General features: G+C 45.7%; 4 protein-coding genes across 4 annotated transcripts; 1 reads left to right on the forward strand and 3 right to left on the reverse strand.

Annotated features, from left to right (window-relative positions):
• Positions 1 to 2,183: 2,183 nt before the first annotated feature.
• On the forward strand, positions 2,184 to 24,798 carry LOC146196124 (neprilysin-1-like). Its single transcript, XM_084596328.1, has 18 exons — positions 2,184 to 2,357; positions 3,976 to 4,065; positions 5,197 to 5,411; positions 6,619 to 6,786; positions 7,781 to 7,864; positions 10,542 to 10,669; positions 11,545 to 11,776; positions 12,093 to 12,191; positions 14,382 to 14,459; positions 15,568 to 15,671; positions 16,554 to 16,612; positions 17,211 to 17,262; positions 17,841 to 17,908; positions 20,093 to 20,229; positions 20,839 to 20,904; positions 21,554 to 21,652; positions 22,218 to 22,294; positions 24,687 to 24,798. Exons 1-18 carry the CDS (start codon positions 2,192 to 2,194, stop codon positions 24,796 to 24,798), a joined length of 2,034 nt encoding a protein of 677 aa, XP_084452454.1. The 5' UTR covers positions 2,184 to 2,191.
• A 3,979-nt stretch (positions 24,799 to 28,777) lies between these two features.
• LOC146196125 (uncharacterized) lies at positions 28,778 to 31,886 on the reverse strand. The gene is made up of 2 exons (XM_084596920.1): positions 31,875 to 31,886; positions 28,778 to 29,239 (listed from the first exon to the last, which is right to left on the reverse strand). The coding sequence occupies exons 1-2, from the start codon at positions 31,884 to 31,886 to the stop codon at positions 28,778 to 28,780; spliced, it is 474 nt and encodes a 157-aa protein (XP_084453046.1).
• An 11,421-nt stretch (positions 31,887 to 43,307) lies between these two features.
• Positions 43,308 to 48,753, reverse strand: LOC146196126 (uncharacterized). Its single transcript, XM_084596921.1, has 2 exons — positions 48,727 to 48,753; positions 43,308 to 43,772 (listed from the first exon to the last, which is right to left on the reverse strand). Exons 1-2 carry the CDS (start codon positions 48,751 to 48,753, stop codon positions 43,308 to 43,310), a joined length of 492 nt encoding a protein of 163 aa, XP_084453047.1.
• Positions 48,754 to 70,540: 21,787 nt separating this feature from the next.
• Positions 70,541 to 71,125, reverse strand: LOC146196127 (uncharacterized). Its single transcript, XM_084596329.1, has one exon. It carries the CDS (start codon positions 71,096 to 71,098, stop codon positions 70,658 to 70,660), a length of 441 nt encoding a protein of 146 aa, XP_084452455.1. The 5' UTR covers positions 71,099 to 71,125; the 3' UTR covers positions 70,541 to 70,657.
• Between the last annotated feature and the right edge of the window lie 635 nt (positions 71,126 to 71,760).

The raw sequence follows: 71,760 nt of genomic DNA on the forward strand, positions 1-71,760 counted from the left end.
TCGTTATCCTTTGCGTTGAAAATACGATTTTTGTTTATAAAGTGAAACATGCCTACCGGGCTTGATAGTTTAGCCCCAATCGTTTCTAAACTATCGCGGCCTGAACGCCACGCAAATCATGCGGGATGACAAGAGATGAAGACGCACAAACTGACATCTGTACTCGGGTGCGGTCTGCAAGGAAAATGAATGTACAGCTGTGCCTTCTTAGCCTGGGACACGGAGCTCTGCGTTTTCGTCACAGGGCGGGTGTCTCGCCTGGGGGACTCGGCGTCGCCGCCCGGCCGACAAGCGTTAATCGGCCTCCCTGCCGCCGCCACGCCGGACGCGGGTCACCGGTTAGCGCAGCGGCGCTCCCAGCGCCTCCGCCAGCAGCCGGCCCCGACGGAGCCGTCGTTCGGTGACGGCCATGCAGGACAGGTGCCCGCCGGCCTCCACGCCATGCAGTGCGCCGACGAGTCTTGCGAAAGCGAGAGTAAGCTGCGCCCACCCTCTCCGCAATTGAGCAACCTTTGGCGACAGTACTGTTCAGTAGATCCGTGCAATTATTCGGTGCGTTCGGCGGCGAAGGCAGCCTCTCAGCGAAAATTCTAACGGTGTCGCTGACAAAAAATTAACAGCACTAAGCTTTTCCGCGTTCGCGAATAATAACTGACTTAACTGATAATCGAAGTCACTCGTTCGGTAACAGCAGCGTGTTTTATGAGCAGTCCCCGCAGCCAAATTATAACTGCTATTCGATTTCATCAACGCATCTCGATGTGTGTTGGTGCTCAGTTTTTTTTTTTGCTGGTATTTTCATTATATACCTATAAATCTCGTAAACTGAAAAATAAAGCGGAATAGTCGAACAATGCAATTAATCATTAAATTATATCTGCCTATTTGAACCAATGATGTCTGTCTCAGGTGTTGAGGATGCGCTCCATACTGAGAATTTGGTGAATATCTTCAGCCAGTCAGTGATTTTGCCAATAATATTCTGTAACTGTGCCGTATTTTATCCATAGGCAGCCCATATTTGCACTCTGCTTAAAGCTCCGATACGTTTGGTTTTTCTCGCGTTTTCCACCTTCACAGCGATGTATCCATTAGGAAAACTGAATTCAAAACGCACACTCTGAATAATAGACGATCACGTATGGAAAGTTGCTTTGCAATAAAGGCCACTGTAGTACAGCGTGCCGTTATAACGTTTAACCAATATTTAACCAATATCTCTCGATGAAATGAATCGATTTCGGCGCGAGTTTCGCAGAGCCGCTGATATCGAAGAGAACACAACGTGCTTTCATTCATTACAGACACTAGAAGCGGCAAAAGAAAAGCATTGCTTACAGAACATTACAAAGAAAAGCGCCTCGATAAAAAGAAATCTGGGAGTAATCGTGGATTTCGGGGAGGCGTGGGGAGGGGTGATTAGTCTGCCATTTTCTGACTCTTTAAAGAAGTTAACAAGGACACCCCGATAGACATTGAGACGCGTCAGTTTACTAGAACTGAAGTGGCAAAGCTGTGATTCAGTACCGTTCGCATTCGTAGCAGCTACAACTCCAATGCCGGCCCAAAAGAGAACTATAATGTGATGAACTTGTATGGAACAGCCAGGTATTTGAAACGCTGTGAGCAGTATATCTGCCGCGTTTTTCGGTTGAGGATAATGCATTGTAAAATGCATTATTTTACATTCCTTGAATTTTACCCAGACAATCTTGCAAGGCAACCGGATGCACAACTGACGAGTACTGATGAGCACGGCAGGTTAATAGGCTGAAGTTAATAAAATGCAGTAACCTCAAAATCGGAAGAGCATGCCATTAATGTAACCACTTATTAGAGGTGTCCTCTTAACATTAATTTAGATGGAAATAGCTATTCCTTATATGGGCTTTATTTTAGTCTTGTAGCACACCTTCATCGCATCATAGGTTTATTTGAGATCTAGGATCTTAAAAATGCTTCCAACTCAATAAAACACGGTGTGGTAGGCTTTGTTTTTCACTTCTGTCGCTCCATATATTAATGACATTAAAACAGGCCTTATTATCATTATCGCAGAACGCCTAAAAAGTAACAGGAGTGTGCGTTTCCCATATGTCTTGCCGACTGTGACGAAAAAGCAAAATGCCCTGTCATGCCTTTCCATTGCTATGTTCATGCCCTCGCTCTCTGCGCCTATGCAGCGTCGTACATGAAGCACCTGTTCAGCTCGGCGCGGGACCCCTGCAGCGACTTCTACGAGTTCGTGTGCAGCAGTTGGCAGGCACAGAACGCGCTGCCGCCCAACCGACGCCGCTGGGCGGTGCAGGACCTGCTCGTGCAGAAGGTCGAGGGCGCTGTCTACTGGTTCCTCGAAGGTGCGGCCGCCACGAGGGCACATCGTATCGCTTTGCGGTCTCGCCCCTCAAGTCACAGGAAGGAGATGGATTTTATGTGGCATCGGTAGCGTACATCGAAGATCAGGGTGCATAAACGCTTTTGCCAAGAATGGCCTCCTGGTCTTTGCCACATGTTCGATTCCGGGCAGCACTGTATAATGTAGGCCTTCCTGTGAAAACTGGAAGCCCTTTAATTCACTTTGCAGACTTCGCTTCCTTTTAGCAGCCTTGCATATGTATGTCCCGTGCATGAGCATCTTACCGAATGAGATACCCCAAGCATTACAATCTTCCTCATCGTCGGAGGATAGGGAGGGTGATAAAATATAAGGTCAAATAGGTAAGTGGTGGGGATGACCCGAAGCACCAGGTGACTGGGAAATGATAGCGGTATTTGTACCGACCCCTGACTTATAAAAAAAAAACTACTGTGCAAACTTACTTGCATTTACTTGCGACGGTGCTCGAGGGTGTGATTCATTATTTATTGTCATTTTAACTCACACTGCAGGACGTATACAGCCGCGTATGCTATTGATTATGCCCCTTATCTCTTGCACTTGTCGGTGTCAGAACTTGTCCTGATAGCGCAATTTCTTGCATCTGTAACATATCACACCAAATACAAGAACGTGGATCGCATATAGTGCGTTTTCCGCTTCTCGCGCCAAGAGCCATGGGCATGAGTCATGACGCAGTGCATTAAAGTTATGCGGTGCTGCCTCTGCAGGTGCTGTACATAGTGAGCATTGTCAACTGAGGTTTTTACACAACGGAGCTAATGTAGCGGCCCATTTATACAACTGATGTTTATACAACTAAAACGAAGGCTGGGATAATGCGACAAATACACAACTTTAACTGGCATGAGTAGAAGCTTTAGCCAACTACAATAAAATCTTATTCTTAAAACTGTCGCATCGCTGACGGTCAGTACTAGACCCGAAGAATTCGTGCCTCTTAGCAGCATTTGCAAACTTTCGGGCATTTTTGGGCCGCTGTTTAACCGACGGACCCACGAACTTTTTTTATTCTCTTCGTCATGTTCTCGTTTCCTTTCACAAGAACAAAGCTCACAAGGTTTCGTAACACAAAGGCGTTCACAAATAACTATGATGATAACCCTGGGGACATGGCGCGAACGTCGAGGGAAGCTCCTTTGGAAATAACGGATTTTTGATTTCGCTTGTGTAAAAAAAAAAAAAAAATTTCTGCATAAAAGGGTGTGAGCAGCAATTTACTGCAGTTATTTTACTCAAACTTAATCGCACCAAAACCGCTTCGCAGTATAAAAAAGCAACAAGAAAACTTGGGTCCTCACCGTTCCGCTACAATGCGCATTTCCTGGTCCGGCTCGGCCATTCGTACATTCCGAGCAGTGCATTTCGTTCTTTTTTTTTGGTGCCTACGTGAGAATGGGAAAACTCCGCTTAAGTTAATGAGGGAACACGTTTTTGTTTTCTTTCGCTCGCTCTTTTTGTGAGTGTGTTTGGACACCGGCTGCTGGTTACCGGATTGATGCTCGGAGCTGGAATCTGCTCGCTGTGTAACAACAGTGCCATCTGGTAACTTAATGGGCTTTTTGTTTCTGTTGCAGATTTCGCCCGAATATATAAGGACCTAATGGCGAATAAAAGCCTGCCCACGACGAAAATATTCGCTCTATTGAAGGCCTGCGAGGACACAGGTAAGGCACTTCCGTTTTCTCTGTTTACCGTTCACCGTTGACCAGTGGTTGACTATTAATACGATATTGTTAAAGGCTCCTTTCGTCTTAACATCCGACGTGGGCGTTGTTGCATGACATTGGCTTTGTGAGCGAAAAATTCTGTGAACTTGTTTGGAAAGTGGCTGTTGACAGATGACATGGTCGTGAACAGACTGGTCGTCGGTTTGACGTCACCAGACAACGTGACAAGACTGATTTGACAGAAGCTGGGAACTAGAGCTTCGCGTTTGAGATGGAAGGATGACATTAGAATTAAGCCCGCCCGGGATCATTCAGTCTCGAGTCATGCACGCTTCTCTTACAGACTATGGACGCACTTTCGTACAGCTTGACTAAAGTGCGGCTTAATTACTGTCAAGTGTGATCTGTCATATATTGTAGTAGCTTACAATTGTATGCTGAGGAGTATGTGTGTGATAATGAAGACTCACATTAGATAATAGATGTGAATAGGAAAGTGCATCTAAGTATACGAGGATTCACAAGTACAGTAAGAAGTCGAAATCCATTAGCGTTGTCGCGTTATGCTTTTTACTCTTAAATAGCTTAAATGATCCCCCAGTTTTCGTAGACACACCTTCGCGGTGATGCCTCCATGATATCTCATGAAGAATACCGAATCAGTATGAGCGGAGTTCTCAAGCAATGGGAATTATACTGCCGTTATATCTTGGCGTGGCATGCTTCGCGGCAGAAAGCTTTTAAGAGTTTCGGTCGTGCACCTGTCTCCAAGTCTCATAGCACGTGGAAGTAAGTAAAAGCAAAGCACACAAAAAAGTGTGACTTCTGACTAATGAATCAGATGCGGAAGAGTTACTTTTATGCAGCCAAGAATGTGTTTCTTGTCAGGGCGGGATGATGGAAAATTACAAAGTCCGCTTCTCAAAGCAGAGACCACTATCCGCATGACGAAACCGAATGCTGTGATAGACGGTTGCCGTAAGAAAAAGAGCACATGGCAACGTGTTTAGCATCCACCAACCTCCATGTCTGTCTGTTAATGTGTTAACGGCTTAGACCACTGGGCTCTCTAAGAGCCGTATCAACCACCTGTAACCTTTAACAGAAATTGCCGCACCTTTGGCGCAGATTCCATCGACATGAAGGGCTTCGGCCCGTTACGCAACGTGTTCCGTCACCTCTACTTGGACCGGTGGCCATTAGCTGCCGGCAGCGCACCGCCAGAATCTGGGCCAGAGCCGGACCTGGAGGAGGTCACCGGCATGCTGGTGCGGGACCTGGCTATACACCCTTTTGTCTACGTCAGCGCTAGCGCCGACGCCACTGGCGCAGTCACTCTGCAGGCGAGTGATTTTGTCACTCGCTGACTCACTGAACTTTATCTTACCAACAGAAGCCAGTAGGCACCAGGAGAAAATTCTCCGTCGAGCTTTATAATCCCCTGGACCCCTACGTCACGCTGTGCTAGCCTAAAGACGGATTGTCTAAACACTGTAAACCCAACAGACGCTTGCTGAAAGTTTCGTAGCCCAGTCTGCAGAATAAAACTGATTGCTGGGCTAGTTGGTGCATTAACCTTTCCTTCATGTAGTCCGCAAATATTTCTCGTTCGCCAAAGTTAGTTAATTGAGAAATTCTAATTAGATAGCTTCCTAATTGTCGGTTTGAAAAGTAATTAACCAACTCAGAGGTAGATAACACCACTTCCATACGTACGCTTAATTAGTTTATGAGTTATCTGTTAAAACAAATGAGAAAAAACTTTCGCAGACGGTATTTTGGAAGGAACGTTCATCAGACTTCTACTAGCCCCATTGCGTTGTTCTGGTAGTAGTTTGGGTTGCCAACAAATGACACCACTTATAAAGATTTACGTTGTGTGTATCCCCATAGCCGCTCGATGGCTTCCATCAAGACGGTTTCAAGCTGTGGAAGCAGCTCCTGGCAGGAATTCGGTGGTTTCATCACTCATTTGGTTCGGTAATGCTTGTTTCCTTCGCTGTGTTGCAGCTGTTTTATCTTTGTAATGGCGCGTGATATAGTGAACCAGAGAGAGGGAACAGGGGTCTGGGATGGAAGTAGCCAGGAAAGTAAACACTCTGTGCCGGGGCGTTAAATCTAGTTTGTTTTTCCTTGATTAGTTAGTTTTGTATGCATGAGAAATGCCGAGTAATTTGAGAGTATCTGCATTAATCTTTGGAAGTAATTTGAATGCAACGTCATTAATTTTTAGGAACAGTAATCTGTAACGTAGTTCAATGATTTCGCGTAGTTTGGGAAGTAATTGGCAATGCAATTTAATTATTTTAACCAACGTTTTCATGCATGGAATATGGTCTGTTAATGAATAAACTTGAGCAAAGTGGAGTTCTGTGCCAGTTGGTACATTATTTACGAGGAAGCGTAGCGCGAGACAGATATTCTGTGTGCCTCCTTGTCCTCGTCAGTGTCGGGCTAAGCCTCCCTGTAAATCATACAAAAGAAATTGCGAATTTCTTGAGTTTTCAAACTTGACCTCCGCCATTTTTTTTTGTTTTTGTTTTTGTGCAGATCGATGAGCCTGAGCTGTCATTGACACGCCATCGATACTTCGACGTGTCGTTCGACCTGGCCGGTTATCGGCAGCTGGTCACAGACGCTCTCAACTTCGTTAACGAGAGGAACGACTCGGTATCGCTGGCCGCGGAAATTGTTGACCTGGAGCAGCAGTTGGCCGAGGTGAGGGCTAATGCTGCACAGTGTACGAAGAGTAGGTGGATAAGCGCTTGCATGTTAGTGCAAAACAAGGAGGTTTATTGGTTCAAGGAGATTCATGCTAGCGATTTTTCAGTTATGTCAAGCCTGCACAACATATCAACGATGGCTACCAGAAATCTCAGTATGCAACTAAGGTGACACGTTTACATAAAGAACAACAAGAATAACGAGCACGCAACACTAGGCGTCTTGAACGCTTTCTGAAATGAAATAGCACTCTGCAGCGTATAACTGCAATTTTACGCTGTTTTATATGAATCACGTACCCCAATACGCCTTTATTTTCATTCAGTCATTCTAAAATATATAACACAAACAATGTTTTCTTAGCTGTCGCCCCGAAATTGATACGTTATAGGTCACTAAAAGCCACGGGAGTACATCATCCATAGTAAAATGACGTATATCATAGCCACTCTGAATTAGCTACATAAAACAGACAGCCGGGCAAGGTTCAAGGAACATAATGCATTATGCGAACCACTCAAGGGCGCACAAGCAAAACTGAGCACAAGTCATGAAGGCACGAGCTTTTGCTGAGGAATGGGGGGGGGGGGGGGGGGGGCAATGTTTTCTTGTTAACGTGCGATGAAGCAGCGAGGACTGAGTAGCTGCATTCTGTTACCTACCGCCGTGTCTGGTGTTTCATGCCTAGACGATCCGTGCTTGCACAGGAACCCTCACCAACACAATCACTGACAGGCACGCTACCGAGTTGAACGCATTAGAGGTGTTCACATCTTAACTGTGCATGTTATTCACTATAGGCAGCTGCATCACTCAATAAACATTTCTCTTAATGATGATAGATGACAATGAAGATCGACCCTATCTTCATTGGCTTTAGATGAAAGATTCATACGTTCACGTGATCTTCGGAGAGAGGAAATTTGTGCGAAAACATGATCATTTGCCGGGGATATGAGCTAAGTGCATGTGCCCCTCCGACATGCAGGGCATGGATGGTACTTCGGGTTGGCTGCCGGAATCGGCACAGTTTGAAGTGGTCCCCCTGGATGAACTGCAGACGGCCGACAACGTGAGTTACTTCTAAGTGAGGTAGCGGGCCCATGAAAGGTTATCTGCCTTTGCTTGATTCCTGACAAGGGACTATAACGGCAGCATATGCACCAATTTGATTCTCATGTACTTCGCTTTAACTTCGCTTCGGTCCTGATTGCATTCCCCTTCCTACCTATTTTTTTTCTGTATTTTTCACATAAAGAGCTGCAGTAGTAGCATCAACGTTCCAACGAACCGTCCTTCTGACGTTGAACCCGTTATGCACTTGTCTCTTTCTTGTCATTTGCGCTCGAACTTTACGCTGTTTTTCATCGTTGGTCTACAAACAGCCCACGCGTCTGGTTTGCTGCAGTTAATTTCTTGTACAGTGTGCGATTTGTTTTTCTCACGACTCAGCGCGTGTGCTGCATTTCTTGGCCTTCGTGTTCTGTAAATGTTTGAGCTGTGTTGCACGATAAATATACACACACCTGCCCAAATATATGCACTGGGAAGTATTTTCCGTAAAACAAATGTCCAGAGAATAATGTTTACTCCGACGCGCGTGTGCTTGGTAACGACCTCTTTCGGTCTTTAGGCGCTCCCTACAAGCGTCGCAAATACGAACTAGTCCGGCTTCCTTCAGCTCCAATTGATAACTACAAGTTTAGCAATAATTAGTGGCGGTGTAATGACAGTGCTCATAATGTGTCACTGGTAGAAGCTGGGTGCCATATTTTTGCGCTTTAAATAAGCCGTTTAATTGTAAATGCTCAGCGGTTCGGCGTTTTTCACTTTTGATCATGCTGAAAATATCTTGTTGATACATCCAAGCAATTGACAGGAAAGCGCATTGCTTGGGACTTTTCAGTCTCCTAAGTCGCTGTCCCTCACGATTCGAAAAGCTACCAATTTGTTTACTTTAGACTCAGGTTTACATTAGACTTAAAGCCTTAGGTTAAACTATACCAGAATCCTCTGGGTATATGTCTCTGTCTATAAAGAGCCCTGCAATTGCCATTTATAACTATAACTGTCAGTCAAGTGAGAAAAAAATCGCGCCGGATATTATGCTTTCGTAGACTGCGAGAAAGCAGTCGAAGTAGCAGCAGTAATGCAAGCATTGCTTAACTTAGACGATAAGAGGTATATGTAAAGGCGCTAGGAAATATCACAGGGGCTGCAAAGTGAATGTAATTCAGAGCTACAAATTCATAAAATACCAGTCAGGAAAGGCTTCAGATGAGAAGACAGAATTTCACCAATGCCGCTTACTAGTGCTGTGTGTATTCAGGGTTGGATTGAGAAGACCTGGGGATAAAAATAATTGAAAATACTTCAGCTATCTACAATCTTTACATTACATTGCGGTCGTTAGTGACTCAGCGAAGAAATTGCAACGCATGGTTGAGGACGTAAGCTTTCAAAGCAGAAAAGTGGCGTTAAGAACTGTCAAGAAAACTGATTTAGTGCTTAGAACTCTGCGAAATAATTAACAGTTCATAACAGGCTACATGTTATCGGAAGCACCAAGGGAATACATCTAGCTGGGAAAGGTGGTGACGGCAGATAGCGATAATGAGAGGGAAGTAGCTAGGAGAGTAAAAAAAGAACGGTGGACTGAAGTGCATCGGACATATGCCACCGTTAGGAGTAGCAGTATGCCACGTTTCTTCAAGAAGAGAGCGTATGCACGGTAGTTAAATCTTTCCAGCACTCTGATGTTGACAGAGACTGGAGGTTATCAGAGCGGCCTGGGCTTACCTTTAGGACCTCATGGCGATTTCTCGAAATAAAAAGAAATGATAGAGGTAAGGTAACGTTAAGTGAGAGAAAGAGAGCAGAGCTGGTTAAAAGAGAAATTGTTCTTTACTTCAGCATTGAAACATAACAAAGCCACAACCAAACTGAAACGCAAGAAGATAGAGTTGAATAACAGTGCACTAAACATCTGAAAATCCTAAATGCTTTCCAAGCAGAGGATGGAAGGGCGCGCGAAAAGGCTGGGCCTTCCTTATCTAAAATGCTATAAAATCCTGTATAAGGCTACCTATATCATCACGTATACAAAGCTTTTTGGCATGTAATACTATATTGCTTTCCGCTGTGGGCAATCAAAGTGACGCAACAAATCAATAAAAAAGGCATACTGGCTCCGTGTTCATGTGGGACGATTAAACTAGATCTCAGCCGTTACTTAACCACTGCCATAAAGGATAGTTTGATTTAACAAACTAAGTTTGCGCTGCCGCTTAGTGAAGAATAATTAAATCAGGCTTCATAAATATATAACGTACTTGAACTTGCTCTAGTCGCTATATCCTTGATAAGGCCTTTGTAAGTTAAGCTCCGCGCTGTGATCGGAAATGTATTGCCGCCTGCTTGCGTGAGGACTGCGCCAGCAACTATATGGGCCCCTTCATGCCGACAGAGGCATTCGCGCCATTCTAAAGCTCCACGTTAACTACTAGCGCAGTGCGCACACGAACGGTTTTTAAAGCTAATATATCACTGGCATTATTTTTGCTGACATGTTGTCCGTGTGGGCTTTGATTTTAAAAATAGGTGGATGTTACCATCAGTCTTGCGGTTGGACAAGACAGAATATTTGGTTAAATCGCAGTTCCCCGCGTTTAGACGTGGTGTTCCAGTTGAAGAAAAGATAAGGCCCACAATGTTGCGCCTAACGCTATCCTCCGTATTCATGTGCCCAGTGGAGCTGGGCGGCTTTCCTGTCGGCGCTGTTCGACGACGACCACGCCGTGACGAGCAACGCGACGGTCATCGTTAAGTCACCCAAGTTCTTGGAGAAGCTCATGAAGATACTCGAGACCACCACCAGGTACTAGAGCCTCTTCTTGCAAAAGATAGGTGGTGCAACAGGAAGTCCATGCTGGGCGAAAATACGCCGTAAACCCCAGTACAGCAATACGAAGACACGCTTTCAAATGCACTAGACAGTTGTGTGCAAGCGAAAATGACCTCCGTCTGTCACACAGGGTTAGTGGTCTCAGTGGGCATGACCGAGCTCTGATTGGCCGGGGAGGTTTGTGAGGGAGGTAGAAGTTCGCAAATGACGGGACAGGGCTGTGATTGGTCGAAAGGTTGTGTTGCGTCACGGGACCACGTGGCATGTCCGAGTTGTCCGCTAACGTGAGCGAGCGCTGATTGATCGCCGAGGGTTTGTGAGGTCATGACACCACATAAGTCAAGCTTGCGTTTAGTGGTGTCATAAAGCCACTTGACAAAGCCACCTGCAATTAAATCAATAATTATGACCTTTCACTTTCTTTTATTTCTGATAGAAATTCACGCGAATGAGGAAAAACTGTTAAAGAACTGTAAGAAAGGTGCGCAGCAGAGTAATATTAAGATAAACCCGTTGTGAGCAGTGAGAGGGCGTTGCGAGCAGATTAAAAGTTGACACATTTTCGCAAGTGCTATGCATCGTGAGAAACCTTGGATCTATAATGGCTACAACAGCGTCCATGTCGCCTCATGCGGTGTCATAGAGAACTAAATGCTGTTTTCACGCCAGCCAGCATGCGTCGTAAGTTCACGCCCGACGGACTGCGTGGCCTACCTAGTCAATGTTTGTGTAGAGGAACGCGATCGAGTCATTTCTCAGTGGGCCACGCTTCCATTCGGATTTCTTTTTCTTTTCCACTCGGATATCGCATCGCTCTTAAAAAAAGAGACTATGATCCTTACTCGCAGGCACACGCTGCTCAACTACCTGGGCTACCGGGTGATGTGCACGCTGGCCTCCTTCCTTCCGACGCGGGCCCAATCGCTGGCCAAGCTGCAGTGGGAGCGCCAGTTGGGCTACAGCGAGCTGCCCGAGCGCTGGCGCGTCTGCCTGCGCAGTGTGGATGCCGTCATGTCGCTCACTATGCATGCGCTTCACTTCGAGCACTACGCCAAGAAAAACTCCCTCAACTTCAAGAACGTACGTCGCCATTTTCGCTTAACTGCGGCCAACCATAGATCTGTATGCTATCCTTTTTTGAAGACTATCCCAACATTAAAGTAGATATTGAGTCTATTTGGTACGGCCTTAATGAAGGGAGCAGCGCGGAAACTAGCGCTTACTCTCCCGTAAAAATATTTATTTGAAAAGCAATCAATATATACCCCGCTTTCGTTATGATAAAATAGGTCAAAAACGCCTCAGAATATTGTGCATTAATCTTTCGAGCCTTAATTTATTTGCTTAAGGTGCTGTCTATTTGCTGTAGGGTTCACTGCCTTATTTGTTGCCGCAGCACTTTGCCAAGTTCACCGGTGTCGTGTCCGCCTTCAGCAGCTTTTTCACCGACTACGCCAAGTCGCGAATTGATGACTACGCCATATGCAACTACAAGGTATGATGCGCGAGCTCCGTCTTTCCCTACAGTCATTGCCTGAACGTTACCGATGTCCGTCCAAGTTCGTTTGAATAAAACATGGAAAAAGTATTTTTGAGCTTTGAGAACCTACGAAAGACGGATGGGCAGGGTATTTAAGGGGCATGCGAAACTTGGTTGCTGGAATAAAAAAGCAGTCAGGTTCTAATGGAAGAACCGAGGAGATATCAGTACAAAATAAATGAATTTTCCTCCGAATCACGTAATCTAATCGCGCTTATTTTTTTTTTATTATCGTTATATGTTCGCGGATTTGATACCGGAAAGCTTGGTTTTAAGACGATATGCTACAGGCGACACATTTCTCACTATTGTTTTTTTTCATTGGTTAGTCGTTCGGTGATTCGGCTTCAACATTATGCAGCTTATCAATGTGTTCAGTTCGCTGAACTTCTCAGGCAATCTTTTAACTTTATATGCTTTTGACTTCATTACAAAAGCTGTTTTCTTTAGTGTTAGCGCACTGACAGACTATCGCCTTCATGACAACCACCAGTTATCATAGAAGATGTAACTATGGAGCTTTGACATCGGGAAATGCGCTTATGTCCAGCGAAGTGCATATTTCTCTTAAAAGAAACAGTGGCGACAGTTACTGCTATAGCGTGCATTATCCGTCTGATTCAATCCACTACTACCACCTCCGCTTTATGTAATCAGTACATGACGCTGCGTATCTTCCAGTCGAGCAGCTGCCCTCTATCATCATTAAAGGAACACCAGGAGCTCCCTCATATGATGCAAATTCCTAAGATGTTCTTTGAAACCAGCTCCTCCTCGTCACCTAGCTTATCGACCTGGGGTTTTGATAATGCGACGCATGCTCAGTCTCTAAGTACTGGAAGCTGCAGTGATAGTGATTTCAGCGGATACGACGACTAAGCTAGCTTATGCCCGCAAACCTGTAGCTCAGCACAATATTACTTACGGCAACCTTACTAAAAGTTGCGTCCTGAAAAGTACACGCATTTCGCCCCACCCGTCTCTCACACCCTGATTCGCTTTCAGGAGTTACCGATGTCCGTCCAAGTTCGTTTGAATAAAACATGGAAAATTAGGCTAACTAACTATCGTTTGTATCGGCATGTCATTTCTAAAATCGCAGTCAAACCTGTTAATCTTTGCACATCGTAGCAACAATTTATTTAATGTTTGTTTGTTTTATTTGGACCATCACTCATCTTTGTTAATTAGCACGTGTAACGCCCTCTTGGCAGAAATACTACATTCTCCCGGTCTCTCGTCCTCCGTGCTTCTGGCTATTCCATAAATTTGCTGCTATCGTGTGCTTTCAAAGTCAGAATCGCTCCGCCTATTGACGCGCTTCGAAATAATTCTGCGCTATTTTGCTTTTTTCGTGTATGTTTGACCAGCTCTTGCGTAAAAGTATCCATAAGGCGTACATCTCACCTGAACTGCATGCTATGAAAAGAAACGCATTGAAACTTGCACACTGACTTTGTGCCTTGTACATTGTTCTGCAACTTTCTCGGAACCATTTCGAAAAATTATGTCCCAGCTGGAGGCTCCTTTGCGGTGCAGCCGCGCAGAAAGCTCGCACGCCGTTGACTATTTTGTTACGTAGTAAGTTTGACAATGGTGCTTAACAGGTTTTGCCGCGCATGTTGAGAAATCAGAACCCTTTGCGATGAGCCTGAGGGGTCGAAAGAGGCCAACTCAGAATTTTCGGTGAAGGGAAGTTTTTGCGCCATCTAGTAATGTTACGAAAACGTCCCACGCTTCCCTCGGCGCTTTGAAGTCGCGGCGCTTTCCTTCATCGAGGCCACAAATTCATTTTTGCCGGAAACCGAGCGTTGGCGTTTTTTACTCCTTCAGTCTCGTCGTAGACAGTTCACATTTCCCACCATGCGCTGCGAGAAAAATTTAATATAATTATAACACTTACTACGCAACGAAAGATTCAACGATGCGCAATCTTTTTGCTAGGTATCACCGCAAATGAGCCTACGGTTGTGGCGAGAGAATTTTTCTGAACAGTTCCGCTAAAGTTGCAGATGGCCGCACATTAGCGATTATTAACGATTAGAGAGCAGAGTGTAACACATTAGGTGGAATTTCTGCTCCTGCCTGTAGGAAGTTCCTAACAGAAATACCCTTCTTCCGTTGTGTGTATTTTGTCCTATGCAGCTGGAGAAGCTGCACCTCGAGAGCTTCGCGCCGAACATATCCAAGACGCTGAACATGGAGATGGGCTTCTACGACGGGGTGAGTGGCGCTAACAGGGCGACAGGATGCCGCAGCCGACTGCATCTCAAAGGCATTGGAAATTCATTGCATGTGTGCCAGACACGATGAGCTCTTTTGGACCGAGGAAGTAAACATATACATCACTAACCATTCTCCATCTTACGCGTTGTTCCCAGAGCAGCGTGAGTTCAGAGCACGAGGCGACGTGTTGCGCCATTGCACTGCATTCCAGCGCTCGAAATCTAACCGCTCAGTTCTCGAAGCCGTGCACTTGTGGCTTGTACTCCGCTGTCAACAAGCTGTACGACGGAGAATAACTCGCTGTAGATGACATGCACAGGTAGCTTTCTGTTCGCACTGCACAGACATCATTGCGAGATGCGTAGCGATCTCAGGCAGCCTCATTGACTTCTTGGTGACTGACTGCCTCAGGTACATGCGACACCCTCGATACCTACATCCAATACCCTTCTCCAACGCCGTTTCGATTAGGGAGGCTACTGGCACAGCTTTACACACCTCGTTTTTATTTTCTGCGTAATGTTCCCCTATGTTGGATGCTTTTCTGCTGATGTTGTAGGACAATATACCTAACTGGAAGGGTGATTGGGCATCAACCGAGCAGTTCAAGCGCAGGGTCAGTAAAGGTAATACGAATTCGAGAAATCTTTCTCTGCCAAAACCCAATTATCTTAACCCTGCGCTGACTTTTGGTCCTTGCTTTTCTTCTTTCGATGCAGAGAGATAACATTTAGTCACACCACCAAATACTGTGCTATTGCGGGGACCTATGACACTTTCCTCTAATAAACTTCCTCATCATAATGAAATGCGCGAACGCAAAGTTACTACAGCGCCGTTTTCTTTGACATCTGCCTCCTACTTGGACGTCATTCTCCTCACGAAAACTTTACGGGAATGAACTCTGGACACGAACGGTGATACCCATGAGTGTAGTTAGTTATTAGTGCGTTCTTCCTCTGAAAAAAAAAAAAGACAAACAAAAACACGGAAGACTTTAAATGGAGTGAAAGCTTACTTTCCTCTCTTATATGTGAAGTGCCGGAACAACGGCAACGTGTGCTACACAGAGGTGCTGTGATGCTGCATATTTCATCTGGTGCAGGTTCCCTTTGTAGAGGAAGGCAACGCCCTGGAGGGCTACTACGTGGCTCGCTCGTACGTCAGCCGCGCCCTGTGGGACGCCGCGCTCAACGGAACCGACTTCGGGTGAGACTTCCAGTCTTTAATGTGTAAGCGTTAATTAGGGGACAACATAAAGCCGTCATCTGACGGGAAATGTTTTCATTGGTGGAGGGAGGTCACGTGTCATTTGTTCGGTCGTCAAACTTTTGAACAATCAGCGAATTGGTTCCGTGGTAACGAGATTTTAGCACTGACCGATTCTGTGGGACTGTCACTTTAAAAGAGGTGCTTTTAGACATACCATATTTGTGCTTCGCATTGAGTTCGTAGCGACGCAGTGAAGCTCTGGTGCCAAAAATTTGCGATGGCTTCAACGCACAAAGGAATAACTTGTAGTCCCCTCCCCCTTTTTTTTCTCTGCTTGCCTATAAAGTCTTATAAAGGAAAGTAAAATATGTAAAGAATTCCTTTTCTATATAGCGCAATGAATTGACTACGATGAACGTATCGACTACCTCAGCATCGAAAATTCATTGTAGAGGTGAGGTACACGAAGGTTTTAATTTGAAGATGGCGCGATCTCAATGTTCTGCGATAGAACACCCATCTTTAATCACTTCCTGGATCTCGATAACTACCAGGGCTAGCCAGTGTAGACCCTGTGTGGTCACAATGGATATGCTATATTTCAAAGAAGGGACTATTCAAACAGGCTGATGTTCCTCTTCTAGAAAAGAAGTGCCAAATTACTGAATTATTTGCGATATATATTTAATGTGCTTGCACCAAGATAAGGAGAAAATAGAACCATAACCCGCTTCGCATTTCAGTGGGTTCCGGAATCGCAAGGCTTGCAGACACCAAGCAGTGAAAAGGAGTGGCACCTTGTAGGGTCTATTAGCGCACTTCGCTATGTACGCCATCTCATAGACATTGCCCTGAATTTTTTGGCTCCATTCTTTTCAGCTGGAAGCGCTCCGTTTTCGACCTCTCCTGTTCCTACGACGCAATGAAGAACATCTTTGGTGAGGACTATAATTTAAGAAACTTTGGCGGACATTTAAATATTTTTGTGCCGTCCTCGGATGTGCTAAGAAAGGACAACACTGAAACACTGGGACATTATCCCCCTTCATTGAATAACAAGGCGCGATAGCTGAACCGCCTTCGCTATGCATGTATCCTCAGAACGGAAGCACACAACTGTCAACATACACCATCTCAGTGGGCAAAAAAGTTGTCTTCTTACATTGTGATGACAGTGAGCCTGCGCCACCTTCACGTGGCCAGCAATGATGAGTGCGCTTGTTAATAGTCATTGCCGAGTTGGCGCTCTCATTGCACCGGAAATGAGTACGCGTAGCGAGGACAACTTCCCTGTTGTAGCGTCTATCTTAAATGAACCAAAATGAAATGCGCTTTTACTTGCGCTCGTTGGACAGCATTTACGTTCGTTTGTACTGAAGCGTTCGGTTATTTGCTTATAGTTCTACATTTTCCGCTTGCGTCGAAAGAAAGCGCTGGTAGCACAGCGGTGGCAATTATCAATGTTAAAGACAGCGCATGCCCAATAATGCGATGCTTTCATGAATGCCAATCACGGTTCTTTATCGTTTAATCCAGAGCTGCCTCTGAGCCTCTTCCACGAGCCATTCTTCTACAACGACGACACGCTGTGAGTGGAAGCCGACAGCTGCCGAACATTTACCGTGCGGGCTGCGATAAAAGGACGAAGGCCACCGCATGGTCTTTGCGTGCTTCCCTGATGTTCTGACGGTGGCGAGAACGTCAGCAAAGTTCGCATAGCTTCGCCTTATTTAGTAACTTAGACCAGAGCTCAGGCTAAAGCCCTACTTGATAGGTACCTAATGACAGCCAGGGAAATTATGCGAGCTTGCGAGGAATAATTTCGCTAGTGCTATCACCATCTCAAGCCAATCCGCATTTTTTTAACCTCTGCTTCCTGAATTATTTCTACATTTCTTTTCGGAGCCCCACAAAACACTAAATACTTTATAGGTTTAAAGGTTGCATAAAATATGACGGTGCAAAGAGGTTTCATATGGCTGCTGTGCTTGACTTTTGAATTTCGGAATTTATGGGCAATGCAGAAATTACGGTTAAAATTTCTTTCGTATTCTAAAATATGCGTTGCAATTGTACTGATGCCACTTCGGAAAGTCGACTTGTTTAGGTGAGGGAGTTGGTGACTTTCTTTGACCAACACTATCCTCATGCTTTTCCGATGTTTAGACCGTTCGACGACCCCCGAGTGACGTTCAGGATTGGAAGAGAGCTTGCTAAAGTCTGCCCTCAAAATGGTGAGTAGTACATCGCGGAGGTGCTCACAAAAGCCTTGCTTGCACATAACGCGCTAATCGCTTCCTAACCTTCTAATATAATGCAGAAAACTAAGAAACGGGCACATTACCTCATTCTGGGAAACAAGGAAAAGCATATGAAGTGGTTACCGTAACGTCAGTGGTCTGTCGTATGAACGCAAGCCACCGGATCGACACTGGTCGCTGAGGCCGCGCGCGCTTCGATGGAAACGATAGCCTGAGTCGCTGGCCTAACTCAGAAACAGTCGCTTGCGTGTGCGCTAAACTGCATATTCCATGCTGTTCCATATTGAAATCTGTTGTCTTTGTGAACGCAGCTCAAATGTTTAGCGTCCTCTTTTATTTTTAAATGTTGTTCTTGATCCGCAAAGGAGACGCAGCTGAACCTTAGGAATATTTGTCAATATTTGTCAAAAGGTTCCTCAATATTGTCACGGTATTGGCAATATTGAGGGACCTTTTTTTGCAAGAGCCGCTTTTCTCTCTAAAAGAACATTGATTGAGGCTATGTTGTTACAAACTATAAACGAACTTAATGACCCGCGCAGCGATGCACAACTGGACTGAGGAAACACATACTTGTGAATAACTTGTTACATGGGAATTGGTTAGTCTTACACGTTACTGCTGAGAATGATTTTAGATAGCTGCCGCAAATAAGGTGATGTGACGAAAATACAACGAAGCCTAAACAAAATAATCTTTATAAATGACGCTGTGTCTGCAAATATTCAAATTCGCCATTTTTTGTGCGATAAATAGGTATTTATTTTATCTATTTGTAAAGAAATGATGGTATACTTTCGCGAAATTAGAAGAGAATAAATGTGTTGCTTGCAACACGTGTGCAGCATACATATATAATCTCCTTGAGGTGCGGATAGTGTCACAGCTTCCATACGGAACGCCGTGCCCATGGACTCGGGGAAGGCTGCAAGTCAGTCGTGGTAATTGAGTGCTAGGCCCACCGGGCCATCTAGGCCATCATTGCGGACGGTATAAGGATTGTTGTACTGCATTTTAGCAGAGATCATCGGCAGATTGTAGAGCCAAAAATCAGTTGTTTTAATCGTTTTTTGTTAGCAAGGCAGGAAATTACTGCACTGCTAAGCCGATTCATTTAACGGGCATAACGGTCACCTTTCTTGAAAGTCACCAGGGTCACATTGGCTTCCTAACAGGTTTTCTTCATTTACTTGTTTTTTTTTTTTTCATAAACTGCAGAGTGCGCCGCGTATGAGTTTTTTTCCGTTTTCCTTCATGATAGCCAGAGAAAAAACATTTCGAGACCGGCGACCTTCTATCTTAATTAAAGGGTTACTACGGCCTTGGAGGTTTTTCTTACAAACACCGACGAAGTATAGAATGGCCTCACACTCCTCTTCGCTGCACTAGGTGCACAGTCTTCTTTGTTTTGTTAATATAAAATTACCTTTGCCGTGCCCCTCTACTACAAGCTGTGCTGACACTTGAACACAAGTGCCACTCGAAACAACCGCCGCTATAACGTATAGTCACAATTTCGGCCTGCTATGTGTAATGTGCTAACTACAAATAATTACAACGTATTTTCTGTTAGCGTTTGCCTTCGCTCGCCTCGCTGATTAAAATAGTGTAGCTCTTTGAATCCGAAACAAAGTTTTTCGCCTTTTATAGGGCATTTGTTCAGACACTGCTTCCGATTGAACGCCTCATGTAACCTTGAGCGGAAACAAAACAAAAAAAAAATATCGCGAATGCGTTTGTCATTCGTATCAGGCAACAACTCTCGGCGACTTTTAAAGCTTTATCTTTTCTTAAACAAGTCAGATGTATATGAAGCCTGGTATTCTCGGTTTATATGATTCATCATTTTTCTTTTTATCTCGTTTTCCTTTTTCTCCTTTCTGTACTTACATGTTTGTCCTGGTTCATAAAAGAAACTGTTACGTCAGTATACTTCATTAGTCCGATCAGCGTGTTCCGTGATACCGAGTATCAACCCGCCCCCCCCCCCCCCCCCCCCTCAAAAAAACCTTGGGAGATGCCAGTTGCTGTTTGTCAATTATTTGTCAGCTGAACGTTGCGAGTCGCTTGGCTGCTGTTTATTTTCTGCAATAAGGAAACTGCCTTTCAGATTTTCCGACTATATTTCTTTGCGCGCACTCTCTCCGGCCGCTGCAGGCATCATTTATGACTCGGAGCGCGATCGCGCCGTCTGGCAGGAGCCTCCTGGTGGCAGCAACGGCACCATGGCCGACGACATGCGCTGCCTCGTCGAGCAATACGCTAACTTCACTGTTCGGGAGCTCAACCTGACGGTACGTTCTCTACATTTTCTTCGCATTTCCGCAGACCTGAGTCCAAACGGCGCTGAAGGCATTCCATGTTCATTTCCTTTCTGATCAGTGATCACGATGATATCGACGACGTTACCTCCGGTGGTCCTCACTTGCGATGCAGCTATTCCTCCTATGGATTGCTATAGCCATCATGTCACCTGCGCGAAGTCTCGTCTTGGAGGGCAATGTTTTTGAATACGCGTGAATAACATGTATTTTGCTATTCCTTAGCTTTATCCTCCGATGCTTGCGTTCCGAGAATAGCGGATCGTGATCAGTGATATGCGTAATATGGCAGACAGTAAGTAAACCAAGGCGATACTGGTTCCGTGCGCACAGTAACGTATCCGTAGTGATATATGGTGCACAATGAATTTACGTATTCCGACATAAAATACACTTAAAAATGTACACACATTTGAAATCTCAGCCTTTCAAACGCACTTATACACTATTCCAGCCTCAAGACCAGAAACAGCCTCCCTGCAGGGTCTACCACATGTATATAAACGGTGTTGAAACCTGACAGGGTACAAGTGATAAGAACACAACGGGGAAGTTTCATCAGCCCATTTGTTTTTTCAACAGCTCGACGGCATGTCCACGCTGCCGGAGAACATCCTGGACAACATGGTTCTTCCTCCGATCTACGAGGTAACGCTATCTCATGTGACGTATACGAATACGGTGACCTAGCTGCGAACTCTCAAAGACTGTCGCTGCTAATTCAACCCTGTTTCTAACTAGGTGACATCTCTGCCCAAACGTTTAAGAAGATGCGTGCGATTTCTATCATGCATGGCAATTAATTTCAAAAGAAAATTAGGTTGCATTACTAATTGCCTTCCTAAAGTCCTGCGTATATTAATAGATTACAGTAATAATTGCCGCTCTAAAAAAGTGATGACAGTATGATGCTCTTACTAAAGAAGACTAATGCAATAAAAAAGTGATGACAGTATGATGCTCTTACTAAAGAAGACTAATGCAATTACACATAAATAATGTTTATTTTTATACATCCAAAAAGCAAAACAAAACAGATTTGAGACCACACCCCCTCTCCGGAACCGATGCACACCTGCAAATATTGATAATTTATGAGGTCCAAGCGCAATCCGCGTGGTGACCGCTCGAAAGGCGAAACCGCGCAACCAAAATGTTAGCGCCTATAATCCCTTGGAGGTTGTCGTACCTAAATACGCTCGAAACTAGCTTTAACTTCCTTCTCTTTTAGACATCGTTCTGCCTAAGACCTCGCACACATCAACTCAGCGTAAAAGGAATTCCTTTCTCGCCGCAGGCGTATCGCGAGGCCCACGCCAGTTCGCTCAAAGAGCACAGCATCCACCACATCGACGGCACGGCCTTCAACCAGGTCTTCTTCCTTTCCTTTGCACTGGTACGCTGTGCCGCTTGCACAAGCCTCAGTACTTATCTGTCTACACGGAGTAGCATATACCCCTCTGTACGCGCTGCAACCAAGCAGCTCAGACAAGCCCTGCTGGCGTTGGGTTAACACATCCGGAAAGGCAAACCCTAGTGGCCCCAGAGATCCTTTTCTTCGATTAAATATTTTATGATTTCAGATGAGCGCCGCTAGTGTGGGCTTATTACGTGAAAACCGCTGCGTTTACCCTTCAAGATTTCGAATTTTGGCGCGAATAAACATTCAGTGACCGCTTCAATCAATAAACACAGAAAATTTCTATTGGTAAATCGACAAGCACAGAAACACACGGGTAACACGAACTGTGTACTTGAACTCAGCTATGTATCTTTCGTCCCTCTCCAGCTTACTCGGAAAAAGGCCTCTCACTGAAGACCACAAAAAATTAGCCCAATTGTATGGTCAAAGTGCAATAAAGTCCTGCAGCTGCCCAATAATTTTGATGGCCTCGAAGCGCTTGTAGCTGCTTCCGGGCTTCTGGTTATTTTACAGCATCTGCCTCTGCTCTTCTTTGCAGGGCCTTTGTGAAAATTTAGACAAGACTGCGCTCCGCGACATGGTTCTCGAGGGAAGGGTCAGCCCCGGAAGGTTTCGGTAAGCCCTCTGCGTGGAACTGTATTTAGAAGCAGTGCATACGACGTATTCATCAGGCTGTATACATAAGTTTGATGTGGCTGCGGCAATATAGTATTAGTAATGGCTGTAATATGTCAAAATATTCTACCTCTTCCTAATTTTTCGAGCACAAAACACATGAAAGGTCATTAAATTCATCGCAATGAAGAGGCCATTTACGACACTTCGATATGAATATCCTGATGTGCTTCAACAGCGACGCAGAACTGGACCTATGTACTGTGACGGCGAAGATGTTATATGCGCTCAGGCCAGGCGGTATATGTCTCGCTCCAGTATATGCTTCCTTTCTGCAGCCACGTGAAGCAAGCGACCATGTTTTTCACAGCCTGCCTTGGTGGCCTCATGATCCTGTCTGGCGCTTATGTAAAGGGCTTATGTATTGCTTTTAAAAATATGCGAGAAACGTGCTTATGAACAGCTGTATTTTTCTAGTGGACACGCATGTCAGGGAGCTCGTTTTGAGCTTGGTAGAACATCGGGTTGTCTAAAAATGCAAGACAGGAAGCAGACCACCGTTTTCGACGGTTTACATAGGTCAAGGAGTTTGTGGCACCTTGTAAATGGGCAGCAACAGTGGTATATTATAAGATGCGGTTATGAATACATGCCGATGGCAATGGCCTAAGCTTCTGGTGTGAGGGAACAATATGCTTTTAAAGCGCTTTCTTCGCTAGCTGCGAGTAGTTCGAACTATGATAGAAACCCAGTGGGCTTAGTTTTTCTGTATTAATTTAGAGACAATTGCGGAATACTGTAAGGTGTTTCTAGAACTATTGAATAAACGGGCTAAGCTTCCGATATGTATCAATGTCTTCCTTCTTAAATTTGTCCTGCGCTCACAATGAGTAACTTAGTAAATTATATCTTCATGAATAAAAAATCAATGCGAATCGTTTTTAAATAATCGTCAGATTACTCTGAACCTTGCAGTCCCCCACATAATTTCTAATTGTGTCCACTGCTACCTAGTGTAATCAGTTAGGAATATTGGACATGTCCTTGAAAATAATTTTTAGTGCTTGCTTTCTACATGTTGTTTAACATTACAACAATCAATATTTTCGCGAATTTTCGGTTTTATCGTTTCTTGTTAATAATTATTGAAAACGAGCCCTTAGTGGTTTTAAAGGCTGTCTGACTCATCTTTAGAGAGCGCGGGACAAACTCCAGAAGAAACAATTTTACGCATCACAAGCTTAGCTTCTTTCAGTCAACATGTTCATGAAATACTTCTTTTTATCAATCAGTTAGTTTATATGATTTAATTTCTATCAGAAACTCAACCTATGTGGGACGCCTTGTGGAGGGCTCCGGCAATTTCGACCATCTGTGGTTCTTTACTGTGCGCTGACATCGCACAGCCCACTGGCGCCTTGCTTTTCGCCTCCATCGAAAAGTGTCCTCCGCTTTCAGCTTTTGTTCGAGCGTCGTTGTCTTCAGCACTCGAACGCATTGACCACTGAACCGCTACGGTAGGGCGGCTGAAAACGAAGCAATTTTTTTTTTAAAGCAATGACAGCACTATACTCCGTTTCATAGATCAAGTGCACACTACCAAAGCTACAGCTCTTGTTTGCGCTCTCCGCATCCGTGATAAAAAATAGTGCCTGCTCTTGACGAGAGAAAATAATAGTTGCTTTGTCTGCAAGCTTAATACATTTTAAATTTGCCATCAACTTCATAAAAAGCACCTTTTTGAGGGAGAAAAGGTCGGATTCGGCTAATTTGTATGTTTTTTATGTCGTTTTTGTTCGTGCCGCGTTTTGCTGCCCGCAACCTTGCCAGCTGTGCCACCAGATGGCGCTGGCTGTGCCCTCCGCGCTGCGCATCCCTTTTTGAGAAAATGGTTCTTTGGTGCGCATTTTTTCTATAAGATCCGCTCTGTGAAGATGTCTAAGCATGCGAAGCATGTTATTGCAAACGTGTATGCTCGGAATAGAGCCCGTTTCGGCAGGAACCACTCGCCTACAGAACGAGCGCGTAGTGATACGCCTCCTGTTTTTTTTCTTGCAGACTACTTGCGTAGCTTTCGCTGCGTTGCACCTGATGTATGAAACGGAGTATAGAGGAGATTACGTTAAAATACCCTTTTCCAGAAAATGTCAAAACTTTCTGGGTATTACGTTTTCGCCGTGAATAGGCCGGGTTAAGGCTAGCGTCGAGACAGCGCTGATAGTTGATGCAGGTTCAGAAGAGCTTATGGATTTAATAAAGGGCAAGGTTTGTTTAATATACTGTGGGCATGAATCACGCCTGTCATTCAGGCAGCAGATTTGGCGGAGTGCCTGATAATGTCGACTGTTGATGTTACATTTGTTTCCTGTCGTGCTTGATTGTTGGTGTGCAGGGTGAACGCAGCTTTGATGAACTTCAACAAGTTTGGCAAGATCTTCGGCTGCGCCCCCGGCACGCCCATGAACCCGCTCCGAAAGTGCACCGTCTGGATGAGGCACGAGTGAAATGCGTAAAGGAATTAAAATACGAGGAAAGCTAATACAAAGGGGCGCCTATTCTCTGGCGCCCGTTGCTTGCACACGTGGCGATCGCTTCGCAAAACGAGAGCTCGCTAGTCACCCTGAGTCTAAGCTTTTTAAACTTATAGAGCAGTTGTTAGATTTCAGACTGCATTAGAATGTAGGACATGTCCAAAAGAGGACAGTTGCTTTTCTTAGATGAACAAGTTAAAGAGTGAATGTAAATGAGAAACAGTTCTACGAGAGTGGCCCAACCACCCTGCGGATAGAGCCCAGCCACATTCCTTTTAATCTGCCCTCGAAGCAGATGTGTAGGGTGGGACGCGGGGCATGGAAACTGGGTTGTCGGGAGTAGATGATGGGGGTTTTGATGGGTAAGGGATAGTGCTATGATTTAAAAACGCATGCTTGCCTGGAGGGCGTGCACTCGTTCTTTGCAATACCGCAGAATGTCTTCCACGTTCTTCGATCTTCCGAGACAGCAAACTCTATAGGGGAAATGAACCGGGGTGCTACTCTCGTCCAAGCGAGATTTCCCGTTCAGATTCCTCGGCTGCTTTTGCTTTCACGCACTCGAGAGGCTGCTTCGATGGCTACTTCAAGGCACTAACAACGAGAAGAATTAGGTGTCCTGATCTGGAAAAGGAAATGGTTAATTGGAGGCACGTTTCAGATGCTTTTGTCCTGGAGTGCGTGTATTCGGGCTGATGACTAACAATATTATGCCGGTTTGGATAAAAGGAACAATATTGAAGTGGCCCTATCAGGCCACAAGACATCTATCAAAAAATAATACAAACGGCAAGTGACACCATAAGTCGCAACTATGAAAATATTACCCCTACGCATGTTCCCTGCGCCTTCTGTTGTTGTAATAAACGCCTAACAGTGATCATTTTATTTCATTGTTAACGCGGCTCCAGTGGCGTGCTGGAAGAGTTGGTCGTTGAGGCTGGAGCTGCGCAGAGCGGCGGACCACATCGACGAGGGTGTTTCGCCATGAACAGTGGTCACTTGTGCCTTACACTCCCAGAGTATGTGTTTAAGTGTGGCTATGTTTGTCTTGGGACTTTGCACGTGTTGGTGTTATATATTTCGCGGTAAATCCTGTTATCCTGCTAGGCAGCGGGAAGGTCCGACGCTTTGGTTAAGCCACTGTAGATCTTCAGCCTGTCTCTTCCTCAAACATATTTTTTACCGGCACAGTTTGCGAGACCTCGTGCCACGGAGTGAGGTTGGTGAGATGCTGAAAGACCTCGCCCACGTGGGCGGGGATCCATTCTAGCTTCACCGCTTTCGTTTGGTGAGCATTTCAGGTTCTTGTTTATTCGGCAGGCTTCCACAGTATTGGGCACTGGTAGTATTTTGTTCGGCTTTGCTGAAGTCATGAACAGTTGTTTAATATAGCATTAGAAAAAGGAACAAATTATCTTTCATTTTTTTTTGTGGTTGAGCAATGTGCACTAAATGAACATTACAAAGGTCCTGTTAATAAGCGATTTCGTCACTTTTGCCTATCTTGTTCACCGTTTGATTAGCACGTTCTGATATCATCTTTTACATATTTTTAAGCAATGTATCCGGCAGCGACAGCCAACAGTGAATCTGAAATAGTCCCTCACTTGCTTTTAATGAAGCCATGTGATGAAAATTACCTGCAGTGTGAAGAAAATAAGTCTTCGGCAAGCCCATCGCTGTTTCCTGTGGACAAATCAAATCATCGCGATGATTTGATTTTTTTCTTTCTAGTGACTCGCATTCGCAGTTCATGGGTCTTGTTTTTTCTTTCTCGGGACGAACGTTCCTGCTACATAAGCACTGATAACTACAATGTTGTCTTACGCATCTATAGGATTTATTCCAAACTGTTCCATAGCATGAACACTATCGATTGTCAAAAGCACAAGGACGCAAGAGCCGCTTCTTGGGGACGACCAAGACTTGTTGACAGAAAACGATTATGCATCACATATTGCTCACCTGGAAGCAGTGGAAGTGATAGGAGAATACGTGTATTTAGGACAGGTAACGAGCGCAGATTATGACTAGCAGTTGTTGGCGATTCCTCTGTCCACGAGAAACACACAGGCCGAGGCGGGACGTAAGAACAAACCGGTGTTCATTCCTGGCGTTATAGAGGTCGGGGCAGTTACGGTCGGTAGCTGGCAGGCGCAGCACAAGAAAGCAGCAACAAGGACGAAGCACGAAGGCCGAAGCTCAGAATAGACTTCGTGCCCGCTGGGCCCGCGAAGCCGGCTGAAAAGTTCGGCCCAGGATTCTGCAATTGCGCGCAAGGTGGCAAGCTTGTGCCTTCACGCTAAGGTAGCAGCAGCCAGTGGTGACTGCTGACTGGCCTCTCCACGGCTGCCCTGAGAGGATGTGCCGAAGAAAATACAGGCAGCTCTGTCGCAGCAGGCGGCGGCGGCACAATGTGCAGAGGCCAACAAACCCGGGTGGCGTCGGTGAAATCGATAACTGACGGAACTGATCACTAACATGACTGATCACTGTGATGATTATGAGTAACTACTGCGGTGGAAAGCTGCCTTCCATCCAATCCCCCTCTAGTCCTCAGGTCATACTTATGAATATATTTATGAGTAAATGAATGAATAACTTTTAAGGGAACGATGGGAGATCTTTCCCAACACAGTTTACCGTGGTATCGCTCAAGAGCAGAGTATAAGAGTTGCATCTTACTAGTATTCACCTAGGGGGTTGAAGCATAGGGGTTAATGAAAAGGGTTCTATCTAAGTTGAGGACAACGCAGAGAGCCATGGAGCGGCAAATGGTTGGTATTGTTAAGAGATAAGTGTGCAGAGGAAGTCAGGAAAATAACTCGCGTTATTGACATCCTGTTGGAAATCAAGAACCAATGGTCTCTTAGGGTAACAAAGTGGATTCCAAGGGAAAGAAAGCGCAGCAGGGTGCAGCAGGAAGTTAGGTTGACGGATAAGGTTAAGAAATTCGCAGGGGTCGATTGGATGCATTTAGCACAGGACCGGGTTAATTGGATGAGTATGAGAGAGGTTTTTACCGTCTCTTGCTGTTTGCGGCTTGCTGCTGAAGATGATGATGACCTTGTGGGGATATGCGGCAGCCCTGCCACAGGGAAGTGAAAGCGCCGTAGACGCGGCCATTTTAAGCTTGTTACTTGGCGGCAAACAGGGGATCAGCACATTGATCAGCTAATCACTGTACAGGACTTTAAAATGAACCCCTAAACTGGTTTTTGTGTTTCCTCGGTGGCGATCGATTGTGAACGTCACTAATCTTATGAATGATTTTAAACCAGTGCTACCTGTAGTTAACCAACAGAAAATAAAAGTTTGAGGTGCTAACTGGGGTCGCGAAATGCGCGAACTTTGTGAAGCAGTACTGTATAAAAATTGCCCGCAACACAAACGAGAAGATACGGAAGGTTCACGACACATGACGTAGCCGCAGCTGGCAGCACCACCCTGCACGCCGCTCCTGTGGAAGATGAGAATCTGAGATGAGAGAGAAAGCTAACAGCACAAGTCTTCAAGGTTTGCATACCTGAATGTTTTCGAAATTGTTTTTATTATTGGTTTACTCCGGAACGAGAAACCAGTAGACGTTATAGTTCATTAAATATGCCTTCATACGTCATGTTAGATTGAACATTTTCCTACTATTCATGATTCCGTAAATATCGAATATATCTTCCAAGTGCCCTTAAGACGGCGTTGTTTTTGCATGATGTGGAAAACGAGGACAAAACGCAGCCTTATGTTGCATATAAATAATTTTATTTTCTACGAATAATAAAATAATCGAAGAGCATCTATGTACATTAGACAAAGTAGTATATTTTTAACGCACTAATGGACCATTCCAGCTTTTCCGTGCTTCCCGTGGCCCCTGCAGGTGTGCACCGTGTGTGAGCACCACATTGCATTAACCCGACTAGTCTTTCCAAGCAGTCACAGTTCTGCACTCTTAGTACTTTTTGACGTAACCAAGTCCGAGTCCGCCGTAACCCAGGCCTCCATAGCCCAGACCACCATATCCGAGGCCTCCGTATCCAAGTCCACCGTACCCAAGACCACCATATCCCAGGCCACCGTAGCCGAGACCCCCATATCCAAGGCCACCACCGAGACCTCCGTATCCGAGGCCACCGCCGAGGCCTCCGTATCCGAGGCCACCGCCAAGGCCACCGTAGGCTCCTCCTCCCAGGCCGGAATGGGCGACCAGGGCTCCTCCTCCGCTCAACTTATTCACTTGGTGGATGGTCTTCACCAGGAACACTGGTCCGGGCACAGCCTTGTATAGGCCGGGACCTCCTCGCACTAGTGCCACACTGCTGCCGATGCCGTAGCCACCATATCCACCGTGTCCCACGACCTTGGGATAGCACATGACCGTGGCCAAGGCGACGCAGAGGACGACGACTGTTGTCTGTGCAGCATGCGAGAAAAATGATTACGTATAGCGTTGAGCTTTGTGTAGCGTGTTGAGGTCCGCAACCACAGTTAATGCTCCGCCATATTCGCTTAAGAGGAGACCGAAAAGTTTTCTGCCTTTCGTTCTGCCTACAGATAAGGGACTCCGCTTTCTCCTGTTCATGTGCTATTGTGAGCTGGGAAATTGAACCTAATTGAAGAAAGCTTAAGAGCTGCATGTGGTCAAAATTATGTCAGAGCCCTCAACTCTATTATCCCTAAAAGCCTGCGTCGCTTTGGGAAGTTAACTCATTACTATACCACACCATACCTACGGATATAAGTGCCGAGGAGCTCTACTCGGGCTTACCGAAGACGTTTCAGTGCGGTCAGCACGCTCTTGATCAAACGTGTTGCGGGTGAAAGTGCTCAGAAGTAGTGGCTACGGTAACTTAACGGAGCAAGGACAGGTGCTCACTAAGGTTGAACCGTTCATTAGAAACTTTCAAACTGGTTAACAGGCTCGACATGCTGTTTTTCGTGTCTGGTTACATTAAATGGACTACATTTAACGTAACAGCTGCATTAAATGGACGAAGTCGTTAACACTCAAACGCAATGAGTACATCGCTCTGCTTAGTTGCAGGAGCAGAGCACGAGATCCAGCTTTTTAGGTGCCAACTGTGGGGCAGCGGAACGCCGAATAAACGCTTTATTTCATACCGTTCGCTTAAGGTTGCAGAATTAATTCGCGAGAAGGGGAATAGTATGCGGTACTGAAGTAAGCCCGTATGGGAGATGAGATGCGTTAGTTTAAATAGAGTATTGCCTTCGCTTTGAAAGATAATGACTGACAGTGTCTGTGGTCCGCGTCCTGACTGACCAATTCGGAGGATTGGATAGTGATTGGATAGTGATTGGATAGGATTGGATAGTCAGAAGGTGGAGCAACCTACACAGAAGGTTGCTCCACCTTCTGATTTGATTGGATAGTGATTGGATAGGATTGGATAGTCAGAAGGTGGAGCAACCTACACACCCCCTGCTTCTTTGTCACCAGCTGCATGAGATAAAAATTATACTTTGGACGTAGAGTTTGAGTGTTCTGCGTGTAAGTGGCCGTAAAGATTAAAGCACAGTTGCGATCCCACCTTTTTTTGCTGCTATTAAACGTTGAGCAGAAAACTATCACATGCAGCTCAGTGTTAAAAAAGCGAGAACATAATAAGGTTCTGTGCATATCTATGATATTTTTACAAGGCCAGATTTATTTAAATCTAACCCGTTTTTTTTTTAATAATGCGAGATACGAGATAGTTGCGTCTGCTTAGATTCGGGGATTTATAAATGAAATTGAATTCTTGCACGGTCACCCGACCAACGAAATTAAATCTGATTGTCAAAGCTCGTATACACGTCACAATAGATTCGAGGATTTATAAATGAAATTGAATTCTTGCACGGTCACCCGACCAACGAAATGAAATCTGTGATTGTCAAAGCTGGTATACACGTCACAATCATACTTAGCGATATGAGACAAGCTACAGCCTCTTGACGTCTGATCAACGAGCGTTTTAAAACCGGTTGAGAACTTTTGCAGTAGACTGACTCACTGAAACGCGCTAGCTAAACCAACACTGTCGGCTAAACCCAGCAGGTCTCGTCAAGACTGTGTCGCTAGGACTATTATCGAGGTGCACTAATGACGTCTGGCTTAACATGCCGGAAGGCGTGGACACACATTCGTCTAGAAAGTGTTGCATTTTAACTGCACTCGATGAGCAGGAGGTCAATTGTGAATTCTGTGCCAAGGACAGGGACTCGACTTACAACCATGATAATGAATGAGTGGAGTTGGTTCGTTGGCAAATAAATGGCATTGTAGCAATTATTCTCGTTTTCTTTTTTTTTAGCACGTTCGAATAAAGTTTTTCTTTTTTTTTCCTGGCCTTCAACCTTCGGGTGTCATCTTAGAATTGAGGGCGACATATATTCGAATAAATAGGGATTACAGAACGTCTTTAAAATTTGTCCTTTGTAGCTGTTATACTTTGACGTCATGAGATGATATCTTGAACCATTGAATGAGCACCGTGGAATTGTATAACCATGGTAGTCATTCATTTCTAAAACTCCATCAGAAACACCTAAACGCACTCTATACACATTATTATTCACGTATAAGGTAACAAATAGCACTGCTGACTATATAGCAGTCGTCGGTCTGCAGGAACAAGGTCATTTATGCACAGCATGGTTTATTGGCTCAAAATGAAGAGAATCTTACAAATTGGGATCCGCGCTTTTGCTGACAGAAAGCGAAACCCCTTCTTCAAGTACGAGCAAACTTTAAGATGTCGAAAATGCTTGAGTTTTGCTTTCAATCCCCGCATGTAGCCACGGATGTGAAAGGATGGCTGTGCACTGTGCGTTACATCACAAAACCCGCCAATGTGTGGCTGTATCGCCATGTAACGAGTAAATTGAGATCATAATGACTTCTATGCCTTGAAACCTTCAGCGAGAACTTGTATGTACATTTCTATGGGACATGCTCCTGGTAGGATACATCAATCATTTACGAAGACTTCGGCTGACGCAACAAGAGGCCGCCTTAATCAAGCAGAATACAAATCGGTTGCACTCACCAGAGCATTCATTGTGTGGATGCTGGGCTGTAGAAGTCTGCAGCTGAAATCTGGTGCGACATTGCGATCGCCGTCGCTTATATACGCCCGCCGTAGTGGTGCAGTATTGAAAACACGAGGAAGGGACCGTATAGGGTCACGTACGACCACGCGACGTGGCCCGATGTGTCTTGGCCAACTTTCTTTTTCCCGAAATGATACCCGATCTCTGCAGGGTGGTCTCCGATATCTTCCGCTGCGCCGGCTGGAAGTGACGCGCAGTTGCGGCAGTGTATGAATAGCAGTGTTGCACGTGTGTCGAGGCGGGAAGGAATCCCGCAGAATTATCGACGGAATCTTGTTTTATTTGTAGAAAGGATTTGTTTGCGCCAAGAATACCACGAAATATTTTTGTGGTGAATTTAAACGCCCTCGGCCTTGTTCCTTGATTATGCAGAATGAGGTGAGTTGCTTATATATGCACAATCTGCGGCAGAGAAAGGTGACAAAACAAGTCTCGTAGAAGTAGAACAATGATCCGTTAAATTATTGCTTTCAGAGACAATTATTAGTATTTGTTTTTGTTTTTTTTTTGCAGTTGCAAACTTACTTTAAAGTGCAGCGCTATACACGTTCGCGGCTCCTAACTCGATCTAAATCTTCCGCTAAAGCCCATTCAAATGTGCGTGAGTAAAGAGATAAAGAGAAATTAGGGCTTGTCGCAGGGTGCGCATGCTTTGAGGAACACGATTGCGAAGTGTTTTATAAACGCACCAAAGAGTTTACAGCCCTTGACGCTGCTATATGCGCTTGCCCATTTTTTTTCTGGTCATGCCTTGTACAGGGCCTGAGAACTGTGCCGTTTCTTTTTAGCTTTTTTTTTGCGCAGAGTATATGTGAAGTCCCAAGAGACGACATACCACCGTTAGGACCGGCATTCGCTCTAGGCTTAAGCCAGGTGAAATTCATTTGCATGGTGAGGAAGAAAATACTGAAGTTTTTATACCATTTGCAACTGGCCAATGATATTTTTGTATTTTTCAAGAACCAGTGTTATAGTGAAAATGGTCTTTACCTTGTAGAGGACTTGTTGCGACGGAAGAAAAGGAATTTCTGGCTTAAATGACAGAAGATTCCCAAGCAGAATAATGCTCTGCGCGGGGTAGGAAACGTGGCTAAATACCATTTAAGAGGAGGTTACTCTCAAAGGCGCATGCTCAATGCAGGTGGCTTCGATGTGGATTTTTTTGGGGGTCAGGATGCATGAAGCGAAATATTACTTTGAACCAGAGCGAGAGAGAAACAACTTTTACTGCCAAAAGAGTAATTATTAAGGCATGTAGGCCTGGCGTGGCCCCCACTTGGGGGCGACGCCATGGGCCCACGAGACAAGCGCCAGCTGCGTGTTCTTGTCTGAGCACGTAAGAAGTTGGTCCCAGCTCCCCTCGGAGGGAGCTGGCAGTATGGTACGAGGGGGTACCGGTCTTCCTCTACATCCCCAAAGGGTGTGTGCCAGTGTGGCCGTTGCTACACAGTCGCAATTGGGGCAAATAGGGTCGTAGTCCCAGTCTGTAATCAGTGCCAATCTCGAACAAAACCAGAAAACCTCGAAATCTCGAACAGAACCAGCTTGCATTTACTTGAAATTGTTTTATTTCCATTTCACAGCTTCACATCATATCTCACTTCATATGCTTGCCGACTTTTCCCCAAGGAATGATGGTAACCTTATGCCTTGCCGCCACCATGGGGTCGCAAGTTGAGAGTGAGCTGCATTTTCCTTTTACGCGAATTTAGGATCATGCCCCTAATTTAAATCGGATAGCCAGGTAATAATTGTTCGCTCCGTTAGCAGAGCACGCATATGTCTGTTAATATACGTTGTGTACACATATTTATATGTATATTCAACGACCTGTTGCGGTTTTCTACCGTTAAATTGCCCACAACTTGCGCCTTGTATATTGCTGTCTTATATTGAACGACTCATTGCAGTTTTCTAGCGTTAAATTGCTCACACCTTGCAAGAAGTCAGGCACAGTGACTGAACGGTTCCCTTCTTGTTCACTGCCGCTTTCCAAGGAAGAAAAGCACGAAGTCCACAACTTGCCCAAGCGAAAAGCTTTAGGTGTGTACTTAACATTCGTTATATGCGACCTGTTAGCTACATCTGTAGCCATCACTGCCGATAGACAGTTACTGGCTGGAAGAATGCAAGCTGCATATTTCTTTTCCTTCTGTATGTTGGGTTGATACATGGCTTGTAATACATATTTCAGCCGCAAAATTGGATCACTGCATTCTCCGAATGTGCTCGCTACTATTGCCAACATTCCTACTGTGGCATCTGTTGATACCTCGTTTCTTAGGATCGCTATGCCGTCTTTCGTCGGACTAGAAGACTAGGGGGGAGAAATAAAAATCGGGGTTGAGGGAGAAGATATTCAAAGGAGGATAGCAAGGTAGATGATATGTGAATAAATAAATAAAACGCATCCATCATATCGGGTTAGAGCACCTCATGGAGATGGATCGTGCAGTTGGTTTGTTCAACAATTTGAAGGGGACGAATTACAGCGTCAGCGAAGACTTCTCACCTAAAACGCATCTCACCTAAAACATGATCTCAAGATGAAATAAAGCCGAGACAAATTCATCACAATAAAGAAAACACAAATTAATTATGTCGCACTAAATGTTGTCGAAAAATGCCAGCGCGAAGTGAAAGTATTATGCGAATTCCCCAATGTTAGTCACTCCCCCCCACATATTTCTTGTACACTAATATCCGAAGCATTGTACCAAAACGCGATGAAATTTGAAGCTTCATTTCTTCTTCTTCTAATGGTTTGGTAGTAATTATAGTGAATATTAAGTTCGTCAATAACCTACCGCGAGATTTTGCTTTCATTCCCTGCAAATGCAAATGAAGAGGTACTGTTTATAGTGAATGTTAAGTTCAATAACCTACCGTGAGATTTCGCTTTCATTCCCTTTAACATCTTTCTCATAGATAGGGCCGGAAATGCAAATGAACACGCTGTTCTTATCTATGCTAAGTATACCGCTCACTGTTCTGCACACTCGTCGACATTCTCACACAGCTAAAAATGATTTTGATTTGTTGTTATCTTTGCGCGTTCCCTAATTGCTGTTTATTAGCACCTCGCTCTAATGACGACTATTTCATATCTTTCTTTCAGGGCTCAATGGAAACTTTTACTGATGATGTATCATAACATCCCGTCAGTCATTTTAAATAACTGTGCGCATTAGAATTTAAATTAATTGATATGACCTGGGCATGTTTTTCAGACAAAACAATAAAATTTTGCTTTCTCGTTGCATCAACCGCGTTGATAATTTTTTTTTTTTTGCAGCAGTATAATGTTCATGAGAGAGGTAGCCAAAAAGCCAGGTAAAATACTTGAACCACGTACCTAGAACAACCTCACCCAGTCCAACCGGGGCATCAGGATAGGGTGAGGGTAGGGTTGAAATAGCGACGTTTACATGACGTAAGCAGGTCAAGAGCAAAAGGAGCTCAACAGCAGTAACAAAAAATATGCTCTAAGCTTTTTGTTATTGGAGCACTGTTAATTGCTATACCTGCCAAGTTTTCGTGCGCAAATGCCGCGAATGGCACGTGCTTCTCCTCGGGGCATGGGAGTCGTTAGAAGCTGCCTCCGTTGCTATGCAAATAACTCCATCGATGTTACATTCTGATCACAGGGCCCTACGTGAACAGGTTTTTCCGTCAAGTTTTCGTTATATTTACGCATGCTGACACAAAAACTTCAGTAAGTGACGTATTTACTACTTTTATTTTGACCGGTCATGTATGCATATATATAAGCTGCATTGGAGCAGTTTGGTTATTTTACTGTGAATTAAAAAAAATAAGACAACTGTGTTTTTAAAATTCTGCTCCATTTCGCGTAGCATACGAGAAGATTTTCATCGAATGTTGAACTCTAATACAAGTACTCAAAGCAATGAGGATATACCAAGTGTTTCAGCGAACGCTTTCAAAAATTCCCGCAAATAGTGAGTTCAAAAGTATTTGCAGGAATATACTTTCAGCTGTGGCAGAAATATGCGACAGATCTTTCGTATTATCTGAATAATTATTATTATATTTAACTAACTTTCTAATTATAGAAATTGAGTGGCTACAGTCCCAGTGGAGAGTTTGAAGACGTGAGAAAGACGATGCTATATCCGTTTTTTGATCGAGGAAATTTTCATTTCCTAAAGCCTTCCAGCGTGAGGAAATCGGACGCTTTTTTCTTTGCGAAACCGGAACTGAGGTCGACGAGCAGGAAGTTCGGTACAGGCGCGAATTCCAGTGATGACGTGTGCAGTGGTAAGGGCACTCAGTTCGAACTGCAACCGGTACAGCGCCTCCGTTACGTTGGCTAGCATTGCTCCCCGTCGTGTACGCTCTTTTGACTTGCAGCTGGGTGCAAGGAAATGGGTGATAATGGACAACAGCGTAGTATTTTTTTACAGCGACGGAGTGAAATCTTGGGGATGATAATAAAAAGGCCTATTGAACAAGGTTGCCGCTTTGGTCTAAACGGGGTGCAGGGAGAGGAGAGGGGCCGACTGATGCACGTACGAGAGTTTACAGGAGGCGAAGGGTCAAAGTCGCGTGCGAAATTGAAGAGCGCCATTAGAGTCTCTCTCGCGTTCACCTGCGGTCGGATCCAATGGTCAAGGCTGGTTATGGAGCTTGTGCGGTAGATATTGGGGAACTTCTCGAAAACAGGGCAGTCTCAGAGGAGGTGTCGTACAGAAGGATGGTCATCGGTTTTGCAGGCCGGGAAGGTTATGTCAGGAGGCAGGGGTTTGGGCTCTTGCGATGCGTACGGGGGTCTTTGATGCAGTGGGATATAGGCCCGCCAGCGTGCGAGTACGTCCGGAGTGAGAGCGGCCCTTGTGCGGACTTTGTGCCCCAGAACCTGGCAGTCCCGCGGAATAGGTGGCAGTGGATCAGGTTTTGTGGGCGCCGTTTCGCGGACTCGGTTCCTGATTTCGTCTCAAAGTTTCGTGAGCGCGGAGTAGGAGCTGCAGGAGTCCGAGTCAGAGGAAGGCGAAGAACTATGAACATGGTCGCCACGGCTGTGAGAAAAAAGGAACTCGCTCGCTGTGTCGTGTGGTTGCCTCGTTGCCTGGTATACCGTAGTGTTTGGATATCCAGTAATATTTGGGTAATGATGATAGAGACCCTATATAGGCTTCGGCAGTTCTCTTTGATGAGGTGATGGATTTAAGGAGTGGTACGATTCCCTTTGAGCGCTTTGACGGTTGCTTGGCAGTCGGTGAAAATATCAAGTTTAGAAGTGGTGGGAGGGTTTTTTAGAGCAATAAGCGAGGCTCCGTGAATGGCCGCGAGTTCGACAGTGATGACATCTGGTACTTCGTTCGTTGAAGTCAGTTCTGCGCTGATCGCCAGTCCGGTGTCAGCTTGGTAAACTGAGACTACTGAGCGAGTGCCCTCTCTATCCGCGTGAAAATCTGCGTCAGTGTAAAAACGCGTGCTTGACGGATCACTAGAGGTCATGCGGAGATTGGAGTAGTGTCGTCGGCGTTCCGAATGTCTGCAGGGATCTATGCGTGTGGGTAGTGGTTTGAGGTCAACAACACTGAAGAACTCCCATTGGGAAGCTCAATTTCAGGTTCAATGTCATGTTCAGGTATGTCCCAACTGGAGAGAAGTCGCCTGCGTTGTTGCGTGGAGTGGCGTCGCAGTGTTGAAGGTCGTTCCTAGCTGTGATGGTAGCTGAGATAGGGGGAATATGAGAGTAGAGGTGTAGATCCTCCATCTTCGCATGTCGTGGAAGTCCAGTGATTACCTTGAGAGTTTCGTTATACAGGGTTTCATTCTTATGAAGTTGCGTTTTCGTGATGTGGAAAGCCACAGCCCCGTAAGTCACTCTGGATGTAAGAACTGCTTGAATAAGTATTTTAGCTACGTTGGAAGCGGTCTCTCGGGTGTGCAGGAGATACGCCGAATCAGATGAAGTAGCTTACACCATGCCGGTGCTAGTTGCTGCAACCACGTTTCAGCAGAACCTTTGATGTTGATAGGGATGCCCAGGTTGCGGATGTGTCCAGATTCAGGTTTTTGAAATGGTGTGTCGGCGAAAGTGAGCGTAATCGCTGCTGCCGTGCAGAACTAAGAATCGAGTCTTTTCAGGGGACGGGCGCATGCCTGTGCTGGGGAAAATTCTTCGATGCAGTCTAGAGCCTTTAGCAGAATGGCTTCTTGTCGTCTATATCGTGATGGCATCGGCATAAATGTAAAGTGTTAAAAAATGAAGTGTTAATTCCAGAGAACTGAGAGTGCTAAACTTGAATGTACACTGTATAATAATTAAGACAGCAAAGTTGAGCATCATCTAACGCATGACTGTTTAAAACAGTCATTGCAAAAGCTTGACTGAACGTTACTTGTGATTCGACCCTGACACCCCATTACACCACATTTTTCGTCGAAACCGCAGGGGTGGTGACATAACATTGTTTTAAACAATCTCTTAGGCGGCATAATTTTATAATTATGGGCAAGATTATATAATTCTTTGTCCAAGTAACGTGTTGGTACCTATTCATAGTATGCCCAAGTATGCCCCCTTTTCTCCGCACCATCAGCTTCTCCTGACTTTTTCATCAGCTTCTCCTGAAAGGTCGCTGCGGTTTTCCTATTGATTTTAATATTTCTAAAAATAATTGCAGTACCCTGCAATCTGTATTTGGCGTTGTTGATAATCCCTTGTCTAATAATCTGCTTGAGAGCCTTCATGAGTCATGCTACAAGTTTCCTTACTCGTGAAAGTGAAAGTGACCATTCTACATTTAATTTCATCCTTTTTAACACAAGTGTACCAGCCTACATAGCTAGGCAAAAGCTGGTATTTCTGACCACCACGTCGATATATTGCGATTTCGCACATTGAAACAGAACTGCAAATAATTATTATTTCTTACCGTCAAATAAGTTTTTTAGGATGAGGTGATCAAGATATATTGGACACCTTCTGGCCTTTTTCTCTGGTAATCTACGTTGTAATGCTAAATCTCTGCGGAAGAGACTGATGACAACAGCTCAGGTTTGCATTGAAAATCATGTACGGAACACATGTGCTGAAAACAAAAGGAAAGAACCTGCGCATGACCCGAGAACTTTTTCATGACGTGGCAACCTAAACCCCCCAAACGTAGCGGCAGCCTAAATAGCACTCACCAACTGTTACGAACTTAGCTGGCATCTAAACTATCCTAAGGGAAGGCTAAATGCCTCAGTCATTGGCTCTCGAGCTTTGAGAAAAAAAGAAAGAAAAATTCCTTGCAATGTTCTGGCAATACCTCCGTGCAAGGAAGAAGAAACCAAATAGGATATTTTTAAACTACTGCTATGGCAGGAAAGTCATTAGAAATTGTTTTAATCAATATTTTCGCTCTGCTTTCGCAAAGATAACATTCTCGTCCTGATTTGTCTCTGATTTAAAAAGATACGAACGTGTTTCGATATGCTGCTTTACCTAAGGATGAACACCTCTGTAGGAATTGATAACATACCTATTGTGTACCTGTGCCGCTATGGGAAACCCATGGCTCACATTCTAGCTTATTTCTTCTGGCTGTCACTTAATTACTGTGCTCATATTGATGATTAGCGACTGTCACGGGTGATTCAGGTTTTCATAAAAAGTTACGTTTTTAATGTCAGTAATATAATCCGATTTTATTTCCTCATTATTTGTTGGTTTTAGCAAGCCATTTGACTGCTCTTATGACAGCAACCTAATCTGAAAGTTTTAGTACACCGCTCATTTCTTATAGATTACTAAAAGGATTCAAGCCTTTCTTTATAAACGAAAACAGTTGGTCCACGTCAATGGCTGCTCGTTTGGAGATCTACCTGTTGGCTTTTGGTGCCCAACGCAGTATCCTCGAATCCGTTCATTTTAAATATACCTGACGGTTCAGCGAATTCCTTAAAGTAGTGAGTACAAAATGGAAATTATTTTCAGAAAACAAATCTTAGTCACGGCTGACAGAATATGTTCTGAAGACATTTATTTATCCACCTAAGTAAACAAATTTAAAAATTTACTTTTTAATTAATGGTATACCATCGACAAATCTTTACACGAATCACTGATACTACTCGGACATTCAATTCTTGCGTGCGGTTTCGGGCTATAACACTTTGATGTGATCTTGCCGACATTATCGTCCCCATAGCGGACCGCCAATCTTTTCGAGAGAAGTTTTTCAACCATGCATTCACCATGATAACATTTATCAGATTTCCACGTGGCTATGGCTTACGACTGATTCCGCTGGAGGGTTTGTGTCTGCGTTTTGCAATTTAAATTTCCCCGCTGTGTTTTAAAACATATTTTTTCGTTACGTTCGGTTTATTGTCAGGAATGTATTACAAAAAAATAGTGTTGTTTAGTTTGTACAGAGAGATGTCCAAATGCATAGCTCTCAGGGTGAAGAAAATGCCTAAAACATATACACAAAATGGGAGAAATAGATCCTTAGGATCTGGCAAAATCCATGAACAACCAGAGCAACGATACAAAACTAAAATAAAAAAAAATTACCAGTGTGTTTACAAACTTGCTAATGAGATATTTACTAATAATATTTTTGATTAGCTGTAGGGTTAGGCTTCCAACCTTCTAATAGTAAGACTGCACACGTTCCTGGCTATGAATACATAAAGAAGAAAGCCAGCTGACAGTCAAGAGGCTGCTCACTTCATTTATCCGGTGCCAGGCATAAAGTCCAGTTTAAACATTTCGTTATATCGTCAGTGTGATGAAATACCTGAAACAAGTGCAACTTTCATTGACACCCTTGTTTGGGCGAGTTGGTTCATCTTTCAAAGGTGATGGATACTTGCGCTCCCTGCATGTCGTATGAGTGCCTTTTTGTGTCCCGTCTTCTTCGCGCAAATACACGTAAACTTTCATTAGGCTATCGATAGCAATATTTGAAACGCGCAATAGTTATCAATGGAACACCAAATTACAGTCGTAAAGTTCCAGTTAAAAAAATGCATTAAGCTATAAAGTAAACGGCACGTGCGGAAGAAAGCATTTAGCCATCGCCACAACCCAGATCTCAGAAAAACGTCACGAAAAAAAAAAAAAAAAAAACCGCCCGTGCTATTGTACCGTACATACGACGAAACCTTCATATGTGCAGCTTTATGGTGCATCATACAATTTCAGTTCTCATTTACCATTCGTTTGCTAGTTGAGTAGGAGGCTATTCATTGTAAGTGAAGATATCTACCGAGAAGCTATAGACAGATATTGTGTCTTCATTTCCCCAAAAAACGCACGCACCAAAGACGTTAAACACTTTTTCAAACTAGGAAGCGGCACCACAGCAGTCTTCGGCATTTGTCCGTGCCACGCGATTCTTCTGCAGGCACCTCCATGCCCCTGGTGCAAGTAGCTCGGGCTATACTCCATCACCCCCAATACAGGCTACGATCGGCCGGCAAAACCTTACTGAAAAACTTCTATGAGGCAATAACTTCCCATTTTCTCACACAATCTCACTCAATTCGCATACGAAATCACATACAAATCGCATATAATTGCATAATATCTCATAGCTTCTTGTAAATTATCATAAAATATGCGTAAAATTTTATGATAATGGTGTCTACCGTATGAGAGTCTATGCGATTTGGTGAGATTTTGTGAGGTTATTGCCCGGTAGAACTTTTGGTTTTCCAGTAGGGCAAGGTTGTCTGTTTCTGTGTCCTGCACAATCGTACAGTGTGTCTGCGGACGCTATGAACACAATAAATAATCGCCCGGTGCCGTCAACTTCAGAGAGGCGACGGTGCTCTTTGAAACGATTTAAAAGAGATAAGTCCGAATCACCGGGCCTGACTTAGTTTCTTTTACTGAGCACTTAATATTGCGCTGAGAGAATGAAGTGGTTTTCTCTTTCTTTTCCCTCTTCGGATAAGATGACATTCGTCGTATGGTGGAATTGCTGAAGACTTTTAAATAACAACAGGGGTATAAAAGACATTCTCTGTCACTCTCATCTGTTTCGCTATGCGCAAAGGAAGCCAACCAGGTTCAAAAACACACAAATATATTCTAAAAAGACGTGAAATTTCGCACCGAGAAAGAGACTCATTTTTAATTCCCTCTGATTTCCTCTCCCCTCTTCTGACCGCAACCGAGAGTACACAAGCGAGCAGTGAGGTGATGTTGCCATTTGGTACAAAATAACGCACAAACTCATGTACAGTCGTGAGCAAATGTGGTATACAACACTCAGCTCGGGGAAACTGCATTTCAACGCCACCTCGCAGAAGCTATCTGGTATCGAGACAATCATAGCGGTGCCCCATTTTATCTGTCACTGACGCTAGACGGCACTTAGTTGCAGTTTTCCCGAGGCCAGCCACCGGCTAAGTGTTGTATACCACTTTTGCTCACGACTGTACATGCCCTTAAATCTGGAGTTCAAGTAGTGTAGGCCACCTTACTTACTTATTGTTCCCGGTCAAATATAGATCATTTAGAGCTCTTTACCTCGCACTGAGATCGCATAGCATGCGTAAGTCTTAAATTTCGTCTCCATCTAAACCCGACTGTGACGGCCGGCATCGAACGCACGTCTTGGAGCTCGGTGATCGAGCTCCATAGCTATTGTCCCCATGGAAAGTTAGGTATCTTGGACATATGATGAGACAACAGGGCGATTGTCATTTCCCAGAGGCAGCGCTTGGATTGGACACTAAGGCTTTCATTTTCAAAAGTACCAGTCTAAGTGAACAGTGCGAAGCATTCATTACGCAAAACATGTTTTGAAGAGGGCTGGTCATTTTAATGTATTGTTGACTGCCTCTTCCAAAGTATGGGTTATGATTCTGTGTGGTCTGTAAAATTAGGAATTCTGACTACTTATTGATGTAGCATTGCCGAAAGCAGTAGCTCAAGAGAGGTGTTTGACTGCAATGAGTGAGTGAGCAACCGATTAAAATACAGCTGGCACGAAGACCTAGAACGGGATTAGGGACAGCAAGTCCACTCTTGAACATCAGTACCTTCACTTTGATCGGTGTAGTCCAAGCGCTGAGTGCATGACATGGTCTCGAAAATATGTTTATGGAATACATTTTGACGTTGTGCTAACCAAGGTGGTAACCGAAAATATCGCTATTTAGAGTCATTGGCTGCATAATTCACGACGAAAATAAATAAGCCTTTATTGCCAGCTTGGCCATGCATAACCCTTACATGCGATATTTTTCGATGCTGCTCTCTTCCTTCATTTCCCTGGAAGTGGAGGGGCAGCTTTTGGCACACCGACAAGTCCCTGTATCCTGTGCGCACCGAGAAGTATTATTCGTTGTTACCGTCATCTCTTTTAGAGAGACTTGCCCGAAGCGTTATGCACCTAATACTTCTTTCCATAGCCGTATCCGAGGCCACCGTATCCAAGTCCACCATATCCAAGACCTCCATATCCAAGACCACCATATCCAAGGCCACCGTATCCAAGGCCTCCATATCCGAGTCCACCACCGAGCCCACCGTATCCAGCTCCGCCGTATCCGAGGCCACCACCAAGTCCACCGTAGCCTCCTCCTCCAAGGCCGGAATGAGCGACAAGGGCTCCTCCTCCGCTCAGCTTGTTCACCTGGTGGATGGTCCTGACCAGGAAAACTGGACCAGGCACAGCTTTGTAGAGGCCGGGACCGCCGCGCAGGAGAGCAACGCTACTTCCCACGCCAACGCCCCCGGCGCCGTAGCCAATGCCTCCACCATATCCAAGGCCGTATCCGCCGTATCCACCGTATGCCCCAACCTTGGGATATCCCATAACCACGACCAGGGCGGCGCAGAGGACGACGGCGGTGGTCTGCAGTGGAAGCGTGATGAGAAACCAGAATTCAGAGTTGGTTACAATTGCGTATAGACCACATTCTATGTTTCGGAGGCATGTATATTGTAGAACGATCATTATAGAAACATAGTTATTTTCCATAGTAGCACCTAGACATATCCAGCCAAGAGGCCACTTAGCTCCCCCGTGGACTGTGAATCTACACAAGTTAAATGTGCTTCGCTCAATCTACGGATGGCTTAAAAATGTACGCTACCGACGAAACACGAAAAGCGCGCTCCCTGTGCACGATCTCGTGGCTATTCGATGGCTTCACACAAGGGCAACAATGGGAACCAAAAGCAAATTTGACTGGGACTCCTTTCGCTTTCTTTACCACGCTGCAGTTGGCTGAAGTGACAGGTGTCTTTAGTAGCGAGATTAGCACTCTTCACAACATGCATCTATTTACAGTGGTCGGAAGAAAACGCGACGCACATCAGTTGAACTTAAGAGGCGTTACCTGAGACAAGCCTCGAGTGTGAGATAACACTGACATACGCTTCATATGCTGCATTGTTTCGCCATTGTGTACGCGACAGATAGAATTAAGCGCTGGGAAACGCTAAAAATAGCATCAAATCCCTTTCTCTGGAAATGAGGCTAAATGGTGAAAAAAGGAGTGATTATGCTCCCTCAGTCAGCTCGCCTCATCGTGGGCTGAGAGAGCACCCTAGAATTAGGTAAACGCGTTTGGTTTTGGAATTTTTCAGTCACAAGTATGTGTGCTACCTTATAGGGTTCGTATAGTGGCGTTCCACTTCGCGGTAAGAGATGCATAAACAGTTTAGACGCTGAGGGATTAATGTCTTCCAGCACAAGTGTCGTTGTTGCTTTCGCATTCGTCGGCTGTTTGGGATTATACTTGCAAAGCCAGACAGGTAAAGACAGCTCGTTAAAGGGACAAAGAGCTGCCGCGATAAGATGGTATAGGACACCGCTCGACTGCCTTCAACGTTGCCTTCGCGCCTCTGGAATCTAACGCGGACACTCGCTACGCGGATTCTAGGAAGCCTTTATCAACGAACCTTAACTTTTACTCGAAATGTTATCATAATGGAAGTGCCGTATAGCAACATAATCGATATCACATTTCATCGTCTTGACCACCGGGCTCTCTCCGGGAGATGTGAAGATTTTCGCAAAAGATAATGTATGAGGATAAGATAACCGTCATGTCGAAGGCAAAAGAGAACTTAGCGATTACTGAAATATGAAGTGTAATCTTACAGGGAAGAAAACTCCTTACAGAAAGAGTCGATCAACTGCTTAGCACGTCACTAACACATTTAAGCGACTCGGTCGAGCTATGGACATGTAAATTTGTGCACAGTATTCAGCGAAATTTTTTTTGAGAGCCTTTCATGCCAGAATTTCACTAATTAGCCGGTGATCATACCTATGGTCTTTGAGGAATGCCTCATTTCGAGCTCATTCACCGTGTGCTCTTTGAATATTTATATTTTTGAATGCTATTCCTGGTTATGTTGTGTTCCTGCCAACGCTAAATTTCTAAGCAATACATATACAGCTGCGTTACAGTGCATGACATCGGACAATTGCCACTGGATAAAGCAGTCTCCATTATGTTTGAAGAATCCGAAAGAAAGAATATATATGAAAATCTAGAAAAATGAACCGATACAGCTAGTCTTTGTTCCGATGGCACCTGATTTCTGTGAAATGAGATTGTTACTTTCGTAGAAGCGTATGTGCTGGCAGAGTTTAAACAGAATGGCAATCCCTCTTTTGGGCGCGCTGAGGCATAACTCTTTTCTAGCGCTCTGTTGCCCTGCCGTTTATTTTCAAATACTTTTGATATCGCTTTGGGGAAGCTTCGTAAATACTTGGCTCAAATAGATAATAATATCACTATAAATAATTTCATATTTACACCGCTGAGAAATGTAATTCAGTGCGATAGTTTTGATGAATACTTTCCCATGTCTGGTTTTGCATAGGCAATTGAGCCCCCTTTACACAGTGGAACAATCAGATTTCGTGGGTTTCCTCACCAGAGCCTTCATTGTAGATTCTGGGCTGTAGGAGCCTGCAGCAAATGTGTGGAGCTGCACGGCGAGCACTGTTGCTTATATACCGTACGAAGGTGACGCAGTGTTGGAGGTACGAGGAACAGAGCGGACAGGTCACGTACGAACATGCGGCGCGGCCGGCTACGTGAGTCGATGTGTTTCGGGCACCTTTCTTTCCCCGAAAAGGCGACCGATCTCCGCAAAGTGGTTTCCGATCTTTTTCCTGTGCTAAGGATGAAAGTGACGCCCACCGCATGTTGCAGTGTTGCGACTTGCATCGAGACGCGAAGGGTGTCTGCGATAAGGAATGCGGACATTGCTTACACAACGGCTACGTTCCCCCGCAGAGCATCTTGTTGTTGTTGTAGTGGTTATTTATTGTATGTACAAAAGGAAAGAAAAGATGTTTGCCAGCCCCGGTATCTGCTACCTTATATCTGAAGCACCTGAACTGGGGCGGCGGAAATAAAGGGATAGCGAGGAGAAGGTAGAGGAAATCAAAGAGGTGAGTGATAGGGAGAAAGAAAAGAGTAGGTAAAAATAAAAGAAATATATACACTATGGTACAGTATACAGTAGTTTGCATGAGGCCCACCCGCAAATGTCTTAGGTCACTGAGTACTCGGCACGTCGGGCGGGCCTCCGCAATAGCGCAACTGTTCACTACGCACGCACTTGCACACTGTACAAAACACTGACGGCTGTCGTGGGCGATCAGCCATTATTGTGGGAAATAGCACACGTGGAGCGTTCAGTCCCAGCGCGCACTATCTGGCGAGGTGAAATAGGCGGGTCATCAAGCCCGCCTGTTCGATGTACTCACACAAGCTCACGTGAGCTCGCTCGCGGGCGCGCGCACAGCCCGGCGGCCACAGGAGCACAGCTACGCTGTCCGGGATTATCCCCTGCGCTCTGTAAGCCGCCAGCAACTATTCTTGAGATTGAGTGCGGCGCATATAGCTGCACGTGATGTTTAATAGCCACGTACAGGTATCAGGCAGCTATAAAACGTTTCCTGGCATGCAAAAGCAAGTGAAAAAAGAATTGATAGTCGACCTATTCGTGAAGATTAAGCGCAATCATAAAGCGCCAATAGAGGAAAGATGGTGGTAACAACTTTTATTACCACAAAATGCAAGCAATTATTTCGGGCTGGGGCGAGTCCAGGGTGGCTTCCAGTCGGGGGTGCACCTCTTGAACTCACGTGAAGAGGGCCAGTTGCGTAGATGTTCTTGGGCTGGCCAACAGCTTGTCCCATTCCTTCGCTGAGGGAGCTGGCGACAGTATATTTAGAGGGGTATTGCTGGCGCATTCCCATAGTAGATTGTCTTGTGTGGCATGTATCCCGTCACCGTAGTGCCGGCATACAGGGTTGTATTCTCAGTTCGTAATTAAAGATAATCAATAGAGGCTAAGAATATCCTTTTATTTGTATGTGTCTGAGTGTCGTGGCTTCCGCCCGATCCAGATCGGGGTTGGGGGCAGAGTGCGTGCGTCTTAGCTCGCGATAGAAGTTTATTTCCGCGTATGTACGCGGCGCCTCGACGGGCGTGTCCGTTCCCGATAGATCTCCCGTATTCCTGTTGGTTATGCCTCGGGCTAGACAGCCGACCCCTTCGTTTCCGGAGTTACCCGCGTGAGCGGAACCCATACGAGATTAATGTTGTGGCTGAGAGATCGGTTGCGCAGAATTCGTGTCGAGAGCGCGCTGACAGTATTTTTGGCGAAATTTCGAACGGCGCTCTTCGAGTCGCTTAGAGTAGTTTTGGTGCGGGGATCCGCGATGGCCAGTGCGATAGCTACTTCCTCTGCCTCGCATATGAAGCTAGCATGAAATGTTATGGCATTAATGAAGGCTGACTTCGGAGTGGCCATACATGATACGTATGTTCCGTTTTTGATGTGTTGAGCTGCATCCATGTACACTACTTGTGGATTGTTCTTGTACTTTTTCTTAAGGGTCTGTGCAGGATCATTCAAGCCTTCATGACGAGCAGAATCATGCACGTCTGCCCGTACTATCATCTGCGTCGTAGGGACGAAGATGCACTTAATAGCCTCCTTAGAACTGCCTACAAAGCGGCCCCTGTTCTGCCGGTATACGCCTACTCTGATCGACTACAGCAGTTGGGAATTCTTAACACGCTACCGGAACTAACTAACGTCCATAAGACAGCCCAACAAACCCGCTTGACACGCAGCGTTGCGGGACGCGTAATTCTCGACAAGCTCCACATACACCCCACGGAGGAGGTGTGCGCAACATCCCATTTATCGGTTGACATTACTAGTAGACATGTTTTTTATGCCAATAGCAAAAAACATGCTACAAGGCAGACATGATGCCCAATAAAGAAAAAGGAAAAAAAAGTACGAAACGCATCGCAGGAAAGGAGTACTGTGCTTCAGAGCGTCTCATAGGTAGTAGTAGCTGCACTAGTGTCTCGAGGAGTAATATATTCCGCGAGATGTGTTCTTGTCTAGCGTTCCTGCCATCTGCAATTTCTCACTTGAAAGCTCCAAGGAACGCCAAGCGGCCGGAGCGATTGTGTACCGTCCACCCGCCCACTCGCCGGAGAAAGTGTGACAGATACTGCGCCTTTCCTTTCTGTAAACCAATCACAACTATATTAGCACTGCAACGAACGCCGACATGAGGCAAACGATGGGAGGCAAATGATAGGAGAGGAAGGGTTGGCTTTCACCATTCTCCTCTTTAGAGACCTCTAATTTGTTTTTCTCAGTTACAGCTCGTTGGGTCTACAAGTCGTCGCTTTCGCCATCACCCAGTATTCAGATGTAGGACAATCGCTTATATCTCCCTGAAATGGTTGGTGTTCTTCAGTATCTTTAATGCCAAGATGACATGCTCCCCTTAAGCATGACATCATTGTCGCTAATAACAGCAAGGATACACAAGACATACTAACTAGGTATCGACCTTCATGACGCATTTCATAACATGGCGTATGTCACCGTATATGCTGGCCTCTTGTGGCATCCAAACCTACTCTTGTATCAGCAGCTTCCTCTCGTCTTGTACCTCTTATTTGGTTTTGAGCAATCCCCCTCCTACACACTGAGAAGCTTCTATGCTCCTCAAGGCTCTGTCCTTACTACTTTCCTCTTTAACTTGGTTATATTACATATATTTCAATCCCTGCTCATAAGTTTCACCTCGCTAATCGAATCGAAGCACACTATCCCCCTACCATATTCATCAACTCCTAAACATTCCGTTTTTACCTAAGCATATGCACCCTCCTCACCGCCCTCAACGGCGTGAAAAACTGGCCGAAGTCCTCCTTCAAAGACGACCTTTCCGGTGCCAAGGACCTACTGTACGTCGATTCGGCGGAATATTAACCCGGCTCTTCCTATGCCCTTTCTGCCGTTGACTTGAACGCCGCCTTAAAGGGGCCCTCCAACACCTCCCGTCCATTGCTCACAAAGTATGTCAATCGCTAGATTATGCTGCGATACACATTTCAACGTAACAACACACGTCTACACGCAGAACAGGTCCCACAATTCTATTCGAGAGTTGGCACTCCCTTAGCTTCGTCTCCAGCCATTATCCTCCTCCTTTGATTGATTGATTGATTAAAACTTTAATTTCCACCGATTTAGGAGGCCCCCTACTCCCCGCTCCTGGCACGCAGGCCTGAGGAACGAGGGCTGGAACCTCCGCGACTAAGGACTGGCGAATATACATTGGTTATTCGCGGCCTCAGCCGCCAGGCGGATGGCTTTCTGCTGGTCAGCGGGGACGTCGCTTCGCAGCAGGGTTACCCAGGCTTCTCTACTTTTAATGTTGTCCCTTACAATAATACATTATTATTGTGGCGGCTTTTAAAATCATACCGTCTCAATCGTTGACTTGATTGAGTGAAACTATTCACGGAGGTTGTATTTTGTCTTGTAAGTTTTTAGCGTATAAACTTTAGTTTAACAGTAAATTAGCAAGGACAACTGTACATACCTGGCTCGACCGTGCACGATGTGCGAACCCGAGTAATCGTGTGCCGGCGTTGGCGGCTTTCGGCCCCTGATTCCGGCGCAGACTACGGGTTCGCATTGTACGCAGTAGCAACGAATTAGGCATCTTTACCTAAATTACTACCAGCCAATAAAGGTCACCGCAATTTCAAAGCTCCGGGTGCAAATTAGCCACAGACGACTGAGCGGTAGAGAATACAATTATGAATGAATTTCTCATACTTTAGAAAAAAATGTGTTTCTTGTTGCCTAGTAGCGAAATAATGCCGAGTAGAGGCTACTATAAGGAACCATTATGCATTATGCTCACATCACTGTAGCAGGGATTGCTTCTGTTTTAGCTTCTATAACCAGCGCCTTTATATCGAATTAATAATGTGATACAATGATCTTCAAGCAACAAAATGAATGTGTGGCATGGGCTATATAACATCATATCGTGAATCACCCGTGCTCTCATTGCTGTTGTATTCTAGCAATCATCGTCAGTCCAAGTGATCAAGTGAACCTTGAGCATTCTTGGTGTTTCAATACAGTAGCTTCGGGACATTCGATACAGTTATAGAGGGGTCTGAAACGTGCGCTGATAACTTCCAGTTCTTTAAAAACTACCTTTGTCTTGGGATTCCACTAAGATGAGGACCACAAAAAAAAAACGAGTTGTTTTTCCAGCCAGCCCTCCATGCTTGTCCCCAACTTTGTGTCTTTGCAGTGTCTCAGCTCTACTCCTTTCTGTCTGTATGTATGCATGGCGTACTGTTCTTTATCTCATCCCATCTGTCAATACTAACATAAAAGCAATCACTTCCAATGAAGACCCATAGGAGGTCTGTGTAGTCTATAGCCTCCTGTCTCACTTTTTCCATGGAAGGGGATTACAGAATGGCTAGTGCTACCATCCTAGCAAATATTTTTTTACCATATTGTAACGTAACGTTACAGAGAAGGCGCTCTAGCACTCTGGCACCGAAGAACACCAACAGCCAGTCAAGGCAGCACACAAAAAGCGCAGCACCGTATTGCTTCGTCGTCTTTTCCGAATCGCCCGCTCAACTCTTCGTCGTCTATGAATGGCATGTGTCAATGCCCCCCTTCTTGGCAGCATCGCCTCGATGCTGCAAATGCTGCTTGATGCGATGAGCTGACAGATAGTATGCTAGGTTGGTATGGGATACCACAACACAAAACGGGGCATACCACAACACAAAACGGGGCACCATCAGTCTCAAGGTTAGTCAGCGGGGCGATCGTGGTAGGGTTTCATCCGGACGACGTGCACAACATCAGTGAACTTGCGTCGTCTGCGGCTTGAGGGATCTTGGGTCGCGGATTCAACTTCGTAAGTAACGTCGCTGAGGCGGCGGAGGACACGGTATGGGCCGAAGTACCGACGCAGCAATTTTTCAGAGAGCCCACGATGACGAACGGGCGTCCAAATCTAGACATAGTCACCAGGCTCGTAGGCAGCGAAGCGCCGTCCCTTGTTGTAACGGTCAGCGTCTAGTTACTGTTGTAGGTATATGCGCTGTCTTGCCAGCTGCCGCGCTTCTTCCGCACGCTGAGTAAAACTAGAAATATCCAGGTCAAGCTCATGTTCGTCGTCGGTGTATACGGGCAGCATTGTATCCAGTGGAGTGGTCACTCGACGGCCGAAGACAAGCTCGAAGGGTGTGAGCCGCGTCGTCTCCTGAAGTGCCGTATTATATGCGAACGTGGCATATGGGAGGATTTGATCCCAGGTCTTATGCTCTATATCCACGTACATAGACAGCATGTCGGCCAGAGTTCTGTTTAGCCGTTCCACCAAGCCATTAGTTTGCGGGTGGTATGCCGTGGCCCGTCTATGGCTAGTATGTGTAAGGTTCAGTACAGCCTTAGTCAGGCGGGCCGTAAAAGCTGCCCCACGGTCGGTAATGATAACAGCCGGAGCGCCATGACCCAACACGATGTCGTGGACAAAAAACTCTGCTACTTCGGTGGCAGTTCCATTTGTGAGCGACGCGGTTTCAGCATATCGGGTCAAGTAGTCTGTCGCGACAACAATCCAACGCTTTCCATTAGTTGACTTCGGGAAAGGACCAAGAAGATCCATTCCCACTTATTGGAATGGAGTTTGCGGTGGAGCGATCGGCTGAAGAAATCCAGCTGGTTTCACGGGTGGAGTCTTTCGGCGTTGACAGTCACTGCAGGTTTTAACGTAGGATCGTACTGAAGGTAATAATTTCGGCCAATAGTATTTCTCCCGAATTCTTGCAAGCGTACGACTAACTCCCAAGTGGCCGGCGGACGGTTCGTCGTGACAAGTGCTCAAGATGTCAGGCCGTAGGTGCGTAGGTACTACGAGTAGAAATGTCTCTCTTGATCTTTCAAAATTGCGCTTGTAGAGAACTCCACTTCGTAAAGCGTATGACTGCAAGCCACGACGAAAAACAAGCGGTACTCTACTACCACGTCCTTCCAGATAATCGATGAGCGGCGCCAGCTCCGGGCCCTTGCGTTGAAGGTCAGTCATATGGGATTGAGTAATGGCCCCAATAAAGTGAAACTCGTCGGCGTTTTCTATTGCGGTTGAGTCCAATGGCGCGCGTGACAAGCAATCCGCATCTTGGTGTTTATGTCCCGACTTATAGACAACAGTAACGTCATACTCTTGAAGACGGAGGCTCCAACGAGCTAAGCGTCCAGACGGGTCTTTAAGGCTTGCCAGCCAGCACAAGGAATGATGGTCGCTGACAATACGGAAGGGTCGTCCGTACAAATATGGTCGAAACTTGCTGATGGCCCAGATTACCGCAAGGCACTCCTTTTCCGTTGTCGAATAGTTCGCCTCTGATCGTGAGAGTGTTCGGCTCGCGTAGGCGATAACCCGTTCTACTCCGCCTTGCCACTGAATGAGTACCGCGTCGAGGCCAACGTTGCTGGCATCAGTATGTACGTCTGTTGCGGCGTCTTCATCGAAATGGGCGAGTATTGGGGGTTTGTGTAGGCGGCTTCTAAGCTCCTGGAAGGCTTGCTCTTGATCGTCTCCCCTTAGGAAGGGTATGTCATCTCTGGTTAGTGCTGTCAGTGGTTCAGCTATCTTAGAAAAATCTTGGACGAAGCGTCGATAATACGAACAAAGACCTAGAAATCGTCGAAGTGCCTTTTTGTCGGTGGGACGTGGAAAATTTGACACTGCGGTAGTCTTCTCGGGATCAGGAAGAACGCCCTGTGCACTGACAGCATGGCCGAGGAAGCGTAGTTCTTTGAAAACAAAGTGGCATTTCTCAGGCTTGATCGTTAGTTGCGCGCCTTTGAGCGCTTGAAGCACGATGCGCAACCTGTCCAAGTGTTGCTCGAAAGTAGGCGAGAAAATAACAACAACATCTAAGTACACCAAGCACGACTGCCACTTGAGACCTGATAAAACCGTGTCCATCATACGTTGGAACGTGGCCGGTGCAGAGCAAAGACCAAACGGAAGCACCTTAAACTCGTATAGGCCGTCGGGCGTCACAAATTCAGTCTTCTCTCTGTCTCTCTGATCCACTTCGATTTGCCAGTATCCGCTTTTGAGGTCTAATGAGGAGAAGTACCTGGCATCGCGTAGTCGGTCGAGGGCATCATCAATCCTGGGCAGCGGATAGACATCCTTTTTGGTCACGTTATTTAACTTTCGGTAATCGACACAGAATCTCAAGGTGCCATCTTTCTTTTTGACAAGGACCACTGGCGACGCCCATGGGCTCGTCGAAGGCTGGATCACGTCGTCCGCAAGCATTTCATCCACTTGCGTTTTAATGGCGTCACGTTCCTTAGGAGAAACGCGGTACGGGCGCTGGCATACCGGTAACGTGGTCTCATCGGTGATGATGCGGTGCTTGGCGACAGGAGTACGACCGACTTTCGAGCCTGTGGCGAAGCAGTCTGCGAAATCGCTCAGAAGAGCCGAGAGAAGATTCCTTTGATCGGACCTCAAGTCGGGGCTAATTTTAACGGTTTGCAGAGCATGACAAGGTGCGGCCTCTTCTTTAGGGTTTGTTCCGGCGGTGCATAAATGAGGTAAGGCAGTAACATCGTGAAGCACGGCAACAGCCGTATCCTTGGCGAGATGCCGCATCTCCTTAGCAAAAGTTGTCAGGAGGACAGTAGCACAACTGTTCTGGAGTTGTACGAGTCCTCGAGCAACGGCTAATTCCTTCTCGAGTAGTAGCGGAAGGTGCCCATCCGCGATGCCCCCGTAATCGTGGAACAAATCATGCTTTACAAGAACCAGCACACTAGAACGCGCCGGAACCCTCACGTCATCGTCGACTATACGCAAAACGTTCAGACCCGGATCTTCGTTTTCAATGCGCGCCACGGCTCGTTTCGTCGAAAAGGAAACACGTGCTTCTTTCAGGTCAATGACAGCGCCGTTGGTCTGCAGGAAGTCTAGACCAAGGATCAAGTCTTTCGAACACTCAGGAAGCACGATAAATTCTCCGACATACACAAAACCACGGATGCCGACCCGCGCTGTGCACTTGCCTGCAGGTTCAATCAAGTGACTTCCCGCCGTACGAATTTTCGGGCCGGACCAATTTGTCAAAACTTTCTTCAATTCTCGGGCGAGACCACGGCTCATTACAGAATAATCGGCACCAGTGTCGAGTAACGCGGTGACATCCACTCCATCAATCGTTACACACAAATCGGAGTTAGTATGCCGGATGCTGTCGCTACCTTACACAAGTGAAATCTCGTCGGGTCGGCCTGACGATGACGGAGGATCTTCACATTTCCCGACATCAGCGACCCTGCCTCCGAAGGCCGCTGGTATTAGTTTTCCCGGCCAGGGCTGGGAGAGCGGCGTCGGGAAGAGTGGGGACTTGTCGAACGGTTGCTCGTCGGGGACGTAGACTGACGCTTTTGGTAACCGAATGTGACGGGGTACTGTCGCGCTGCAAGGTCGCTTGCAATCTCAGTAGGCCGTTCTGCATTCCGAGGGTAGAGGCCCTCCGAGGCGAAACCCCGCATGTTGACGCGGCGGTACGGGCACGCCCGGTAAAGGTGACTGGCTTCACCGCAATGATAGCACAGGGGCCGACGATCCCGGGGCTGCCATACTTGACTTTTACAGGGTGGCTGGTAGATTGGCGGAGGGGAGTAGCGGGGCTGCATGCGGCTCTATGCGAGGTGCTCCATGCGGGGACCCTGCGGCTCCATTGCTGGAGCTGCGGCGTTGATACTATGGTCTGGCGGGGGAGCCTTACTCAGGACGGACGCGTAGGTGGGCCTCGCGTCAAACGTCTGGTGAGGAACGCGCTGCTGGGGAACAACGTCAGCAACTTGCTGAGCTGCCATACGTACCTCGTCCCGGACGACTTCAGCCAATGAAGGAAAAGATGCTGTGTTGCAAGGCATCCGGAGCGCTTGCAGTTCCTCCCGCACGACAGAACGGATGAGATTGCGTAGTGAGTCCATGTCACTGCCGACATGTACAGGGGGTGCGTCGGACCTAATGATGTTCACGTCACGGTTGTACTGACGGGCTCGATGTTGCAGCGTTGTCTCCATGGTCGCTGCCTCGCTGAGAAACTCCGCCACAGTGCGTGGTGGACTGCGCACCAGTCCCGCGAAAAGTTCTTGTTTAACGCCCCGCATCAGGTGACGCAGCTTCTTATCTTCTGGCATTTGTGGGTCTGCACGGTTGAAAAGGCGTGTCATGTCCTCAAAGAACATACGCACGCTCTCGTTCTGGCGCTGAATGCGCGAGTGTAGCGCAGCTTCTGCTCGCTCCCGGCGGTCGGCGCTAGGAAATTGGCTTTGAAATAACGACAGAAGGCTGCCCAGGATGGGAAGGAAGCCTCATGGTTTTCAAACCATGTCCGTGCAGACTCTTCAAGAGCGAAGTACACGTTGTGGAGCTTACGCTCATCAGTCCACCCGTTGTAACGAGCAACTCGCTCGTAGTTCTCAAGCCAGTCCTCGGCGTCCTTGAACACGTCGCCATGAAAAGAGGGGGGTGTTAGCGGCTGATGACACAGAATGTGGGTGGGAAGCCTGCTCTCAGATGTCATTGCAGCAGGTTCTACGGCCGTCTGAGGGTGCGTCGTCCTGGTAGCGGCCGGAAGGGGTCCGAATTCAGGGGGCTCTCCACGTAGGCGGCGGCCGGGGCGTTGATGTACGGGGGTAAGCTCCGTATTGACAGGTTGATTATGCAGGACTGGATCGATACCTGGCTATTCCTCCACCAGATTTGTAACGTAACGTTACAGAGAAGGCGCTCTGGCACTCTGGCACCGAAGAACACCAACAGCCAGTCAAGGCAGCACAAAAAGCGCAGCACCGTATTGCTTCGTCGTCTTTTCCGAATCGCCCGCTCAAATCTTCGTCGTCTATGAATGGCATGTGTCAATATTATATGAAGCTTAGAATGTCAGTAGTGTGCACGGCAGTCTCCTCAAAATGTATGAAAACTAGCTTTGACATGGCAGTATCCTGAATTTCGAAGAGAAAGGCACAGAATAGGTTCAGCTAATTTTACAGCAGTGAATTTAATGTCAGGATGGAAGGATTGTGGCAAATGTCTCGCTGGGTGCATTGGGTGCATATTTTGCGCAGAAGTTGGGATTGGCTTAACATGGTGGGTGCCCCTTTTTGGGGCGATTTCGGGGTTGAGTCTTGTGAATCGCAATTACAGGGTCTCGTATTACCTGGCCTGATAACATGAGAGTTCCAGATCAAGCACCAAGCCCAACTTGACACTGGTCGTAGTTGCTATTCGTATGAGCTAAAAGCGACCTGCTTAGTTGCAAGTTCCAATGGGCTACTTAGCAAGTTGAAGAATCAAAAGGAGGAAAAGCAAACTGGTGCAAATGAAGAACAAGGTTTCATCGATGTGTTTTCTTTTTGCACTGCGTTCTATTTCCTATGGCCTCTATTTCTGTTATAATGACATTATGTACGTGCATTAAATACTTCATGCAAGGATTTATATTTTGCACATGTCATGCAGAAACGTTGGAACGCGTATTGACACTGGAGTGAAAAATAACGTCGTATTCTTCTCTTTCATTTGACTTGCCTTGATTGCATCCCATCATCCGAGTATGCATTGATATGGGAGCAAATCTAATAATGAAGTTGTGAAAGGATTCAAGGGAAGAAGTGGGGGCTTTGGGAGACAGTTGTCCAATGTCCTTCAAGAACCGGGAGTTCTTGAGAATGAAGTTGAGCATCTTGAAAGCACATGAAACGGTTAAAAAAACCTTCAACGGCTGCTGTATTGTAGTTGAAAACAGTTTTAGCATCATATTCAATTAAAGACACCTGGTCTTGCAATACTATATTACTGTAAAATGAAATCTAATAGATGCTGCTCACCAAACAATTATCAGTATAGGAAAGTATGGAACGTCCCACTGTATTTTCGCTTCTTACTGGCGTGTATAACCAAGCTTTGCAGTTCCAGCATTTACATTTACATCATGTTGTCTCTTCCCTTCATGATGGTTTTTTGCTTGGTTATGTCGTGCTGTTATGTGCGGATCTGTGAAAAGTTTTTTTTTGCGTGAAGTTCTATTTGCAATACATATCCCTTAAATTTATCATCGGTTGTCAAATGCCACAAGTGTGGGCCATGCACCTGCCAAACAGCATCAAAGTGAAAACTTTGTAAAAGAACCTGGATAAAAAAATATTACCTCTGCTCATCCACTGCCTGTTTGCAAGTGGCTCGTGCAGCCATTTCCTATATGGTCCATCATGGCCATCATGCTTATCGCATATGTGGTTCAACAGGCTGCACCATATGCTGATGATCAGGTCGCCATCACCCTGGCCCAGGGGAGCAATCTAGTAGTCATGATTTGTGATTTTCTGGATGCATCCTTCTATTGCTTTCTCATTACATTACATACATAATAATATATTACATATAACTATAATACATAACTCATTACATTATAATATATGGCAACAAATTTACCTCATTCGAATGGTTTCCAACGAAGAAACATCATGTAATTCAATTGCTTTTATTATATAATGACGAATTTGATTCTTTCTATGTATACACAGGCAAGCAGCACTTGTCAAAGGCACTCTTGGTGATGTTGAAAATAATAATTTTCTTAATAATAATAATAATAATAATAATAATAATAATAATAAATAATCGAACGCTCTGGTTCCTTCTCAATATACGAAATAATCATCCTTATTAACATGCCGAATTTGTTACCCGTTGTTAAAGACTGCACTGCGACTCCTTTATATGAGGTCAGACCATCCTTCCCCGTGCTCGCGCTATTAGGCACTGCAGCTGACAGCATAGAGTATGAATTGCAGCTTGCCAATTTTTGTATCGCAGCATTGTCTTACTTATCTGTTCGCATTGAAGGATGCGGCTATTAAATAGCAACAACGATGTACGTGCAGTACTTCGCGCTGTAACCGGGGCAGTCGCAACGCCCATCTCCTGCGAAGTCCACTTCCATTTCATCCAGCTGGCTGATGGTCTGCTCCTGCTGTTCCTGTAAAAGCTGGGGACAATATTAAATGTGCATTTGTGAGCTATTTGTAACATTGCACGGAACTGTGTCACTAGGTGCACTACTGCATCCTCGCGCGCTGGATTTTCAGCTCTCCCCTCTCCACAGGACAAATCTAGCTGTGTATAGCTCTTGTTACCCAGCAGTTACATTTCGGATTGGCAGAATCGGCAGCCGATCTTTTAGGGATTAGGAGGCGAAACTTGGAGCGACTAAGCGAGTTCACGCGAGTGATAACGTTTCACTCGCCCCCTCCCTCTCCCGATACAGGTTAAATCCCCTTGGCAACGTTTTTATGTTTTCATCTGGTCCTGACAGTGTCCCTCCTTTCTTCTCCTTCTTCCGTCTTTTATCAACCGCCTATATATGTTCTCACGTGTTTTGTTTCTGGCCATGGTGTGCATGGTCATAATCTGGCGCCGAACAGTTTGTTTACTTCCTGCCGGCGCGCGCGTTCTCCACTTTCCCGCTGTCAGGGGACGCCGAACCGCAGCCTGACAAATTACACCACTGTGCACAACTACACGCAGTCCCCTTCTCCTCACCCCTTCTTTTTTCCACCTTAGTACCGATCGTTATCTTTCTCGGACGGACATTGTATATGCCCTCAAACGCAAGAGGAGCCTAAACACGAAGCTTGTTGTTGTTGTTGTTGTGGCTGTAAGATGAAGGAAAAGAAAATGCGTGGGCCTGCTACTGGCTCTGTAGCTGAGCCACCTCCGCTGCCTGGGAAAGATTTTCGAGAGGGTTGTCAATAATAGACTGAAAAATTACTTAGAGGATAGCGCTCAGATGCCGGACACCATGTTTGGCTTCAGAGAAAAGCTATCAGCCCAGGACGTTCTCCTGCAGATTAAAGAAGAGGTCTTGACAGGTATCCCACGCTCGGCAGAACACGTAGTTTTGGCAGTGGACATTAAAGGTGCATTTGATAATGTTAGTCACAAGGCGATCTTAGATGGCCTGGCAGACACGAATTGTGGAACCAGAGTCTACGAGTACGTTAGGAGCTTTCTGAGTAACCGGACGGCCGAAATCAAGATTGGCAATATAGAAACAGAGACCTTCTCCCCGCCCAACAAAGGGACACCTCAAGGAGCAGTCATTTCGCCCACGCTGTTCAACGTGGCAATGATTGGCCTGGCCAGGCGCCTCGAGAAGGTGGAGGGCATACAGCATGCTATGTATGCTGATGACGTCACCATCTGGACGACCACAGGATCACTCGGGGAGAAGGAAGCGAAATTGCAAGAAGCAGCATCTGTCATCGAAGAATATCTAAAGCAGAGGGGCTTGGAGTGCTCATCACGAAAATCAGAACTGATCAGATTCTGGCGAGGGAAGGGCAACCGCTCTGCTCCCACAGATCAAGGCCACAAGCTCGAGATCCGGCTACAAGGGGAGACAGTGCCCGAAAAGACAACCGTGAGGATCCTGGGGATGTGGCTCCAATCGAATCAGAGGTGTCAACACACGCTTAATCTGCTCAAGACCTCGACCCAGCAGGTCGCCCGAATGATAGCACGGGTGACCAGCAAAAAGATGGGGATGAAGGAGCCCGACACACTCAAACTTGTCCGGAGCCTCGTTATTAGCAGAGTAGCGTATGCTCTACCCTACTTCAATATGACCAAAGGAGAGGAAGACAGAGCGGACGCCATCATCAAAATGGCTATCAAGACCGCACTCAAGCTCCCCAAGAACACACCGAACCACAAACTAGCAGCTCTGGGTCTGCACAATACAATACAAGAATTAGCAGAAGCCCAAATCAAGTCACAGCTAAACAGACTTCTACAAACGAGGACGGGAAGACGCGTGTTGGAAAGACTGGGATATAGCACACACCTACAGGTTTATAACAAGACAAGAGAGGTATCGCGGGAAGTCAGAAATTGGTACCGAGTTCGGCCCATACCTAGAAACATGGACCCCCGCCTACACCCGGGAAGAAGGCAGGCAAGGGCAGAGTATTATGAAAAAACATTTGGCCAACAAGACACGTCAAGGTTCACCGACGCAGCCTTATACGAAACCAACGCAAAGAGGGCGATAGCCACGGTCACAGACTGCGAAGGCCGGGAGGTAGTTAGCGCCTCGATCCAAAACTGTACCGTCACGGAGGCAGAAGAAGTGGCTATCGCACTGGCCATTAGGCAAGGAAGAGAAACGGGAGAGAGTCTGACGATACTGTCAGACTCTCAATCCGCATGCAGAAATTTTCAACGGGGTAAATTATCTAAGGTAGCGCACCAAATCCTTTCTTCCACAAGCGAGCCAACAAAACAATGCACTCAAACACTAGTGTGGATTCCGGGGCATGCAGGGGTCACGGGGAATTTGTACGCAGACAGGGTAGCACGAGGACATGCAACCTACCGTGCGCCCAACAGTCTCGGGACAGAGGACCTGATTCCGCTTGACCCTGACTACACCACAATACTACAACACTATAGAGGCTTGCGGAAAGTATATCCGGAGCCGCATAAAAAGCTCAGCAACGAGGAGGCCATAGATCTGAGGCGGCTACAGACGGGCACCTTCATTAATTTACACATATTACACATGATGCATCCCACGACATTCAGAGACGAGTGCCCGTGGTGTGGGAAGACCCCTACCCTGTACCACATAACATGGGAATGCAGCTCACATCAACTACAAAAAATTGAAAACCCAAATGAAAGACAGTGGGAGGCTTTGCTGGCCAGCTCTGACCAGGAGGCTCAGCTCTACCTGGTCACAAGAGCTCGCAAACTGGCGAAAGCCAGTGGTGCCCTGGACTGGGGGCGCCAACCGCTCGTCAGCCTCGGTTGAAGAGGCGAAGAAAAAGATCCCCGAGCAGTTAATAAAGTTCACTCACTCACTCACTCACTCCGCTGCCTTGTGCAGACAGAAGAGAAAATAGATAATAAAGAAAAGGAAGAGAGAAGGAAAGGCGCGCACCGCAGCAACAGCCGTCATCACCACCAAAGCGGTGGCGGGTGCAATGACGGCCTACAACAGATAAAAATTCTGTGGCAGGCAAGCCCCCGCCGCAAGAGCCGGTGACCTACCTGTCCCAGCCCCATCAGCCCCCGAAGTTTTCAAGATTCGAGCAAGGTGCACGAGAGAGATCCTCTCCGCAACGTCCGGAAGACGCAGGTTCTCGGTACTTCAGGCTTACGATGATCCGAAAACGTGGATAACTTCGCAGATATTGACCGTGGTCCTACGAAGTAGTCTGCTAAATTTCAGGTGCATGGAGTCCTTGCACCTGGTGCAAGATTGGGCAGATTGGGTGGAAGGCTCAACTGCTCAGCATGCGGCCCCACCCAAAAACAACCGAATGCCGCTCTTCTGAGGTAAATAAAGTGCATGACATGATGTAAAAAACAGGCAGTTCGAATTTGGCGCCGCAACCACTGCACACTTCATCACCAGACATCGCGTCTGTAGCGACCTTCCTCTCCTTCCTCCGCGTCTCTTGCACCCAGTTTCGGTTTTTTACAGAAAACACCGTCGGATTTATTCGCGCTGCTGGAGCCTTGAAAATGTGTTTTTCTTCCTTTTCAAAATTGATGTGGTATCGTATTGTTCACGAATTCAAACCTTGCTTGAGGACAAAGCACACAACTAGAGCAATTAAAAAGGTAACCAGTAGGAGGAGGAGGAAATGGGGAGGAAAGGCAGGGAGGTTAACCCGTAAAAGAAACCGGTTTGCTACCCTGCACTGGGGGAAAGGGGTGAGTGGATATAAAAGTTGTAAGAGAGGGATGGCTGAAGTTAGTACAGTCACATCACATACATGTCACATTACATCACGTCACAGTCATATCACGTAACGTAAAAGCAAAATCATAGTCTTACGATTAGGCCTGTGCTTTTCATAAAGAGCAGCAGTGCCTGGGAGGCCTTCACTGCAGACGATCGCCGTGGCCAGGGACTTAAGATCTTAATTTCACTCAACGGGCGCCCATCTAGACGCTCCAGCGCACGGCATAGACACTGTCTTTCCTCACTGTACATGGGACACTCACAAAGAATGTGGCCGATAGTCTTGTCGCACCCACAGTTTGTACATGCAGGGCTGTTTGCCATGCCTATCACGAAAGAATAAGAATTCGTGAATGCTACACCAAGCCACAGACGGCACAGCAAAGTTTCTTCACACTGGGGTAGGCCAGGTGGAAGCCGTAGCTTCAGATCAAGGTCCAGGGATTTTAAGTGGCTGTTCGAAAACTACCCAGAATTGCACAAGGAGAGCGGGTGTTCCCGCGCAAGTGCATGGAGCCTTCCCGCTGCGTCTGCCCTGAAAAAGGGAGTCAACACAAAATCGCTGTCTTGGTGGGCTGTTCGTGCGACCTCGTCCGCCCGGAGATTGCCCGCTATGCCGCTGTGTCCTGGAAGCCATTGGTTGATGATGTCATGTCCTCTATTAATTGCATATGAATTTGTCGTATTTCCGAAACGAGTTGCTCATGGGCTCCACGGCGAAGAGCCGCTTTTAAGTCTTGCAGGGCTGCTTTTGAATATGTGAAAATAGACCATCGCTGAGGGCTCTGCTGACTGATATGCCTAATTGCAACACGAAGAGCGGTTAGCTCTGCAGCTGTTGAAGAAGTCTGGTGAATTGTCTTAACTTTTATTTCGGTATTAATTGAGGGTACGACCATGGAGCCTGAAGAACTCACGGCATTCACTGAACCATCGGTGTAGACGTGCAAACGGTTTGCATGGTGCTCATGGAAGTATTCAAGAGTGACTTGTTTTAGTTCTGTCGGCGATAGCTCGACCTTCTTCCTGAGGTATTTATTAATGAGAGGGATATGAAGAGTGTTCAGTTTATTGCATCAGCCGCGGCTGTGAGGCTGTACTGAAAATATTGTAGTCTACTTCTAACTTGCTATATTTAGTAATTCCATTCACTGAATCATCCTGTATACTCCTGAAGTATAAACACCACAAGGAAAATGCAGATGTTACAAACGTTCTCTCGTCTTTATTCTTTATTTTTTTTATAATTAAGTGCAACTAACATGTGCTCCACAGTGCAGTTTATTTTCAACGTAATTCTTTATCTTTTTGCGTGTCACCTGTAATTATCATATAGTTATAAGAAGGGAAGAGCCACTTACTCAAAGACTGAACCAAAGGAAATCATAGGGGATATGTTTTTTTATCAACGTGAAGCATTTATTAATCGTGGGTATAATCGACTAGAAAGTAGAAGGAAAACTACCACATGCCGCCGGTGCGATCTGAACTCACGATGTCTGAATTTCGACGGTCGTGGGTTCGGATCCCACGACTTCCGTCCATGATCCCAGAAAAGAATTCCTTTCTCTTTCCCTTGGGTCAGTGGTTGTTGGCTCCTATCTCTTTCTTGTAGGACATGACGGAACCCCTCGTTTGAGTGTATCTCATTGCTGATTAGCTTAACGAAGGCTTGGTATCTGTTGGCTTTCAGCTTATAGGTAGCGTAATAGGGCTGTCACACTGCTCCCAGCCTTCCCGCTAGATCCCATTCGACGTGACGCTCGCGATAACACAGGATGCTGAGCACAACGTCCGCCGCTGTTGAGAAGGGTGGCGTTGGTGAACACTCTTAAAGATAGGTTACACGCAACATAAATACATAAGGAAGTGGAAGGTTAAAAAACCGTCGTCGTAGCTCACTGACAGACCACCGGAAGCGACATCTGGATGGCATGGGCTTCGATCCCTCCGGCGGCATGGGATTGTCGTTTCTAGTCCATTATATCCACGTTTAATTAATACGAGCACTTCACACTCAAAAAAGAAATCCTCTGTGTTTTCCCTTGTGTCAGTGTATATCGAAGCCCCTCATCTAACCTGCATTTCATTGCTGTAACTTTCCCGTATTGTAAGTCCCTTCTTCTGAGAGGCGTGAATGTCACGCTCCTTGAGTTTTCTATGTGATACGTCGGTTAGAAAGGACGTAAAAGCTCAACTGAAGCGAAGATCCCGAGCTGAGTATTCGCAAGAAAGCTTTTTTTTTTTTTTTTTTTCATACGTAATTGTTGTCGGCAATATGTTCTCTACAAAAAACTGGACCCGGAAGATTTTTTTTACAAAGCTGCGAAATGCAGATTCTTCTTTGCTAACATCTTTCCGAAACGTGTCGCGTATACCCGCGCCGCACTAACGTTAAACCTGGACGGCCGGCGACTACTATATCCGGCAGTGCCAAATTGAAGCGAAACTGCACATATACTTCAGTTTTGCATAATGCTCAGGTAAATAGCTTGATAGACATTATTTGAATATATGTGTATAGTTTGAGCGTACTGTATATTACTGCCGATAATCATCCATTCTTCAACTGGCACTGAGTCTATTCCATTTCTTGATTGCTATAATGACGACGCTTTCGTGACACCTGTGGTCGATGCCGCCATGTTTGCGCAAGCTCGCTTCGAGCGGCGCGTGTGGAATGTCACATGTTTCTCTGCTGCGCAGACATATTAGTGCCAAGTCCTTTTAAACCATCACAGTCGAACAAATATCTTACTTGTGCCATTCTGGTTACCGTAGCAACTGTGACGCCAGGGATTATCGAGCCACTGAAAGGGCAAGTGAAACGACAGCATGGACAGATAACTCTGTGAAATTGCCTCTATCCCCTATTGCCTCAGACGTGCCATCTACTTGCAACGTCATCACTGGCGGACCTGAATGCCTCATTCTTTGGGTCCTGAACTTTTAGAAAAAAAAAAATAGTCCTTGAAATGTTCTGCCGATACCTCAGTGCAAGGCAGATGAAACCAAATAGGATATTTTCAAACAACTGCAATGGCACGAAAGTCATTAGGGATTGTTTTAATCAATATTTCCGCTCTGCTTTTGTAACTATAACATTCTTGTTTTTACTTGTTCCCGATTTCTAAAGATACGAACGTGTTTTGATATGCTGCTTTACCTAAAGATGAACACCTCTGTCAGAATTGATAACATATCCGTGCATTTTTTGTTTTCGTTTATTTAATGCGAAAGCATAATTTCGATATACCTAGTGTGTTCCTCTGCCGCTATGGGGAACCCACGGCTCACATTCTAACTTATTTCCTCCCGCTGTCACTCAGGTTCAGACAATTCTGACGAATGGCGACTAGCCTGGTTGATTGCGGTTTTCAACAAAGGTGACCTTTTTAATGGCAGCAATATCTTCCGATTTTATTCCCTCATTGTTGATGTTAGCAAAGCTTTAGACTGCTTCTATCACAGCAAGCTAATCTCAAAGCTTTAACATGCCACTCATCTTCTTAAGATTGCGAAAAAAATTCGAGCCTACCTTCCTAAACGAAAACGTTTGTCCACGTCAATGGTTGCTTGTCTGGAGATCTACCTGTTGGCTCTGGGTGCCCAAGGTAATATCCTCGAATCCGTTCAAGTTCAATATACCTGGTGTTTCACCGAACATTGTGAAAAATTTCTTGGGGTATTGAGTTCAAAATGGAAAGTACTTTCAGAATAATCTCTTAGTCGTGACTGACAGAATACGTTGCTGAACGCTTTTATTATCCCCCTAATTAAGCAAAATTCAAAAATTTATGTTAAATTATTGCTATACCATTTAAAAAGTTTCACGCGAATCACTGGTACTACTCGAGGTTCAATTCTTCTGTGCTGTTTCGGGCAAAGATCATACCTTTGGTATGATCTTGCCGACAATATCGTCTCCATAGCGAACCACGAATCTTTTCGAGAGAAGTTAAGTTGTTCAACCGTGTATTCACCATTGTAACATTTATCCGATTTCCACTTGGATTTGGCTTACGGCTGATTCCGTTCGACGTTTTGTGTTTGTGGCTTGAAATTAAACTTTTCCCTCTGTGTTTTATAGAAGATTGCTTGGGTTACGTTTGACGTTTTCTTTTTTTTTTTTTTTTCATTTTACATTCCTGCGCTGTATTTTCGCTTGTTAGGTGTTGGTGTTATGAACTGCATCTTTAGGTGGTTTGTGAACTTTTATTTAATTTAAATGTCACCACGTTTCGGCGCTGCCTAATTTTTTCATTTTTATATGGCAAGCTCTCCAAGAGATGGGAGTTCCAATTCACCTCATCTGTCTCCTCAGGAACCTGTATGAAGGGCAAGAGGTCACAGTCAGAACTGGGCGTATTCTTACTGATTGGTCTCTGATTGATAAAGGAGTGACAAAAGGCTGCATACTATCGCCCTGCCTATTTAACCTATATGCTGAGTGCATCATGAGGAAGGCCGGTCTGGACGAGTCTTCAGCTGGAGTGAAGATTGCTGGGAAATGTATCAACAACCTTAGATATGCGGATGATACCACTCCAATGACAGAAAGTGAAGTGGAACTCAAGATACTTCTGAGGCGCGTTCAAGAAGAGAGTGAGAAGTTTGGGCTTAAACTGAACATTAAAAAGACAAAGATCATGGCGTCTTGCCCCATCAAGTCCTGGAGCATCAATGAACAAGAAGTGGAAGCTGTAACAGATTTTCTCTTCTTGAGCTCCAAGACTACCTCGGAAGAAGACTGCAGCCATGAAATTAGGAGACGCCTGCTTCTGGGAAAGAGAGCAATGGTTAGCCTTGACCGCCTAGTAAAGAGCAGAGACATTAGACTGCCAACCGAGATACGTATAACTCGTGCTATGGTCTTTCCAGTTGTGATGTATGGATGCGAGAGTTGGACTGTGAAGAAGGCTGACCGCTGAGTAATTGACGCGTTTGAATTGTGGTGCTGGCGGAGAATCTTGAGAGTTCCTTGGACGGCCAGAAGATCAAATCAGTCGATTATGTCGGCCATAAATCCTGACTGCTCATTGGCGGCTCAAATTGTAAAGTTAAAGCTCAGCTACTTTGGTTATCTGATGAGAAGAGAGGAGTCGCTTGAGAAAGATTTGATGTTGGGAAAGGTTGAGGGTCCCCGGAGAAGGGGTAGGAAGCAAACGCGATGCTTAGATATGGCATTCTCGAGGCGCTGCAGATGAAGTTATGTGATGTTAGGAAGATAGTGAGAGATCGAAAAGCGTGGCGTGATATGGTCCATAGGGTCACGAAGAGTCAGACACGACTGAACGACTGAACTGAACTGTCTCTGTGCAACCCCCCCCCCCCCCCCCTTCCGGCCTGCTGAATGCTCTGAACCGGGGCCGGTGAGGTATTTTGATTAGGTAAAGGAATTACAGCAGTTGGGCTCCTATTCCCAATGAAGAGTTTGAAGCCGTGTAGATACGATGACATACCAGTTTCTGTAACAAAGGAAACACCTTTTTTTTTTTTTTTTGAAGCCGTGCAGCTCAAACAAATCTGTCGCTTTTCCCGCACGAAACCGAAACATAGCAGAAGAGAACCACAGGAAGAATGGTACAGATTGATATAGATCATTAGTGAAACAAATCTTTCCAACTATCTACTCCTACACTGCGAGAGATGAGAGAATTTAAATGGGAAACAATACATTTAGAAGGAAATGTACTCCTGCGCCCAATTTGTTCCGAGAGGAGGAAGATGGTTTGCCACATTTGCAATGCTAGCTATTTCAAGTTTCTTTTTTTTTTTCAGAAATGTAATAAAAAATTTGTTGTTTAATTTGTACAGAAGAATGTCCAAAAGCAAAGCTGTCAGGGGGACCTCCAAAAACAAAGTGCCTAAAACATATACACAAAATGCCAGAAATAGAACCTTCAGATTTGTTAAAATCCATGAACAACAAGAGCAACAATACATAATTAAAATAAAAAAGTAAATTTAACTGTGTGTTTACACCCTTCCGAATAAAATATTTGCAAATAAAATTTTTGGTTAGCGGCAGGGCTAGGCTTCGAGTCTTCTAAATTGTAAGACTACACGCGTTCCTAGCCATAAACAGGCAAAGAAGAAAGAAAGCGAGGTAGCAATCAACAGCCTGCTCCCTTCATTTACTCAGTGCAAAGCACACAGTCCAGTTTTGGTTTGTCGTTACTGTAATGAAATACCTGAAACAAATGCAACACTCATTAAGCAACCGATGGTGGTATCTGAAACATGCAATAGTCATCAATTAGTGTCGTCAAATACGCGCGGAAGAAATGCATTACGCAATAGCGTATACAGACGCTCAGAAGAAAACGTGTAGCCATCGCCTCAACCTAGAATTGAGAAAAAGGTCTCTAGAAAAAAAAAATAAACACGTGCTTTTGTACCAAAATTACGATGCAGCCTTTCTATGTCCAGATGTAGGGTGCATCATACCATTTCAGTTCCCATTTACCATGCTTTTGCTAATTAAGTAGGAGGTTATACATTGTTAGTGAAGGTGTCCACCGAGAAGCTATACACAGATATTGTGTCTTCCTTTCCCCAAGCACCACATGAACCAGAGGTGTCTAACACTTTCTCAATCTAGAGAGCGGCACCACGGCAGCCTTCGGCATCGGTATATGTCACAAGAGTCTTCGGCAGGTACAGCCTTTGTCAAAGGTTTAGAGCCCAAGGGGCGTACTTCTGAGCCATACTATCTGGCTCGTAACGCACTCCAAGGTTTCCAAACTTCCTGATGGAAAGAATATTTTTCGTCCTACCCTCGGCAATTGCTACGACTTCCACGATTGTTAAAGTCATAATATAGGGCTTAAAAGCAAACCCTCTAGGATCCAATCATTTGGCAAAGGCTGTACCTCCATGCCCCTGGTGGAAATAGCTCGGTCTATACTCCATCATCCCGAAACAAGTCACGATCAGCCGGCAACAAGGCTCTCTGTTTCTATGTGTCCTGCACAATCGTACAGTGTGTCTGAGGACGCTATGAACACAATAAATGATCGCCTGGCGCCGTCAACACCAGAGAGTCGGTGGTTCACCTTGGAACGAATGAAAAGAGAAAACGTCCGAATCACTGGGCCTGAAATGACCTAGTTTCTCTTAATGAGCACTTAATACTGCACTGAAAGATTGAACTCTTTATCTCTTTCTCTTCTCTCTTCGGATAAGGTGGCGTTCGTCGTTTGGTGGAACTGCAGAAGACATTTAAATGACAACAGTGGAATAAAAGACATTCTCTGTCACTCTCATCTGTTTCGCTATGTGCACAGGAAGCCAACCTTGGCCTAAAACATATATATATATATATATATATATATATATATATATATATATATATATATATATATATATATATATATATATATATATATATATATATATATATATATATATATATATCATAAAACGCGAAACTTCGAACCGAGAGAGAGAGAGAGAGAGATTCATTTATGATCCCCTCTGCCCTCTTTCTGCCGCGACCGAGAGTACACAAGCGAGCTCTGAGAGGATGTTGCCATGTGCTACAAAATAACTTAAAACTCGAGTTGAAGTGATGTAAGTCACCTTACTTACCTATTGTTCCCGCATAAGATTCAATCACTTAGGATTGTAACGTCGCTCTGACATCGCACAGTATGCGGGCGCCTTATATGTGGTCTCCATCTAAACCAGCCTGTCACGGTCGGGGCCAAACGCACCCATAGAGCTTGGTGATCGAGCTCCATAGCCATTAACCAAAGGCAGTTCAGGTAGCTTGGACATAAGATGCGACAACGGGGCGATTGTCATTTCCCGGAGGCAGCGCTTTGGTTGGGCACTAAGGTTTTGATTTTCAAAAGTAGCAGTCTAAATGAACAGTGCGAAGCATTCTTTAGACAAAGCATGTTTTGAGGAGAGGCGGTCATTAAAATGTATTGTTGATCGCCTTTTATAAAGTATGGGTTATGGTTGTGTATGGTCTGTAACATTAAGGATACTGACTACTTTTTGATGTAGCATTGCCGAGAGCTACCTTTTTGATGTAGCATTGCCGAAAGCAGTAGCTCAAGAAGGTGTTTGACTGCAATCAGTCAGTGAGCAACCGATTAAAATAGAGCTTGCACGAAGACCTAGAACGGGAGTAGGGACAGCAAGATCACTCTTGAACATCAATACCTTCCCTTGCAAACTACTAAAGAAATAGCAGCTTGTGTCGGACCCGAGTGCCGTCTTTGATAGGTGTAGTTCAAGCGCTGAAGGCGTGACATGGCCTCGAAAATATTTTTATGTAACATATTTTAACGTTGTGGTAACCAGGGTGGTGACCGGAGATATCGCTTTTTAGAGTCATTGGTTGCTCAATTCAGGACGAAAATAAATAGGGCTTTATTGCCATCTTGGCCATGCATAACACTTTCATGCTATATTTTTCGATGCTCCTCTCTTTTTTTCTTTCCCTGGCAGTGGAGGGCAGCTCTTGGACGTGCAAGCCCGCGTTATCCTCTGCGCACCGACAAGTATTCATCTCTTGCAGACACACTTGCGCAGAGTTCTGTTACTAATACTTCTTTCCATAGCCATATCCGAGGCCGCTGTATCCAAGTCCACCGTATCCGAGGCCTCCATATCCAAGACCACCATATCCAAGGCCACCGTATCCAAGGCCTCCATATCCAAGGCCTCCATATCCAAGTCCACCACCGAGACCACCGTATCCAGCTCCGCCGTATCCGAGGCCACCACCAACTCCACCGTAGCCTCCTCCTCCCAGGCCGGAGTGGGCGACCAGGGCTCCTCCTCCGCTCAGCTTGTTCACCTGGTGGATGGTCCTGACCAGGAAAGCTGGACCAGGCACAGCTTTGTAGAGGCCGGGACCGCCGCGCAGGAGAGCAACGCTACTCCCCACGCCAACGCCCCCGGCGCCGTAGCCAATGCCTCCACCATATCCAAGGCCGTATCCGCCGTATCCACCGTATGCCCCTACCTTGGGATAGCTCATAACCACGGCCAGGGTGGCGAAGAGGACGACGGCGGCGGTCTGCAGAGGAAGCGTGATGAGAAACCTTAATTGACAGTTGGTAACATTTGCTCATACACCACGTTCTACGTTTCAGAGGTATGTATGTGGTAGAACGATGATTAAAGAACCATAGTTATTTTTCCTAGTAGCACCTAGACGTATCCAGCCAAGAAGCCACTTGGCTCGTCCGTGGACTGTGAATCCACACAAGGTAAGCGCGCTACGCCCAATCGAAGAATGCGTGAAATGTACGCTACCGGCAAAATATGAAAAGTGCGCTCCCTGTGCATGATCTCGTGCCTATTTGATGGGTTCACACAAGGGCGACTATGGGACACAAACGCAAATTTGACCGGGACGCCTTTCACTCTATTAACCACGCTGCACTTGGCTGAAGTTACAGCTGTGTTTAAAAGTGAGATTTGCACTGTTCACAGCTTGCGTCTATTCACAGTGGCCGAAAGGAAACGCGACGCACATCTGTTCAACGTAGGAAGCGTTACCAGAGATAAGCCTCGATTGTGAGATAACACTGACATACGCTGCATATGCTACTTAGTTTCGCCAGTGCCTCTTTTCGCGCTTGAGCTAGCTGGGAAACGCTTCGGATAACATCACATCTGTTTGGCTGTAAATGAGGC

The sequence above is a fragment of the Amblyomma maculatum genome, chromosome 3 (genome assembly GCF_055883805.1).
Source record: "Amblyomma maculatum isolate TAMU_Amacu chromosome 3, ASM5588380v1, whole genome shotgun sequence".
In the NCBI taxonomy this organism is placed as follows: Eukaryota; Metazoa; Arthropoda; class Arachnida; order Ixodida; family Ixodidae; genus Amblyomma; species Amblyomma maculatum.

Bases quoted from the DNA above. Each gene is read 5' to 3' on its own strand.
- LOC146196124 (XM_084596328.1), top strand. From the start codon at position 2,192: ATGAAGCACCTGTTCAGCTCGGCGCGGGACCCCTGCAGCGACTTCTAC. The intron at 7,865-10,541 runs GTGAGTTACTTC...TCATGTGCCCAG, and splicing joins AACTGCAGACGGCCGACAAC to TGGAGCTGGGCGGCTTTCCT. The intron at 16,613-17,210 runs GTGAGGACTATA...CGTTTAATCCAG, and splicing joins CGCAATGAAGAACATCTTTG to AGCTGCCTCTGAGCCTCTTC.
- LOC146196127 (XM_084596329.1), bottom strand. From the start codon at position 71,098: ATGAGCTATCCCAAGGTAGGGGCATACGGTGGATACGGCGGATACGGC.
- LOC146196126 (XM_084596921.1), bottom strand. From the start codon at position 48,753: ATGTCTTGTGTATCCTTGCTGTTATTA. The intron at 43,773-48,726 runs GCGACAATGATG...CTTCCACTGCAG, and splicing joins GTGTATCCTTGCTGTTATTA to ACCACCGCCGTCGTCCTCTG.